This window comes from Lemur catta, chromosome 2 (genome assembly GCF_020740605.2).
Source record: "Lemur catta isolate mLemCat1 chromosome 2, mLemCat1.pri, whole genome shotgun sequence".
Taxonomy (NCBI): domain Eukaryota; kingdom Metazoa; phylum Chordata; class Mammalia; order Primates; family Lemuridae; genus Lemur; species Lemur catta.
Genome location: NC_059129.1, coordinates 26,682,103 through 26,741,139, shown reverse-complemented (window position 1 = coordinate 26,741,139; position 59,037 = coordinate 26,682,103). Strand labels below are relative to the sequence as shown.

The window sequence follows — 59,037 nt, the reverse complement described above, 5'->3', positions numbered from 1 at the left end:
TGTGGGAATGAGATAATAGAAATAACCATGTTATTTTGTGAAAACATTCACAGGCTATTAAAAAATCAACAAGTTTTTTGGAAAAATAGTCAACTGGAAACATCTTGTCAATCTCTGTCTTAGCTCAACTCGTGGAGAGGGGAGTTGTCCTGTGTGCAAATACACGGTCGCCCTCCGATGTCAAACACAGATCGCATTCTGCTGAATGAAAGAATGAATGAATGAATGAGTGAAAGTCCAGTGTCTGGGATGGCTGCAGGCAGGAAGAATGGGTGAGCTGGGGACCACAGGGGCGTCCGGGTGGCATTGCAAGGCTCGCCCAACCTCCTTTCCACCGACTCAGCATTTTGGGTCCAGCTCCTTCGAGGATGCTGCCTTAGGCTCCCGGTGGTGGCTGCCACTGGAGGCACACAGCAGAGTCGGAGGGAGGACATGGCAGGGTCTACTGTCTCTGAGATCCTGCTTTTCCATTTGCGGTGCCCGCCCATGTGCCTTGGCAAGTAGCTCGTCCCTCCACTGCCACCACCTGCAGCCGCCTCCTCCCCCAAAAACCATGTGGGGCCTGAGAGTGCCCTGAAAAGGTCGTTGAGGAGGTGAAAAGCCTGGATCTCGCCTCTGTCCTTGCCCCGTGACCCCTGGGGGCCTCAGCTCCACCAGGTGGCATGTGGCCTGCCAAGGCCTCCAATGCCTGGTGTTAACTCACACCTTTTCCCATTTCCTTTGTGGTTGGGGAGAACCTGCACAGGAGTGCTGACCCTGCACCTTGTCCGCTGGGTGAGGACGTGGGACTTGTCTGAGCCTCAGTGTCTTCAACTCTAAAATGGGAATAGAATAATACTGGCCTGGAGGGTGGCCGTGAGCCTCAGGTGAGATGACAGGCTGAAAACACCTTGTGGGCTACAACGTGCAGCACAAATGTGAGGCTTTATTATCCCAACACACTTCCCCTCCCCGGGCTTGTGTTTCCCCATCTTGCACGGGGTTGCCAGATAAAATGCAGACTGAGTAAGCGTGGAGTATAAGTATGTCCCAAATATTGCATAGCACATACTTGCACTACAAAATTCGTTGATCTAAAATTCAAATTTAAGTAAGTGTTCAGTATTTTTATTTGCTAGATCTGACAACTCTACCCCTACAGGTGAGTTCAGGCTAATCTCAGGTAACCCTCAGGTGTTTGGGAGAAGAAAGGTTTATTTATATCTCATTGTCCCTGCCTCTGGGAGGGAGAAACCCCTGGGCTTCAGGGGCTGCTTAGGTCACCCAGAGAGGAAAGCTCAGGGCTTTCTAGACTGCTGCAAGGAGGGTGGGGGTGGGGGACTGCTTTTCTCTGAGCTAACGACAGCCTCTGTCCTCTAGGTCTGAGGTCCCCAATCCCTGGTCCCTGGCCTGTTAGGAACAGGGCCCCACAGCAGGAGGTGAGCGGGGAGCTAGCAAGCGGAGCTTCATCTGTATTTATAGCCGCTCCCTGGTTCTTGCCCTCCCCGTCCCCACCCCCATTCATGGAAAAATTGTCTTCCATGAAAACGGTCCCTGGTGCCAAAAAGGTTGGGGACCGCTGCTCTAGGTAACTATTAAAAACTATTTTTCCTGACATGCATGTTGAAGTATTTAGGGGAAGGTATTCTGTTGTCTGCGATTTACTTTGAAATACATTATAAAAATAAGACGGATTTATGGCTGGATAGAGGGAGGGCTGGATGGATGGTTACGTGATAAAGTATAATAAAATGTTCATGGTGGGGAAGGTCAGGAAGAGGTATATATTCCTTCACTGTAACACTATTTCAACTCTGATGTATGCTTGGAAATTTTCATAATAAAATGTTGGGGAAAAATTTCCACTAATTAAAAAAAAAATCCACTCATAGAAAAATTGGAAAATACAGAAAAGTGAACCCTCCAGTCTCCAATAATCCCACAACGCAGCAATATCTTGCTGTATTTCCTTCGTGTCTTTTTTTATGTACTTGTTGCTGTTTATAAATTTGGGATCGTTCCATATATATATTTCTTCATTCCTGCTTTTATCACACACCAACCGCAGTTACCAGTTTTTGAGTGTTTATACTGTGCCAGGCACTGTGATAAATCCTTCACATGAATGATCTCATTTAATCCTTGCGTCCCACCGACAGCATTTCTCCCATGCCAATAAACAAAGTCTACAAGCTTCGTTTATAATAGTTACGTGATGGTCTGTCACATGGAATTATTTAACTATTATTGGAAATTTAAGTTGTTTCCCCTTTTTTCAGGATTATAAACAAACCCTCTGAAACAGCCTTGGCAGCTGTGTCCCCTGTTCCATGGGACAGCTTCCTAGCCTGAGTAGTATCTGGCTCTGTCACGCACTAAAGAATCCCCACTCCCCCGATGTCCTTCTCAGGCCACCTCTTGGGGCCTCTGAGAGGCTCCCCCGGCCCATTTGGGGCTGGAGGCCACACTCACGGAGTTGGAGCCGCACCCAGGTGGCCCACGGCAGGTTAGCACTGGTGAGCAGAGTGGCTTCACCCTCTGCCCGCTGGAGAGAGGGGCTTGTTGGGGAGGATGGGGGTGTCCTGTGGGGGCTCAGTGTCCTGAGGCCTATGGGGCGGGGGCAGGGGTTAGAGGACATCCTCTGGGAGGGAGTGGGGTCTAGACAGAAGTGATCATCATCAAAGAGCAGTAGAGTTTTAAAATTCCTACTTTTAAATTCGTTTTTATAGTTGAAGGTGCCCTTTCAATCCCATTCTGTCTGCTGCTATGGCCGCTTCCCAGTAGTTAGAAAAAATTTCTGTTGTGTTTATCTCTATTTCAAACCTGAAGTTTCAAATCGAACTGCTGTCTCGGTGCCAGGCGCTAACGGGGGAGAGACAACCTGTCATGCTCAGCACCTCCCTGCTCTGCCCCAGCCAGGGTGGGGGTGAAGCCCTGCAGCCATAAGCACCTGGTGGAACCCCAACTTCGTGGGTGCTCCTGGTGACCTAGGGCACATCAGTTCTCCCCTCTGAGCCTCAGTTTCCCCACCTGTAAGGCAAAGGCAATGCTTTCTGTTTCCCAGGGGTTGCTGTGGGTGGTGAGACAGGAACCGAGAAGGTGTAGGGCCCAGGGCACCGTGGGTGCTGAGTGGGACCTGCCGTCCTCTCTCCCCAGCCTCCGTGGGGAGGTCGCCTGGACTCGCAGACTTGGCTCCACTCCATCTCTGCACGTCTCTCTTCCCTGGAGCCCGAGTGGAATGTTTTCTCTTCCCTCCTCTTCTTCCTGTGACTGTCTGTGGGACTCCTCCAGTGTCCCGGGCTCCCCCGGGGCGGCTGCCCGTGGCTCGCAAGGCTGTTTCCAATTTGAATGCCCCGCATCTCGCCCCTGAGAGCACAGCCGCCTCTTTGATGGAACTAATGATGATCTAGGGCTTGGGGGCCCCAGACCTCCCCAAACTGAGATAAATCCTGCCTCTGTGCAGACAAGGGGCCTCCAGCCCCACATCTGATTCCCTCATCCAGGCTGGATGGGGAGGGGAGGCGCCGGTGGGAGCCCCCTCCGGGCTGGGCCCAGGGAGACAGAAGAGGGGGATTTCTCCAAGCCTCTGAAGAGGGTTCCACCACCCGGTGGGGGAGGGTAGCAGGCTTGTGAAAGGGCCTCTTATAAGGGTGCCTTGTCCCATCAAGACCCAGGGCACGGCTGGAACAGCAGGGAGCTCATGCCGGCCAGCCCGTTTGTCAGATTCAGTTCTGCGAACTGTCCCTGGCACCTTCCTTGCACCACTGGGGACTCAGGGAGGAATGAGATCTAGTTTCTGTTCCCAGGAGCTCATGGTGAGACAGGGATGGACAAACCAATGACCCCAATACTGTGTGTGTGTGTGTGTGTGTGTGTGTGTGTGTGTGTGTGGTGAGGGGTGGCAATAGTGGGGACCCCAGAGGCTGTGGGAGCGTGGCAGACAGGACCTAACAGCCTGCAGAGCCCAGGAGGCTTCTTGGAGGAGGCAGTCCTGATCTGGACCTTGTGCAGGTCCCACCTGGAGCAGGGGATGCACCCCACCCATGGAGTATTAAAAACAAGAAAGGGTACTAAGCCCTAAACCATGAAACTTATGCATACGCCTAAGTTCAAACAGCTTCTTTCCAGACTTTTCGATTGGAAAATTTCAGATAAGTTCATCCATGAAACTTATTTATTTATTCGTTGGTCCTGCTGTTGCCATGTGCATATGCTCGGGTAAGGGCAAGCTGCCCTGCACTGGGTACCTGCAGACCCTGGGCAGAAAGTGCCAGTGTGGACATTCATCGGAGGCGCTGAGAACATGCAGCCGGTGTCGGGGCTGGTGGTGGTGGCAGTTCTGGGCGCAGGGGGTGGTGGCGGAGGTGTTCCCCAGGCAGGAGGCGCCACTCAGGTGGTAATAAACTCCTGGTAACCCTGTGGCCTTCTCTGATCCACGAGTGACTCTGGGGCAGGGAATGTATTGTTTCCACAGCCCGGACCAGGCCGCAGGAGGCAAGAGCTGGGACGGAGTGGGCATTATCAAAGGTCTGTCTAAGGGCAGATGGAAGAGTGGCCCACGTGGCGCTTTCCGGACTCCTCCGGGAAACCTTTGCTGACCATGACTCTGACCGTGGGATTCACGAGGGTGACCGGTATCTCTTGGGGCTCACTGAGCCTCTGAGCCAGCCCCTGGATGTGCAAGTGGTGGGGCAAAGCTTTGAGAGGCTGGGGGCCGGGGGTGAGGGGGCAGAACGACGTGATTTTCCCCAAGGACACCACTCCCTGCACAGGGCAAGCCCCCAGCCAGTGCGGCTCTTCCCAGCACCCAGCCCTGCCCCCCTGGCTCCCTAATCTTTCGCTTCCTCCTCCTCCCCCTGCTCCTGGCTGCCTTGCTTTAAAAACATAAAAGGAATTCATTAAAAACAAGTTTTAAAATACTTAGTATTTAAAATAAATAATGAAAATGGTATTCATTTAACAACTGAAGATTAATGCAGACTTAGCAGGAAGAAAGAACTTAGTATTCGTTTAAAAACAACAGCAAAAATTTAGTGTTCATTTACAAACTTAAAATGAACTCGGGGCTTCAACAAAGAACTTTCTGGGCTTTCTGGGGATCTAACCGAGCTGAGGTTGGGCTCACTTGCCCCCCAGCAAAGGGCTGTGCATGAAGCAAAGATGTGACCCCGGGGGTCAGGGGGTGGGGGGCGGGGGGTGGGAAGGCAGAAGCCCACCAGTGCTGCTCCCAACCCCCCTCCCTGCGCGCGTGTGGCGGGGGAGGGGACTCCATAAGCGACTCGGTGCCTCTGGCTGGGGTCCGCCTCTCAGCCACCTGCTTCCACCCCCACCTGCATGACCCACTTTTCTGAGCCCTGTAGCTTTATAGAAGAGGCTCTAAGAGGCCTTCATCTAGGCGGGTGATGACTCTTTGCAGAAGCCGAGGAAGGATGAAGGTTGTGGGGGTGGGGCAGAGCTCTGCCTTGGGCCTTGCTGGGCCCTCCCTCCCTGTCCAGCGCGGGCACTTTGCGCAGGTTCTGTCGGGAGAATGCCTGCCCCGGAAGGCCCTCTCGCCTCGCCAGGTAAGGGGTGGTGGCCCTAGCCTCCTCTGAAGTGGGAGTCCTGAGAGCAGGGGCCATTCTCTCTTGTTTCCGAGGCCAGCTCTTTGCGCAGGGCCTGGGAATACAGTAGGTGCCCAATAAATATTTGCAGTGTTGCACTCTGTGCCCAGCAGCCCCTCTCTGTTCATCAGCCTTGGCCCCAGATCTTGGGCATTAGGGGAGGCGACCTGGGCCGGGGGAGGGAGTGGGGGTGGGGAGGGGGTGTGCGGGGTCCCGTGGGGGGCGTCGGGGGCGTCCCGGGCCAGCCCCCACGCCCCGCCACCCTGGCCCGGCAGAAGGCGACACCGCTGTGGCCTCACCCCAGGGCGCGAGCCGCGCACCCGGAGGAGGCGCCGCCCGCGGTCTGTGCCCAGCACCTGAGCGGCACCGAGCCGGGAGGATAACAATTATTGGGAGAGGTTAAAAAAAAAAAAATCATTATCAAATAACTACAGCTTGAAAAAGTTGGCAGGCGGGACGGAAAACGCGGGCTGGATCGCGCCGGGGACGCCGCCGCTCCCGGCCGCGCCGCGGTAGCCAGACTGGAAGGCAGCGCATCTGCAGCGCGTTTGTGCGAGGTTCGCCCCGGGGACCGCGCCGCTGCAAGGCGGCGGCGAGTTCACGCGGAAGGAAGAACTAACTCTTCAGGAGAGGGCTTTCCTGGGGACCCGCCTGGCGCGGCGGCGCGGCCCGGCCCGGCGGCGGGGAAGGGCGCCCCCTGCCGGGCGCGCGCGGACCGGGACGCCGGGGCTGCGCGGCGGGGTGGGCGCGCCGGTCTGAGCCTCAGTTTCCCAGTCTGTACAGCGAGGTGGCTGGACTTGAAGGGCCCTTGCAGGGGAAACATTCTAACAATCTCTTTTTGTCACTGGCGATTCCATACCTGGCCCTGATGGAGGGAGAAGCACCAGCCCTTAGGTGGAGACGGGCACCCTCCTGGAGTCCCACAGCTCGCCAGGTCCCTGTCATGGCGTCCCCAGCCCTCTCTACACGCCGGGGCGTGGCAGGTGAGTGCTGGTCTCCTGAGCAAGGCCAAATCCGCCTTCCTGGACAACCTCTTCTCGGGGCCGTGCAGACCAGTGCAAGGGGCTGTCCCTTCTCCAGGGAAGAGGTGACCCCTGCCCTGTTCTTTGGGGCAGTTCCATCCACTCTCACCTCTTGGGTCTTCAACACTCCCCGCCCTCAGGCCACACACATCCCTGTCACCCCTAAATCCCCTTTGTCATGACACCCACCACCCGTCCACCCTCTTCCTGGAGGTCTCCTTCACAGAGTGGTCAGCATGTGGTCTAACCTCCCCACCCCTCCCCCCAGTCACTTTGAAGGTGGCTCAAGCTCCAGCCCCTCCCCCCACCCTCCTCGCCCAAGTAGGTACAGCTGGAGCTACCCCAAGGCCTGGGATTTCTCTGCAGGATATTATGTCCTTCGCAGTCTTTGCCCAGCAGGAGACAGAAAGTGCTGGAAAGATCATTGGGATGGTGAAGCCAGAAGCACAGTGTCTGCACGGACTGTGGATAAATTCACACCTACTGAGCCATCACTATATACCAAGCACTGTTCTAGTGTTTTAAAATGCACTGACCCACTGTATCCTCAAAATGGCCCGGCCTAGGAGGTCGGTATTCCATTTTACGGTGGGGAAATTGAGGCACAGAGACTTAAGTAACAAGGTCACAGAGCAATCAGGAGCATAGCAAGGGTCTGAGCTCAGGCCATCTGGCTCCAGGGTCTCTGCTCTTATTAATCTCTGCGCTGTTCTAGCACCACTCCAGCTCACCCCCGGCCCCCATGGGTGTCTTCACCGGGGAGGGTCATGGGCACCAGGGTCTCTGCGTTTTTTGCCGTCTGCTGCCCTCAAACACCTCCTGGCAGCGCTGCCCTGCCTGGTTGTGGGGGACAGCAGTGGCACTGGGGACGGCCCAGCTGGGGCTCTCGTGCCTTTCCTCCATCCTGATGTGTTGCTTTTCCACGGACACCTCGCCACGATCCGAGGCTCCGTGACCCTCTGCAACGCTCACTTTCCGCCGGATCTCAAAATTCCAAGTCTGGGGTGGGGTTTAGTGAGGTCATTCCCATGTTTTGGTCACACCTTACTCAAGTCAGGGATCCACGGGCCTGGCTCTCTGAGCCCCACCTGGCTCTAGGAATCCTGTTTCTGGGTAACAGGGTGAGAGAATTTCTTCTTTTCCTCTGCTCAGAGTTCAGTCATCTCAGCCCCAGGCCATGCCTGCATCCCTGGGTGCAGTGGGACAGTGTCTCCTGAGTGAACCGAGTCAGCTGTACCTCTCTGCTCATTCACACACCTGTTCCTTACATGGCCCAGATGCTGCAGGTGGTGAGGGATTTGGACAGAGGTGCAGGGTTGGTCAGATCTGGGTTGGCCTTGAACCTGAACCCTGGACAGGCCCAGGGGGTGGGCAGGGGAGCTGGCTGGCCTGTAGGTGGTGGACGATCAGGAGTCCAGCCCCAGACCCTCCCAGGCTGAGATGCAGAGTAATGCTTGGGCAGGAGGTAGGCGTCCCCCAGGTGACAGGCATCTGGGGGCAGGAGCAGACGGGAGGAGGCACGAGCAGCCAGGCAGTACCGCGTAGAGCTGAGGTTGGGGCTCTGGTATCTGGGAGGAGTGAGGATGGCCAGGTACAGACAGGGCCCCAGACTGCCAAGGGTTCTGGGCAGGCCCAAGGTGATGTGGTGTCAGGGCCTGGGGCTGGGCTATGCCCCAGGGACTCTGGGAAGATGCAGGACGCTTATTAGAGGTGGGCCACATGGCCAGCCACAGCTCATACTTCGGGCATCAGGTCTTTCTCAGGGAGAGGTAGGAGGAGGGAGGATGGAGAAGGGCCGGTTCCTGCAGCAGATGCTCTCACTTTGCATTTGTTGTGAGTAACCCAGAGCCCCTAATTCAGGGACCAGAGCGAGCCCAGCAGTCTGTCACTTATCTATTTGGTGGGTTATTAGGAGCTACCGGAATCTTCCTGCAGCTGGAGGGGGTCGGGGCAGGCCAACTCACTTTGATTCACCTGATCAGCCCTGTTTGGAAGACAGAGCCTGACCTCGGCAGGACGGGTGGGCCAGGCTGTGGCCACTGACCGCTCGTGCCTGCTTGTCCCGTCCAGCCTGGGTCCCTGTGGCTGTGGGGCTGGCCGAGGGCCCACCTGACCTTGCTTTTCTCCTCCTCACTCTCCCCAAGTGGCTGGTTCTGGCACCAACTGTCACCAAATGGTGACCAGCCCAGCACCAAAGCCCCTAAGAACCTTGAGATAAGAGACACCCCTGGGGGGAAGGAAGAAAAAACCTAACAGGAAGCCGAGCGGGTAAACCGTTACTTGCACTGGTGCGAGGGCTGCGCCTGCCTTTCCCAGGCAAGAAGGACTGAGGCTTTGGTCCCCAGGGCGGCCCGGCCGGCCTGGGCCACTGAGGGGAGGTCTCTGTGCACCGCCGGCTGTGGGTGGGGCCGAGGAGAGGAGTGACCGAGTCATGGCTCCGTGGTCTTCTGGTTCCTGCCCAGGGGTCTCTCAGCCACTGCTGAGGGGCCTCCTGAGGGGGCAAAGTGACCAGGAGCAGAGAGCTGGGGTCAGACAGGCCCTTGGGAAGTCAGCTGAACTTCCTGACTCTATCTCCTGAACCATGAAATGGGGGTACTCGTGTTCCCGTCATGGGGTTGTCGAGAGGATTAACCGAGAGGGGAGGGTGACACAGCGCCTGCCGCACCGTGAGCGCCCAGTACGTGGCCCCTGTCAGCAGTGTTGGCCACGGCCAGGCCGGGCTTTGGGGCAGGGAACAGGCTGGTCGGTGCACTTTGCAGACCTGGGGCCTGGTGAGAAAAACCTCCTGGCCATCCAGAGCTCGGGCAGGTCTCCCAGAGACACCACCCCTGTCCCCAGCCTGATGCCATAAGACCACAGGAGCTTGGGTGGGAGAGAGACAGAGATAGAGAGAGAGAGAGGGAGGGAGAGAGAGATCCCTGTTCTTGCTCATAGCCTGAGAAATGTGAATTAAGCACCTTTTAATTCAATTCACCGAACGCTGATGAAGCACCTAGTGTGTACGACATGAGATTCGGAGCGATGGCAGAGCTGCCCCAGACACCACCTGTGCCCTCAGGCTGCTCACAGGCTGGCGGGGGCACTGGAAATGGGGGCTCTCGTATGGGCCGTGATGGGGGGCGCACAGAGGAGGGCTGTGCATTCAGGTGTGGGACAGCGAGAGCAAGGGGAGGACACAGATCTAGGCCCGGGGAGGTGGCTGGGAGGGAGGGGGCAGTTTCTAAGCCCTGCCAGCATCTCCTAGGGACCAGAGCCTGGGGGCTCACAGAGGAGTGGCCCGGGGGCAGGGAGGGGGGAGAGAGGAGGAGCGACCCCAGGGTGCGACTTCATCACCAGGCTCCTACCTCAAGGCAGGGTGTCCTCCCCTGGAGGTGGGGGTGTGAACCGGAAGCCTGACTCACTCTCCTGCCCCGACAGGCCGGGACAGCTGTGCAAACAGAAGAGGAAGGGTCTTCCGGGCCACACCTCCGTGCCCTCTCTCCTCCTTTGCCTCCTCCTCCTCCTCCTCCTCCTCCTCCTCCTCCTCCTCCTCCTCCTCCTCCTCCTCCTCCTCCTCCTCCTCCTCCTCCCAGGCGTCTGCCCAGGCTGCCTCCACCCCCTTCCTCCGCACCAGGCCTCTTCTCTCCCTGAAAACTGCAGGAACCTGCAGCACTCGGGTAGAACCAAGTCCTTGGAAGGCTCTGGATTTCTCCTATACCCGGGAGGAGCGGGAGGTAGGGAGGGGCTGGGGGTGTCCAGGTATCCCTAGCCAGAGAGTCTCACCTGGGTCCTCTGAAGTGCAGTGTCCAAGGACAGCAGACCCACCCTGGGCCCTTGCGGGGGGTGGGGCACCACTCACCTGCCTGTCCCTCCATCCGGTCCCTTAGGTCATTCATCTGCCCTCTCACTGGCCACCAGACGCAGGTACCCTGCCGCCCCTGGCTGCTGCCCGACTCCCAGCGTCCCAAACTCACCTGGGACACTTTCTCATCTCAGGAAATATCCCCACCGTCTGCCCAGTTGCTCAGGACAGGAACCTGGGAGTCGTTCTTGACACCTCCCCCTCCTTCACCTTCCACACCCCATGGGACAGCAAACTGTGTAGACTCCAGCTCCAAAATACGCCCCCGATCCAACTACTTCTCACCATCTCTGTGGCCACCAGCCCGGTCTCGGCCACCGCCAGCCGTCGCCTGGGCCCCTGTAGGGGCCTCTGCCCCTGCTCCACCTGCCAGCCATTCTGCACACTGCAGCCAGAGTCATTTTTTAAAAAGTCAATCAGATCATGTTTTCCCCTGCTTTGAACTTTTTAACGGCTTCCCATTGGACTGAAGATAAAATTGAAATTCCCTGCCGTAGCCGGGTGTGTCTACTCGTGTTGTTTAATGTCCCCTGCCCTGGCCGCTGAGCTCCACGCGTGCAGGGACTCTGTCCGTTTTCATGCACTTCTCAGTTCATGACGCCTGGCACGTACAGACGCTCAGTAAGTGTGTGTGGATCTAATTCGTTTACTGACGCACTCACTCGTACACTCAACTGGTCCCGCAGCTATTCACCCAGCCCCTCCTCAGTGCCGGGCCACGCACTGGTTTGGGGAAACTCAGGTGAATCAGGGCCTGTCCTTGGCCTGCTGGGGTTCTCAGGCTGGGGAGGGGAGTACCCAGCCCACAGTGACAATGCTGTGCCCACCCCAATCACCCCATCCCCCAGGCTTGGTTGCCTGGCCCTGTGTGAGGCAGACGGGCACTGGTTTAGGGTCAAGGGTCCAGGCGAGCCGACCGGGACTCCTCGAGTGTGGTGAGGAATCGCACCCGCTTGCCTTTGCTGTGAGCTGGACACATTGCAAAGAGCTTTTCCATAACTTTTCTTAAGTGACTGTCATATTGCCCATCCCACTGGGTGCTGCCATTTCACCAATTGTGCAGATGAAGAAGCCAAGGTTCAGAGAGGGCAGGTGACTTGTCCAAGGTCACACAGCCAGAAGGTATTGGTGTTTACTATGTGCCATGCTCAGTTCGAATCATTCTACACGTATTTTCACACTGAATGCTCACATGGTCACCTGCGAGGTAGTGTTGTTTCTAGTGGGTAGTAAGGAGCCTGTGTTTCTGCATGATCGAACACAGCATCTCCTCCAGTGTTTTCTGATGATGAACTCTGTTGGTGTGTCTGTTTCCCATTGCCAGCTTCTAGAAGACAGTGGTGACATCTGATGGCCTTTTCTGAGGTCTGTTCCCTGAAGGGAGATGACCAGGTGCCACAGAGAGAGAATTGGACCAGGAGTCCTCAAGCCTGAGTTCTAGAGAGGCCCAGAGCTCAGGCTCTGGGTGAGCCTAGTGCCTCTGGTCCTGCCTCTGTCTCTGATTGGCTGGATCGTCTTAGGTCATTAAGCCTCAGTGTTCTTGTCTTTAAAATGGGAATAATAATGCTCACCTCATAGTATCGTTGGATAATTATCATAGTACATACCAGGGGTTCAGGGAGGCCAGCAAATAAAACCTCCCTTCCCAAGTTCAGAACTCAATTGACAGACTTTCAGGAGTTGGGTCAACTGAGGTCGGAAGGCACCTCTCTGTGGGCAGCTAATTGGAATGGACCATGCCCAGAAGGGACTAAGATGGGCATGGTCACTTCCTTCTCCCAAATCCACCTGTCAGATGAGTCTGTCCTCCTCGCTGGGGAGAAGGAAGTGGAACAGGGAAGCAGGAAGTGAGGAGGGCACTCCCTACTCTCAGTGGAAACTTCGGGGTGGGGAAGAAGCAATCCCCAATACATAGAGAGTATCTGGCACTCAGTAAACCATGGCCATTATCATCCTATTTCCAGTTTTGCATGAACTTCCGTGACCACCCACCTGGGTGGATGACATTCTTGCTAAAACGTCTTCCAATGCTACCGTGCATGGTCTGAGATTCTCGTCTGAACAAGGCTTCCTTCTCTCTGCATGGATATGTGCTAGAAAATGCCATTTCAATCTTGATGAAATTTCTCAAAACTTATTTGAAATCCATTTTCCCTTCTCTCACTTTAATCCCAGAAGGAATTAAGTCCCGATTGAGTTTCCCTTTGGTGTGGGAGCAGGCGTGGCCTGGCCACTGGGGGGCTGGGTTTGGGCAGGTGCAGGCTCCACTTAACAGAATTACATCATGGGAGAAATCTCTCAAGGCCTCAGTTTCTTAGCCAGAAAGTGGGGGCCACAGTGCATACCCCTTTTTATTGCCCTCCTTTCCAGAGGTAAGATAAGGAGCAACCTAAATAATAGCTCATGGAGTGGACATCTGTTACTCAGCCCTGCAGCATTTCCTTGCTGCTTCTGACAAACTCAACTCTTTACCTATAGTGATTGGTCCAAGGGGGTGCTCATATGACTCTGCCTGGGCCTATCACAATCCTTCCCTGGGACTTTACAATCTGGAGCAGGAAGACCAAATCTCCTTTTTTGTCCTGGTCATGGTGCTCAGAGGAGGTGAGTCAGAAGCTTCCAGAAGTCATGTCCTTTGCGTCATGGAGAGAGGGGTCTGCCGCAGGAGTAAACACGGCTGGCCCACTGAGAGAGGCAGAGCCCCGAGGCACACAGGGCCCTGGCTGCAGTGGCCCTAACGGCCAGCATCTCTCCTGCCTGACCTACATGTGGACCACTCAAGGCAGTGAAATCCCCACTTTTACTTAGCTTACTCCAGTTGGGTTTCTGTCACTTGCATCCAGAGTCCTTACGGTTGCCCCCTTGGGAAGTTGTACTAGAACGTGAGGGCCATGAGAACAGGGACTTTGCTTTGTCTCTTGCTGTTGTTTCAGAGTCTGCAATGGTGCTGAGCTTAAGGTAGGTGCTCAGTAAATATTTGCTGCATGATTGGTTTCCGCTGTTACTGTGGCCCTCGGAGTAAAATCCCAGGTCCTGGATGAGGCCACCTTTCTCGTTTCACCTCCCACTTCTCTCCCTTCCCTCCTTTCTTCTCTCCTTCTACAGCTGGGCCCAGGCTAGCATTTTAGCCTGCAAAACTTAGGCCAGGCCCAGGCCTTGCCTTTGCAGAGCCTAGATTCTGCCAGAAGTTAGGTTGTAAATGTATCCTTGGGGTGAAGATCCAATATGCTGGGGCTCAGAGAGGATATGAACTCAAAGCTTCTGGATAGATCTCTTCTGGTCTGTGGGCCAAGCAGAAATCCCTGCCTGGTGGACTCAGAGGGGCCTATGGTCAGAAGGGGTGGGGTGGGACTTGCCCGCTGGGAATGCAATTTAGGGGGACTCCATGAGTGGGAGGTGCATCCTCTTGGAGACCCTGTCTGTCCAGAGGCTCTGACGAGCCCCTCATGACCGGGGGACCCAGCCCTGGCTGTGAGGGCCCGCCCTCCTGCAGCTGGCCCAGATTCTAGGTGTACCAGGAGAGCTCAGAAAGCTCAGGAAGCCGGAGCTACAGGGGAGGGGCAGGTGGCCATTGCAGTCCCTTCCCGGCCCCTCGCAGCTCCTGTGGCTCCAGCTCTGTTTTGGTCATTCCGGCCCTGGCTGCTGCCTTTGATTTATTAGCTGTGGGATTGTCAGAGGGGAAAGGAAGGTTCCCAGCATGCCCAGGAGGTTGCAGGAATTCATTTCACACTTAACTATTTTTTCTAACACCTACTAATGTCCTTTGTGTTGGGCCCAAAGTTCCCAGCCTCTCCCTTCTTACAAAATGTTGAGGGACAGGCTGTGGGGAGGGCCTGGAATGCCTCCCACAGTAGCCGGCCACAGGCCTGCAGGCAGGTGGGTGAGGAGAGGTCTGGAAGCCCCAGGGCCTGCATAGGGATCCGGGGTGGGGAACAGGGTGGGCTGGGAGGTCAGGCGGCAGCTTTCCCTGAGAACAGCCCTGAGCTGGAAGCCTGGCTGCCTTCCACAGTCACTGCCTTCCTCGGAGACTCAGTGCCACCACCTGTAAAATGGGCATGATTAGTCCTTCCCCAAGGGTTGTCACGTGGACAAAACAAATGGCGATGTGGGTGTTAATGCCTGGGACAGCGGCGGGCCCCTGGCAAGGGCTGGATGTGAGCGGCTGAATCTGTCTTTGATCCCCCTGCGGAATCTGGAACAGGAGGCCGTTTTCCTGGCCAAGGTTTCTCTGCCCACTTGGCCAGTGTTTCCTTTCCCTGGTGTTTCTGTTGAAATTTTACAGATCACAGGATTTCCACTGCCTGGCTCGTCATTAAGGAGAACCCTTTTGATCCTTTCCCAATCCTGCCTCTCTTCCTGCTGCCATTTACTCCTCCCTGTTGTTGGGGGACAGGGGTCCAGGGAACAGGAGGGTTCCCAGCGAGGCACATTGAAAAGACCCCCACTGGTGTTGGACCCACCAGCTCCTATTGGCTTTGCTCCAGTTTACTCATCAAAAAAAAAAAAAAAAAAAAAAACAGAGAGAAAAGAAATGCACAGAATGGGACCTCCCAGAGAGGGGGCTATGTGTGGGTTGGGGACAAGGACAAAGTCCTGCAGAGGGAACAGCCAGTAGGGGATGCTCAGAGGCCCTTCCTACTTTGCTCTTGCTTGTCCTAAGCAATGTCTCCCGTGGCCGCCAGCAGCCCGGCCCCACCTCGCGGGGGCTCTAAGGAGGGTCCCAGCGGCTGCCGCCCCTGCTCATCACAGAGGAAGCCAACAGCAGGTATGTGGGTGCCCCAGCCCTTCCTATGCCCCTATTCAGAGAACCTGTCACGTGGAGACTCACTGATTTCCTGCCCTGTGACCAAGTGACTGTGTTCCTACTCCCCTCCTAGCCCTGTGGGGTGACATGAAATACCTATCGGTGCCTGCCAGGTCCTATGTCAGGTAACCCTATGGGGTGAGCATGAAGGCGTGTCCTCCCTCCTCCTGCACCTGCCCCGTGGCGGGGTGGGCGGGAGATGTCTTCCCTCCGCGTGGCGACGTGCCCCAGCCCGTGCTGGTGCGAATGGCCCTCTCGGGTGCAGGTGGCGAGGGGCTGCGCTGCCTGTAGCCAATTTGACAACAATAATAAAATCACTCACAGCCGCCTGCTCTTTATTATCACCTTGTGCTGGAATTCGAAGTGACGTCAGCGAAAACACCCCCCTCCTTTTGCAGCGTGTGCCACGTGCTCGTGCGCGGCTGGCGTGGATTCTTCAGTCCGTGATCAGTTTCTGATTGATCCGGCCCTGCCCAGGGGGAGATGGAAACGGGCCTGGAGGGGTTCAAGGGACACTAAGTGGCCGAAGTGTCAGTCCAGAAGGGGTGATGCTTCTCTGCTTACAACGTTCCAAGGGCTCCCTGTGTGATGTCGGAGGGGGGCAGGGACCAGGCCCTGAGTGGCCTTGTGGACGGTGACAAGGAGTTTGGATTTTATTATAATCACAGCGGGAAGCTCTTGAAGGGTTATGGGCAGAGATCTGATTTATGTTTGGGGAAAATGGGGTCGTTCAAGAAGCTGAAAACAGGGATGAGCTCAAGTGAGACTCCAGGACAATGCTCTCTCATTCTGTCCACAAGGCTTTTTGAATGTCCTCTGTGTGCCAGGCTCTGTGCCGGCTACAGGGGTGTCATCGTGCAGGGCATGGCCTGGAGGGAGAGACAGACATTAATTCGGTGATCGCAGCAACATTGACACACTGACCAGTGCAGGCAGGGGAGACACGAGAGAGTCCAGGGCGGTCAGGGCTCAGTCGGGATGACCGTTCCTTGAAGGATGGTCCCAGTAGGCTAATTAACTAATTAGCTGGGTGCCAGGAGAGCAGGGTGAGAAGCTTGTCCAGAGGCCTGGAGGTGAGAGGGAACTGGGGACCCCCAGGATCTGAAATAAGACCAATGTGTTCACAGTGAGGGGTCTCTGGGGGCCGTGAGCCGCTGGGGCCCCTCCAAGGAGCAGGGCTCCCAGGGGTCACACCAAGCCATGTCCAGGGGCTCTGTCATCATTCCTGGAAAGCATGGAAGGGCCTGAAATGGAAGGAAGAGGCCCTGGTTGAAGTTGTGTTTTACAACATATTGGAAATGCCAGCAAGAAAGCCAAACTCAGAGCCAGCGTGGGCCCAGCCGGGCCTGGCTACCCCTGCAGGAGTCAGAGCAGGCCCGTGGGGACTCAGACTCCCAGGCTCCGAGTGGCAGAGCCGAGACAGCTGTGGGAAAGGTATGACCCAGAGCAGTGCGTGGTTAGTCTGGCAGGATCCATGGGCACGGCCCCCCGTGGGCACCGGGGTGAGGCCCAGCCCTCTGGCATGAAGGCGCCAAGCGCTGTGAGCTGTTCCTTCTGCATGCACGGTGACCGCAGCCTTTGGTCTTGATAAGTAGATTATGTTGATTCATGGCCTTGGACTTCAAGTCACAAAACCACAGTCTGGCTCAGGCTGTTTCACTGGGGATAAAGAGATAGCTGGTCAAAATACAGCAATGAATCTTCCCCGCCTTGATCACGGGAAACTCCGTCAAGTCAGTGCTGCGTTTGCCTGGCCTGAGAGAGGGCCGCTTTCCTGCTTGGCTCCAGCTGTATGCAAAAAGCAGCTGGAGGCAGGAACTCAGGTGGGCTGGGTGGGATTGAGAAAGCCTCCTGCTGCCAAGCAGCTCAGAGAGGGCTGTTGCTGGTTTTTTGCTTTTTCTTTTTAAATAACAGCTTTATTGAGATATAATTCACATACCATGCAATTCATCCATTTAAAATGTATCAATACAATTCAGTAGATTTTAGGATAGTCACAGGGTTGTGTAGCCATCACCACAATCGAATTTAGAACATTTTCATCATTCGCCCAAAAAACTCATTAGCAATCTCTCCTCCTTCCCTCCCCAGCCCCAGCCCCTGGCAACCACTGATCTATTAATACTTTCTGTCTCTATAGATTTGCTTGGTTCTGGACATTTCATGTAAATGGAATTTTGCAATAAGTGGTCCTCTGTGACTGGCTTCTTTCACTTAGCATAATGTTTTTCAAGGTGTGCCCTTGTTGTAGCATGTAGCAGTACTTCATTTCTTTTTATTGCCAAATAATATTCCGTTGTATGGATATACCATATCTTATTTATCCATTTGTCACTCACTCGATGGGCATTGGATTATTTCTATTTTTTGGCTACTATGAATAATGTTGCTATGCATATTCGTGTCAAAGTTTTTGTTTGAACATATGTTTTCATTTCTTTTGGGTATGTGCCTGAGAGTGGAATTGCTGGGTCATATGGCAACTGTATGTTTAACTTTCTGAGGAAAAACTAGACTGTTTTCCAAAGTGGTTGCACCATTTTACATTACTACCAGCAGTATATGACAGTTTCAAGTCTTCCACGTCCTCATCGACACTTATTATCTGTTCTTTTTTTTACAGCCACCCAGGTGGGTAGAGGTGATATCTCATTGTGGTTTTGATTTCCATTCACCTATTGACTAATAATGGTGAGCATCTTTTTACGTGCTCATTGGTCATTTGTAAATCTTTTTTGGAGAAATGTTAATTCAAATCCTTTGCCCATTTTTCAAATTGGGTTATTTGTCTTTTTATTATTGAATTGTAAGGGTTCTCTGTATATTCTCTTTTTTTTTTTTTGGAAACAGGAGTCTTGCCCTGTCACCGTGGCTAGGGTACAATGGTGTCATTGTAACTCACTACAACCTCAAACTCCTGGGCTCAAGTGATGTTGCTTCAGCCTGGAGTAGCTGGAAGTACAGGCATGGGCCATGATGCTTGCTTAATTTTTCTATTTTTAATAGAGAGGGGGTCTTGCTCTTCCCCAGGCTGGTCTTGAACTCCTGAGCTTGAGCAATTCTCCCTCCTTGGCCTCCCAGAGTGCTGGGATTACAGACGTGAGCCACTGCGCCCAGCCCTGTATATATTCTTGATACAAGTCCTTTATCAGTATATGATTTGTGATGTATCTGGTGGGCTATTTTGAACCCTGGAGCTTATCTCCTGGTTGGATGTATTTCCTGCTTTTCTTTTCCTTGTAGTAGAATTTCAACTACTAAATGGAGAAGGAATGATGGACTTTAGAATACCATTTGGCAAATGCCACAATAATCATTGTTTCAGGAAAGCATCATTAATGGATGTTAAAATTGGTGGACAATAAGTATGTGAGAAACAGGACCGTTACCTAGTCTCAAAGTATTTCCCCACAGGATGCTTATTGATAACAAAGGGGAAAATAGTAACTTCATACAGCAGAAACTTGGCAGACAACATCTGACTCCGATAGTCAAAATTAATATCACCAGTATTGGGACAAACTGACTTCATGCACTGAGAAAGATACAATTTGACTTTTGTGGTTTTCTTACCCAAAATGCATAACCTGAATTTAATTGTGAGGACACATCAGATAAAGCCAAATGGAGGGTTATTCTAGAAAGCAACTGGCCAGTGCCATTCAAAAGTGTCAAGGTCAAAGACTGAGGAAGTGTTCCAGATTAAAGGAGACTAAGAGCTGGGTGATCCTAGATTGAATCCTGGACCAGGAGAGGGACATTAGTGGGACAAGTGGGGACAATCAAATTTGAATTTAAACTTGAAATTCAAATATGTAGATTAGGTCACGTTATGTCCTGATTTTGATAATTGTGCTGTGTAAGATGGCAGCATTGCAGAACCTGAGTAAAGGATATATAGGAATTCTTTGTAGTATTTTTGCAACTTTTTGGAAAGTCTGAAATTATTGCAAAAGGAAAAGTTAACAACAACATCGTAATTGTGCCTTCAATGGTTTCCCATTGCCTAAGGGAGGAGTCCCAGATTCCTTAGCCAGGCGGTCACCAATCTTGCTGACCTTGCTACGACCCACTTGGAGCAGGTCCGTAGCTCTGGAGCACGCAGGCAGAGGCTGCTGTTCTGCGTGCAGTGGGGCCCCTGGGAGGGTCTCTGCTGGGAAGGGCCACAGGCAGGTCGACTGAGTATTGGGAGGTGGATTTGATCAGACATAGAGAAGCCAGTTGAGAAATCCCTGCAGTTGTCCAAAGTGAGAGGCCTTGAAGGCTTGAACCGAGGGAAAGTGGAGAGACAGAGGATGGGACAGACTCTAGAAGTGTCTAGGAGGTGAAATCAGTAGGACTTGGTGATGAAATGGAGAGGAAGAACACATGGAGGATACAAGGGTGACTTTATTGCTGCCGCTGGATAACTGGAGCCCAGAGAGCAGGTGCCATTTGAGTGGTTGCCCAACAGGTAGGACGCTTTGCATTTGCCCCTCTAGCTGTATTCCCCATGCCTCTCCACCTGCTCTGTGCAGGGAAGGCTCACCTCCATGGAGTGCAGTGCTTGGGCTCTCTCTGGCTTCCAGTGACATTTAGCCAATGAGAAGCCAGAAGAAGCTTAAGATGGCAGGCAGAGAGGGAGGCTGGGGCTCTCTGCCCCCAATGCCTGCTCTTCTACATTGGGCAATGGCTGCGTTCACCTAACTGTGGCAGACCTTAGTTGTACACCCCTCTCTTATGCTGCTGTTCTTGCTGGGTTCTGGTAACAGCTGCCTATTCAAGCATGGGCAATGGGGCTGTAATGGCCAATCCTTGGGTGTTTCACTGACGCTTATCCAAGACTGCAAATGGTTAGTCTTTGGGGGAAGAGAGGTGGCTGAGATCTGGCTTTTCTCCACTATCCTAAATGGAATTCCCTCTGCCTCTGTGCTAGACATGGCTCTAGCAGCCCTGTGTGTGCTCCACGACCCCACGCGTGTCCTCAGTGGACTGGAGGAGGGTGGGCACTCGACCAGGCCGATCAGAGTCATTCCCTGGGATAGTTCAGCATGAAGAGATGAGGTCCTTGGTGGTGTGAGTGAGCCTTAGCGATAAATGCCCCTTGGGCTGGGCTGTACCCTGAACCTCCTTAGCTGCAGAAGATACCCCAGACCCTTTCATTGCCTGGGGTAAGTCACACTGACTTTCCAGCACCAATAGCCTAAAGCATATGGCAAACACAGCTGTTCCCCAGGGTGGCAGTGCCATCGGCCAAGGTCCTATGTGCAGGTGGAGACAGACACCTGCTTGGGAGGAGAATCAGCCCCTTACTGCATGTGTCGGTGCCTATGGGCCTGCAGGTAGAGCTGCCCCTGCCCTGGCTGTATTTCGGAGCCTAAAATATGTCTAGGCTGGACATGGGGATTGAGGAGTCAGTGGATACAGCGGGGACTTGGAGCCACTGAGTGGGCCAGATTTGACATGGCATCGAACGTACTCCCAGGATCCAGCCTTCCAGGTACACACTTCATGGGGGCTTTGGCTGCATTCGCTGCAGGAAATACTATAGCAGTGGAATACGACCTCAACCCTTGCTCTACCTAGGATCATCTGAGGAGTTTAATAAAATACTGATGCCCAGGCCCCCCCTCTGGCCATTAAATCAAGATCTTTGGAGGTGGAGCCTGGGTATTGGCATTGTATTAAACCCCTCAGATGATCCCAGCCCTTGTGTGCAGGGGCAAGCTGGTCACTGCTCCTTTTGCAGCTGTGTGTAGACCTGGCACGGGGTGAGGCACTGCAGGGAGCAGGTGGGCACAGACAAAATGCAGAAGGTTCCTTCTCTGTGCACTGGGCTCCAGGATTCAAGACAGGCCACTCAAACAGCCATCAGAGAACAGAGCAAGGAGTATGCAGTTAATTCTACCCTCTGCCATGCCCACGCTCACTGCAAGTCCCAGGAACGGGGGAGTTTGAGGGGACAGAGAACCTACTCACCGGTGATAATCCCACACTGTGCTCAGTGCCTGGAGCCTGCCACTGTTTCGCTTCCCCCCCTCCATCCTGTGGGGTCCTGGGTGGAGTGTAGGGTCTGCACCGTAGCTCTGAGCTCGCGGGTGTTAAAACATCATCCTAACTGCAGAGTCCTGGACAGATGTGAGATCACAGTGCTTGTCAGAGCACAGGGCTTGTGACGGGATTTTTGGTGGGTCACAAATGCTTGATGTAAAAAGCCTGTTGTAGGTGGGGACCAAGGACCTGTTAAAGCCCAGGCCTGCCCGCTTGCAGCTGGAAGCCACCACGTCTGCTGGCACGTGCAGAGTAGATGTCCAGCCAGTCCCGCCTCTCGTCTCTGCTGCAGCCTCAGGGATCCTGTGGCTTCCAGGGGCCCTGGGACTTAGTTGCTGCTGCTGCAGCTCCTTCCCTACTCCACTTCCCCCCTTTCTTCTCCTGGGGCTTGAGGCTGATTGCACTTGGCCCCGGCCTCACCTTCCAGGAGCTCCCAGTCTGGTGGAGGAGGCAGATGCCAAACCCAATGACTACAGTGCGTCTTAGGTATTGACGGCTGACTGTTCCCACTGCCTTCTCCTCGTGGAACCCCTTTGAGGCTGGCTTTCCCACCACCTCCTTGCCAAAGCCCTTTCTGGCTTCTCCAGGTACAGGTGGCTGCCCCTGTCTGTCCCCGCCGGGGCTGGGTGGTGCATCTCCCCACCTGCGCGGCTCTGGTCTACTCAGGGTCTCCTCCCCTGGACGCCCCACTCAGTTCCAGGCCCTTGGAATACAAGAGGTGCCAGGAACTGTGCCGTGAAGGTGACTCTGATGCTAGTGTCCTGGGGTAAAAATCCATTGTTTTAAGAACTGGCACCAGACTCTGCTTAGAAGGAAATCCTCCTTGTTTAGGAAAATGAATCAGATGCTCCTGGGTAGAAGGCGGGACCGTGGGGGCTGGACGGTTCCGCTTTGACAGCGGGCAGGGTTGCAAGGGCAGGAGGAGGGCGGGGCGGGGAATGCCAGGGCAGAGGCGGCAGAGAGACATCTAAGGCGAGGGATTTAATAGGCTCCTGTAATTGCAAAGCTGATCCCCGTGTCTCTCCAGCCATCAGTAAACCTTCTACCCACGCAGATGCCTGGTGTGAGCGGGTTTGGGTGGAAACTGGGAAGAGGAGTTTTACATCTGGTGATTGTGCTGGAGCACTGAGGCATCTCTTGCAAGAAGCTGAGACTGTCCCCAAACTGAAATTCAGAAGAGGCTGGGCTCCAGGTCATGGGACTGTGAGATGCAACCTGTGCCGCCTCCACAACAAGACATCGCAGGCACCCTGGGAAGAGAGTTCAACCTGCTACCCCCCTCGGCCTGGGGTCTGGGTGACCCCACCCACGCCAGCTGCAGCACCAGCGTGTGGGTCTCGGGCAGCCGTGGCCTAGAGGAGCAGGGACCCTTTGCACTTGGCCTTTTGCGCTGGCTGCGGCAGCCGGGCAGGGCGGGTGGAGCTGCTAGATCCCTCCACGGGGCCCCTCAGGGCTCCCCACACCTGCCACACGAGGGAAGAAGAGTGGTTCCAAAGGGACACACTTGACGTCTACTCAAAGCCACTCAGGAAGTGACTATCGCAGCCTCATTCCTTGACATGAGTCGGACCGGTGTCCCTGGTGGACAAACGGGAAGGTTTAAGTCTGCACGATACAAATCAATAGTAAAATGAGGGGGGCATTGAAGCAAGTCGGCGGCTCCAGATTTATTTCCCGGGAAACGTTTTTCCATTGAGTTTGCTAAAAACCCACGGCGGCTGGAGCAGCAGGTGTGGGCCAGCCCCACACAGGCCGGGGGGGCTCAGGTAGAGGTAGGTGCTGCCCACCAAGCCACAGGGCCACCCAGAAATGACACTTCTCACTTCTCTCTCCTGCTCTCACAGAGGTGAGGCCTCTGGCTTCTTCCGTGGGGGAGCATATTCATGCACTCACTCACATAGTCACTCAGCAAACACTCACTGCGCACCTACTGCATCACGACTGTGCCTGGCCCTGGATTCTTACAGAAGATCAGCTTTGACCCCTGCCCTCGGGGGGTCACCATCCAGTAGGGAGATAGACAAATGTGGAAATGGACAGTTACAAAATGGTGTAGACGTGTGTTGGCAGGTGTGACCCTGGAGGTTCTGGGTCCTCTACGGAGGCACCTGACCCAGAAGGGGTGGGGCTGGAAGCTTCCTGAAAGAGACGTTGAGACGCTCAGTCTTAAAGGATGAGGAGAAGGGGATAGCAGAGGTTGGGAGGTACGAGCCAGCTTCACAGCAGTGGGGCAGACGTCAGGAGTGCCCTGCGTGGGACCACCTGGGTGTGCAGGCCCACTGAGGTCCGACGGCACCATTGCTCAGACCTCTGTCCTGGCCCAGTTGGTGGCTGGGCCTCTCACGGGCCAGGGAGGATCTGGCCTGACGAACCTCCATTCCCTCCCACCCCAGCCTGCTGCCCAGCAAGGCCTGGCGTGGAGAGGGCGGGGCTGCCTTCCGGATCACGTGCAAACGCCCCCGACCTTCTGCAGCTGGGTTGAGCCGGGGCCCCTGGGGCATTTCCATTATCCTGAACACACCAGGGTCTGTAATTTCAGATACAGAAACCAACTCCAGCTGGTTTAGGCAGGTGAGGAATTTATTGAAGGCTCCTGCATAGCTTGTGGAATCTCCAGGAAAGCCGGAGTGCCAGGCTTGGAGGCCACACAACCAGCAGTGGGGCCCCAAACCCCACCACAGAACTGCTGGGGTGGACTCCGACACCAGACATGGTGGGCATGGTGGGCATGCCAGCAGCTGGGCATGGGAGCCGACCCCTCGCCAGCCAGAATGCATTCCACGTGACATCTACGTCCTGAGTCACCTGGTAGGTGCATTGATGGGGGGAGCCCAGGACACATGACGAAGCCTTAGCTGCAAGGGAGTCTGGAAAGGCGGATGTTGTTTAGAAGGCGGGTCATTCCCCAGGCACAGGGGGAGCTTTCAGAGATGTCTGGGAAGGCAGCAGAAGGAATGTGTCCACCCCAGGCCAGCTCACCGTCTGGTGGGAAGAGTGAGAGGTAGGCCCATGATTCTGATGCCAGGCAGCCAGTGACCTGTGTCAGCTGTGATACGGGGGTGATTTTGTGTTGGCCTCAAATTCAGGCAGCAGAATCAAGGTTGGTCGTCTGGGTGGTGGGATCATGCCAGGTGGGCCAGGAGCAGGGTCGGGTCTGGGTTTTAGTGGGACCCCCTGCTGCATGCAGGGCTGAGGCCAGGGCGGGGGCTGGTTGGAGGTATCTGCCGTGGGCCCGGCATAGGGGGGCAGGTGTGAGCAGAGTTAAGGAGGCAGACCGGACGGGAGGCATGTAGGGGTGAGGATGAGGGTGAGGGTGGAATTGGGAGCCCGCCAGGGCAGAGGGGCACAGAAGGGCTGCCTCTCCCAACGTGCACTCTGGGCAGCCCCCTGAAGATTCTGGGTCTCCATGTTTGCATCTCCCCCAGCCAGGGTGGTCCTCACAGGGGCCCTTCCCCAGCCCACCCCAGGCCTCTGCCACTGCTGGGCACAGAGTGGGCACAGAGTGGGCACGCTGTGAGCCAAGGTGGAGAAAGGAGGGCACGGGCCCTCGCTGGGGGGGGCTTGCCATCAGCGAAGTCCCAGCCCTTCTCTGTTTCCCTGCCCACCTTGGAGGGTGGGGAAAGCGTTCTATAGACTGTAGAGGGCTGTGCCCAAGTGAGGGATCCCTGGACTCCAGGTAGGGCTGTGGGCCCGTGGGGTGCAGCCGGGTCGAGTGAGCCTAGCACCCTGGCCACGCATTCTCTCCTGTGTGGTGAAGCAGGAGGGAGGCAGGGGACGGCCAAGACTGTGTTTTCCAAACTGCCACCGGCATCCATTCCCGGCACTGCCCACGGGGCCTGGGTCAAGTTGGCTGTTTCCATGAATAGAGGTGAAGAGATCACCACTGGGAAGAACACCAGGGACAGAAGGTCACTGGGTCAAGTGGCCACATTTTCCCCTGGGGATGGCTCTGCAGGAGACACCCCGCGAAGACGCTGGCACTGACTCGGTGACTGTGACTGTCGTCTAGCCCTGGCAGCCCTGCCCCGCCCTCCGCAGCCCAGCTTGGAGTGAATGGGTGAAGAGCTTCCGCTCGTGCTGCCCGGGACCACCCCGAGGGGATGGAGAAAAGGCCGCCGCTGTGGTGCCAGGCTGGCTTCTGGCTCGTTTGTGAAGCAGACGCCCATCTGCCCAAGAGCCAGCGCACCTGGTGTGTGTCCCTCCCTCGAGGGTCCACAGTTCCCTTGTGGCAAGGCAGAGCAGGAGCCTGTGATGACAGGTCCCTCGGGAAGCAGCGTCTCCCTAGGCTTAGTCTGATGGCTTCACGCCAGGGGATGTGGCCCCGGCCCAGAACACTGCTCTGCTATGCAGGAGTCCCAGGGACACCAGGGGCCACAGGCTGGGAGTCCCCCAACAAGGGCATCGGGGAAGCAAGTCACAGGGCCGGAGCTGTCCAGCCTCTTGTCTGAGAACCCTGAAGCTCTTCTCTGATCACACCCTCGTCACGGTCCCTGGCCTGGGGGGCCTGGAGTGGCCCCACCCCCATCAGTGGTCCCCATCTTGGGGCCTGAGAATTAGGGCAGGGGAAGGTGTCCTGTGGTCTCTCTAGGGAGTGTCAGGCTTTCTTTTTCTTTGTCGTCATGGTGACAGCTGCTGACCTGCCCAGGTGGCACAGGTAGCGTGAACGCACCAGAAATGGCAAGTTCCGCGGAGGAGGCAAGAGGACGGTGAGGGAGGGGGCAGGCGTCCCACCCAGAGCCACAGGTTGGCCTCGGTGGAGCCCTCTGCACCCGCACCGCTCACCTTGCCCTCCCTGGGGATGCAGATGAGGGGGATGCAGATGCGGGGGATGCAGATGCGGGGCCTGCCGTTTGCTCTCAGGGCTGCTGTGATTGTGCCCTCCTGCCCTTCGAGCCCTGCCCTTGGGTTCCCACCTGGGAAACGGCAGCTTCTTCCCGGAGAGGCGCCCGTGCTGGAGAGCTGGACTATTGCTGCTCACGATTCGTTCCTGGCGTCCTGGGACTGCAGTTAACGTTTGCAGTGGCTTTTCAGAGAAGTGGCTGTGACCCTGGACTGCCCCGACTCCCCTCTCCATGAGATATATGCATCTCCTTCCATCACGGGGTGGCATCGGGGGGGAAAAGTCATGAGATTTGGGGAAAGATCCCTGGGGCCTGGGAAGGGACTCTCCCCTCACTGGCTCTGTGATGTTGCAGGTGCCACCTCGTCTCTGCAGCCTCAGTCCCTCCTCTGTGCAGTGGGGATAAGGACGCTGCTCCCCTGGCAGGGCTGTGGGAGGGGAGGACAGCCCGGTCCCCGATGGGGTGGGCGGTGTCTGAGTCACGGGCTCGAGAGGACCCCATGCACCTGCCTCTGGGCGAGGCCGCACTGACCTGTGTTGGACGCCGGCCCACACGGTGGTCATTTTTCCAGGGCCTTCACGGGGGCGATGACACTGTCCTCTTCCCCGCAGCACCTCCCCCAAGGGGGTGGAGACGGCTCCGAGGCTCCCCTCAGCTCCCCAAGAGAGCAGCCGCCATTCCGCCTGCGAGTTGGAGGAGCTGAGAGAAAACGTGGAACCAAAATAGCTCTTTTCCATAAACAAAGCTGCTTTTCGTTGGGGGAATGTAAACAGGCAGATGCATTAGGAGACGGTGCCATCCGGCACGGCAGTGGGGGAGGCGACGGCGGGAGGCCCTCGGCCCGAGCTGTGGCGTCTGCGCTGCCCCTTGCCAAGCGGGAGGCCGGGCCCGAGGCCGCCCCAGAGCCCGGGGTCAGGGCCAGACTGGGCGCCCCCCTGGGGGTCCCACAGCTCCACGGCCGGCCTGTGGGCCTCGTCCTGAGGGGCTGGGGGCCTCTCTGCATGCCGTGCCCAGCCCCCGTGGGCTCAGGGAGTCTGCTGGGGTCGGGGGAGCAGGGACCTGCAGCCCCTGGTGCCCGGCGTGTGCCGGGCGTGGAGCGGGCATGAGGCCATGTTGCTCCATCCTGAGTTTCCAGCACGTTCTCCAAGCCCTTGAATGTGCCTGGCACTGGGAGGGGCAGGTTGGCATTCGTGGGAGGGGGGGTGAGAGGGGAGCAGGAGAGAGAGTGAGCAAGTGCCACCCCACCTGCCCCCCCGGCTCCGTGGCTTGTGATGTCTCCTGAGGGGTCACCCAGACTCAGGGTGTTGAACCCTCAGAGACCCCTTGGCTTGGCTCCAGCAGCTCTCCGGGGGCCTCTGGGGAAGGGGCTTGTCCCTGAGGTTACAGCTTGACTTTGCTGAGACCACAGACCTGTTTTCGGCAAGTGGTTGGTGTTCCAGCCTCATAGCTGGGGATGGCCTGTCAAGGAACAATAGAAGGTTCTAGAACAAGATGGTATGCTGCCCTGTCACACTGAGAACATCATGCTGTGCTCATGTGGCACCTGCTCTGGGCTATGTCTGAGACAGCGGTTATTATACCCCATTTACAGACAGACGAGAAGTCAGGGCCCGGGAAACAGAGCTAAAACCCTGGCCCAAGGCCCAGCTGTGCTCAGGGGCCTTTCTCCGCCATACCACGATGTCATCTCTTGACCGGAGAAACTGAGGCCACCGCCTGCTTTTGCAGGGCAGGAATTGGAAGCCCAGCGATGGTCAGTAGCTTCCTCACGGTGGCAGAGCGTGTCACGGGTGCACCGGGACTGCCACCGTGTCTGCCGACTCCACGCCCAGGGCCCTGTCCACTTCATGGCTGTTCATTGTGGGCCCTTGAACACCGGCAAGTGGGGTCCTCGGCATTGGCGGGGAGGCAGGTGCCCGAGAGGAAGCCACACTGAAGTGTCGGTGAACTGGGGCGGGGACGGGGGTGGGCCTGGGCTGGGGGGGCCACGCGGGGGAAGAACAGGGGAGGACAGGGCTGGGTGGCTGGGAGGGCTGCCGTGGTGACCTTCTTGGGGACATCTGTACAGCCCAGGAGAGGTCAAGGGAGGTGACTCTGGAGGAGGAGGAGGAGGCCAGGAGTGGGTGCAAGGAGGGAGCCTGTTTTTGGGGGAAAGAGTTTCATTCCTGGAGGAGGAGGTGAGAACCGTAGAAAACCATGTTCTTGGGTGGCGTGTCCCCTGGGAGAACGTCCGAGTGGCTCCGAAGGGTCAGATGGAAGCAGAGGGTCACTGCGGTGGAGGGCATGAAGACCGCCGGGCCCCTGTGGGGCTGATTGCCATGGAAACCCAGAAGTCCCTGTGAGCCCGTCGCCAGCTGCCCTGCCCCCACCTCTGCAGCCTGTTTCTGAGAAGGGCCCCTCCTTGGCCCGCTCGCCCCAGTGTGGACCCCGGTCCTGGGGAGTCTACTCCCAAGTGTCCTCAGGCCACTTCTCCCTCCACCTTCTCATTCTGGCCACTGTCACCATCACGCTATTGTCTGGCTTCCTGGTCCTCTCTGCACCTCCCACCTCCTACCCACCCCCAGAGCTCTTTACTTGCTGCTGTCAGAACAAACTTAAGAAGGGGCTGAGAGCACCCTAGTGTGCTGGGAACTCCTGTGGTCAGAGACCTTCTGTGGCTCCCCAGTGCCGGCACAGGGGTTCTGTGCTCCCGAGCCACCCTGGCCCAGGCCTGCCATGGCCATATCAGTGTGTCCCCACGGGGCCTGGGTCCTGCATCCTGTCCTCCCGGCTCACACTCCTACTGGTCCACCCCATGCCTTCTCCAAGCTCATCCCTCTCCCCGGGTGTCCTGTCCAGGGTGGGACTTGGTGCTCTCTGCCCAGTCCCACCTCATGACCTCCCACCACCTGTCCCAGGACACTCTGGAGATAAGTGTGTGTTGGGGGCGTGGGGAGGGTGGGTCAGGACGAGGGGGCTGCACCCCGGCCTGGACGTGCTCAGCATGGGCTCCAGTTGGCTGCGGGGGTCTCTGATCACTCATCCCTCAGGGCTCCCCCAGGACGCTCCCCGGGATCCTGAGCCCAGGAGGCCTCTGTGGCTGTGGCTGTGCCGTCACTCCCTCTCCCGCAGGCCCCGGCCTCCCTGCCCTGCCCAGCTCTGTCCACTTCCGGTGTCACCCGCATGGGGCAGTGCCTGTGATGGCCTGTGAGAGTGAGTGGCAGGAGCTGGGCATTGTCCCCAGTTGAAGCTGTCCCAGTGTGGCCGTGACCTCTGGGCCTTGCTACGCCACCCTCCACGCTCCACGATGCCTCCTAGTGGGGTGGCTGGGGTTCAGACAGAATCCTGGATCGGGCTGAGCTGAGCCAAGGATTCCGAGGCCAGGGCTGGGCTGCGGCCTGCCGTGGAGAGGCCGGGGGGCCCCTGAGCTCCCCCTCTGCCCCCCAGCTCTTTGGAGAAGCTGCCTCCATGGGGCAGGGATGGCGGCTGTAGGCACGGAGGCTGCCCCCCTGCGCGACCGCACCCTTGCCCACCCCAGGGAAGCGGGGACGCGGTCTGGGCCATGATTCACGGCCGCTGCTTCCATGAGGTCATCTTCGGCCTCCTCCCCCACGGGGCTGGCACAGAGGCCGCGGCTGGTCCTCCCCTCTCCTGTCTCTGGCCCTCAGGAGGGAGGGCAGGAGGCGGCTATCCGTGCCACCATCTGTGCCAGCATCTAATTACCCCGAGAGGTAATTGCTCTGGGTTTTCTCTGACACCTTGAGATCTCTCTCCGGGCCTTCCGCGGCAGAGCCAAAACAACCCCGAGGAGGCTGCAGGCCCCAAGACAGCGCCTATTGCTAAACCCCACCGACTCCCCACCAGCCCCGCTGCGACGTGCCCGAGCTTTGAGACAGTGTGAGTTTATGACAGGTCCCATTAAGTCTCTTGCACAAGCACTGAGTGTTGAAATACCCAACGGATGATGACAGTGTTGAAATAACCTGTCGTCTCAGCACTTTCCCTGTCATTAGCCAGATGTTCCAGCCCTCAGAAGCGCTTGCAGCCTTTGCAGGGAGGGCTTGGATCGAGGCAGCCGAGGCCGGGGCGGGAGGATGGGGCCGGGGGCCTGGGGCTGGGGTCTGCTAGGGTCCCCGGAGAACAGGACACGCGTGGCCAAGCATTGGAGGACAGGCGGAAGGGGAGGGCCAGCCCCTTGCAGCCTGGGTGCCCCTTCATCCCAGAGGCCACCATCGCCACGGGAGGTGTGAGAGGGCAGAGAAGCCCCTGCATGCTCTGGATGGGGGACTGTCATCAGGGCCACAAGCCAGGCCCACAGGCTCCACGTGGCTCAGGGAGGTGCAGTGAAAGGACAAGGCCTCGCCTTGAACCTGGCTGTGACCGGGAGGCTGTGCCCCTCCCACTGCCCCTTCCGTGGGCAAGAAGGGGAAGACAGCCTCCTCCTGCTCTTTGGTCTGAGACTGAGGTCCCAGGGGGATGTGAGTGGGTGGGGGAGGGTGGGAGAGGAGGTGTGGGTCAGGGAGGTCACGGCCAAGTGCGTTTGGGGGCCACTGAATCACCCAAGCTGCCCTCACTTCTGGTTTCCAGGCTTTCTTGCCCAGGGACTCCAAATGCGTGGTCAAAGCGGTGAATTGGGTCGGGAAGACCCTGCCTCCTCCTGGGGCACAGGCCAGGGCTTGGCAGTGGCCTTCGGGAGACCACACTTCAGCCAGAGGGGCAGCTAATGGTGGGGCCCACAGGTCACCTATTGGAGAGGTTTCAGGAATCAGGTTCCCAGACTGGGTTTGCATCCCAGCTCCATTTTTTCCAGTACGACCCTGGACAATGTCGCCACCTCCCTGTGCCTCAGTTTCCTCGTCTATAAGAGGGAAACTAAGAGATGCACTTGTGTGTGTTTCATACACGCCTCCATGTTGCATATCTGTTCAAAGGGACTTCCTAGCAGCTTCTGTCAAACGACATGAGGTCTCTTGATGAACATAAGGCCTGTCACTGGAGGCGCCCGAGCCAGGGGAGGACAACAGCAGCCGTGGACAGGACTCCCGCGTTAGGTGGGGCTGGACTGCAGGCTGATTCCTACATCTGTTGCTGATTTGGGGAATTAAGCAGAGGAGTTTGCAGCTAATAACCGAGCCCCAAGGGGCACCCACTGCCAAGAGGGAGTTATTGGGAGGGGGCAACGATTTTATTTTTAGTACCTTTCCCCTCCTCTTGCTTCTGGAGCCCAGTGTCCCCTCGCTCTCTCTCCCTTTCAGGAAAAGACTGGCTAGCAGTCATTTATACCTTAGTGAGAATCGCTTTCCTGGGAACCTGGCCTCCCTGGGCTGGGACGTCAAGGAATTTGGGGACCAGGCTGGGTGAATGCTAATAGAGCACATCTCTGGATTGTGGCCCCAGGCACCCTGGCGATGACAGTGCTGCCATCTTCGGGCTGTGCGGGCCCAGCTTGGCTCTGGTGGTCAGTTCTGCCCTCATTTGCCCAGAAACTAGGGTAGCTTTCTGCCAACACCTCCCCTCATCCTCCTGGCTCAGAGGAAGGTGTGGCCCCCAATCAGGGCCCCAGCATGGGGCAGGGGACCGTCTGCCCTGGGTTCCGGTTGCTGCATGATGGCAGGTCAGTGCCTTCTCTCTGAGCGCCAGTTTTGACATCAGTGTGGGGCCTCCAAGGACGTGTGATTTACAGGGTGACTGTGGGATGTGACACGTTAGCGTGTGACTTACAGGGTGACTGTGGGATGTGACATGTTAAGGCATGTGGGTGCCCCTGCAGGAGGGGATCTTGTATCTTGTGGCCCTGACAATGCTGGGCTGGGGGACCTGCCTGCCGTGGGATGCTAACAAGTGGTGCTGGCTGAATCTGTAAGGATAGTTTGGCTCTGCTGCCCAGCAAAGGGGCCAGCCAGGGAGCTGGGCAGTAGGGCACCGCTCGCCCCGAACCTCAGCTCAACACAGGCCGGTTTCACTGGATGGCATCTCACTTCCTCCGTTGCAGCCTCCTCAGGTCACCATCAACTCTCTCCTGGACAGGCCAGGAGCCTCCTAACTGGTCCTCCACAGATCAGTCTCCACCTGGCCACTAGAGTGATTTTTTTTTTTTTTTTTTTGAGACAGTCTCACTCTGTTGCCCGGGCTAGAGTGAATGCCGTGGCGTCAGCCTAGCTCACAGCAACCTCACACTCCTGGGCTTAAGCGATCCTCCTGCTTCAGCCTTCCAAGTAGCTGGGACTACAGGCATGTGCCACCATGCCCGGCTAATTTTTTCTATATATATTTTTAGTTGTCCATATGATTTCTTTCTATTTTTAGTAGAGACAGGGTCTTGCTCTTGCTCAGGCTGGTCTCGAACTCCTGACCTCAAACGATCCACCCACCTCGGCCTCCCAGAGTGCTAGGATTACAGGCGTGAGCCACCGCGCCCGGCCTCAGAGTGATTTTTAAAATCCTAAATCAGATCAAAGAATGTCCCCCCAGCCCACCTGCTTACTGAAGTCTTTCCATTGGTTGTAAAGTCAAATCCAGACTCCTCTCCGCGGCCCCGCTCCCACGCACCCTCCCTTCTCTGTTCCAGGGTTCCCTTCTCATGGCTCCATCCTTCTCACCATTCCAGTTTAAATGTCAGCCAAAATGTCACCTCCCTAGGGATGTTCCCCTGAACGACCCCATCTATTGGAGCACTCCACCCACCCCAGGTCACTCCCTGTCATATCCGTTTATTTCCTTTAAAGTCTCTGTCACGTGTGCAATAATCTTACTTAGTGTTTGTCCCCTGCTAGGATAGACAGACTTGTCTTTCTTGCAGGCCACGGCATCCCTGCTGTGTCTCGCAGCACCTGGCACACAGCAGGCGCTCAATAATATTTGTTGAATGCATGAAGGTGTCAGTCGATGAGCCAATGCATTTATTGAAGACCTACTATGGGCCAGGTAATTTGCATATAAATCCAGACTCACCTTTTAGTGGGAGCTGCCATTGGCGTCACCTGGGGGTGTTTAACAACTACTGGTGACCGGGCCCTGCCCCTAGAGATGCCAGTTGGTCCGAGGAGGGGTGACATTAGCAATGAAAACCTCTCTTGGTGATCAAATGTATCTCCACAGTTAAGAACCACTGATATGGTACTTCTTTTTTTAAAAAAAATCATCTTTTTATCTTAAAGTAATTTTAGACTTACTGAAAAGTTGCAGAAATAGTTGGGGAGTTCCTGTATATTCCACACCCAGCTTCCCCTAAAGTTAACATGTTATATAATGATCGCAGGACAATGATCAAAAACAGGAAATTAACATTGTACAATACTGTTAAGCAAACTGCAGATCCTGTTAGAATTTCAACAGTTTTTTCCACCACTGCCCTTTTTCTGTCCCCAAATCCCAGGATCCCCGATGGCATGTATCTGTCATTTCTCTGTCATCTCCTGCCGTTGCTAACTAACCTTGACACTTTGGAAGAATCACACTGATCAGTTATTTTGCTGAATTTCCCTCAGTTCAAGTTTGTTCTGTGATTTCTCAGAATCGGGGTGAGGTTATGCATTTTGGTTGAGACACCACAAAAATGGTGTCGTGCCCTTCTTAGTCGATACGTCTTAAGACACGAGCCTCACTCACCTGGTTATCATGGTACCTGCCCGGTTTCTCCCCGGAAAGTTACTGTCTTCCTTCCTGTACTAGTTAATACGTCTCTTGGGGGTGATACTCCGGGGCTAAGCACATCTTGTTTCTCCTCCAACTTTTATCCATTAATTTTATTTTATTTATTTACTTTTTTTTTTTTTTTGAGACAGAGTCTCACTCTGTTGCCCAGGCTAGAGTGCTGTGGCGTCAGCCTAGCTCACAGCAACCTCAAACTGCTGGGCTCAAGCAATCCTCCTGCCTCAGCCTCCCAAGTAGCTGGGACTACAGGCTTGTGCCACCATGCCCGGCTAATTTTTTCTATATATATTTTTAGTTGTCCATATAATTTCTTTCTGTTTTTAGTAGAGATGGGGTCTCGCTCTTGCTCAGGCTGGTCTCGAACTCCTGACCTCAAACAATCCGCCAGCCTCGGCCTCCCAGAGTGCTAGGTAGCCCCTCTTTTAATCCCTATTAAATCTTGCTACCTGGAAAACCAGGCGTTGCTACTGAGATTCAGGAGTGAGGGGTGTCACACACGAGCCTGGGGTCTCCCAGAGGGCTAGTGGCTGAGGCTGGAAGCAAAGGCCAGGGTTCAGGGCCTGCCCGTTGTTTGCGACTGGACCGCTGCCGCAGCGTCGTGCTGTCTCTCTGCCTCCTCATTCATGTTCCCCCCAGAGCACCAGAGCACCCTCGTGGGCTCCGGACTGAGCCCAGACTCCGCGGTAGCCTGAATGCAAAGGCCCTTTAGGGTCTGGCCTTGGGCCTCGCCCCTCCCCATCCTACCCTTCCTGCAGGGCACGGAGTCAGGGAGGCATCGCTGCAGGGACGCTTTTTGGCACCGGCAGTGCTGGCCTGGCCTGGCCTGCTGAGGAGGGGGCGTGCCCTGGACTTCCCCTGGTGCCGGTACTTGTCACCTGTCTCCTCGTGGCCTGTTACTGCCCTGGGTGTCCCTCCCGGGCAGTGAGGACTATGAGCTCCTCCAGGGCAGGGCGTGGGTCTCTGGGTCCCCAGCACACTGCGCACAGTGGGTTCATATTCACGGAGTGGATGAAAAATCACCTCCACAGTCCACGCACTGGTGGCTGCCCTGTGTCCCTACTGTGTGCACAGCAGCGTGCCGGGGCCTGCAGGAATGACACGAAGTTGGAGGGAGGAACACACAGCCCCAGCCGGGGGAGGCCTGGGGAGGGCTTAGCAGTGAGGAAGGTCTACTAAGTAGCAGGCTCTTCCCACAGTCATCTCAGTCCTTAGTCCTCAATGTCACTCTATCAATGAGGAAAGGGAAGCTCAGAGAGGGGAGGTCACTTGCCTGGGGTCACACGGCTGATTAGCACCAGAGCCAAGATTTGAACCCAGGCCCGTGGGATGCCAGAGTCCCGCGCTAGCCACTACCCCACACAGCCTCCTCACCCACCTGCAGGGAGTGCCCTGTCCAGACACAGAACTTCCTCTGGGCCCCAATTCCGGTGGCTTTGCTTGGCTTTTCTGTGTGTCATTAATTGTCCTCAGACCCTGCCTCTTTGGGTGTTTCTGTTATCGTTAAAAGAGCAATAAAAGAGAGCGTAATTGGGAGACAAAGGCGACGGCCTGGCCAGCCCGCCCTGGGGAGCGGAGCGGAGTGCCAGGAACTTGGGTGTGATCCCACCTGTGATTCACGCAGCAAAATTACAGCCTTCCGCGTACAGGTGTGTACAAGCCGCCGGGTGGGGTGCGTGCAGACACGGCATTTTGTGCGGGCTGTAAACCCAGGCCAGTCGGGGGGGAGCCACGGTCAGAGGCCTCCCCCTCCCCCTCCCTCTCCTTCCACCCCAGGAGACACTGCCGGTGCACAGCCCTTTAGAGTTTGCAAAGTGCTTGCATGGACAGAGCCCCAGGCTCCCACACTGGGGCGGGGAGGGAGGGGCTGGGTGCGCCATGTGAGGGGCCACCGTGCCAGAGCTAGGGGGCCCAGGAGAGGGAGGCCAAAGAGGTGTCCCAGCATCCTGTGGACCTCCGGAAGGCTTCATGAAGGGGGTGGGCTGAGGAGGGTGGTCCTAGGAATCCCCTGCTCTGCAGCTGGGAGGGCGTCTTCATTTTGAAAGGAAGCAGAGGGACACCCACTAGGTCCCTGATGGGCGTCAGAGCTGCCCACTTGCCTTGGTATCGGTGGAGGGGCCCTGGGCCCAGCCAGCCCAGGCCTGGCCCCTGTGGGTTCCTGTGGGCCGGGCACATACCGCTCTCTCTCCATAGCAGAGAATCTCGTCCTCATGCAGAAAGCAGAAGCCAGGAGCCTTGCTGAGCTGCATCCAGGGCGGCGTGGACATTGCACATGGGGCATGTGGGGGCTTGGGCGCTCCCGGGGCTGGGGCCATAGGTCCCCTGTCCCTGCAGATGACTGTTGGCCCCAAACGCTGGTCACCAGACTGTGGCCTTCCTTGGGTTTGCATGTGTCTACCCTGCTCAGAACCCTCCAATGGGTCCTCATTGCCCTTGCCCCAAAATGGGGGGCAAGTTCCCCTGGATCTGGGACTTGGTATTCAGTCACATACAAACCACCACACAAATACCTGATAGACGTCGATGTTTACTTACGTGGCCAGTTATTTATTTTGATATCATTATGAAAGTCTGGACGTGTAATATGTTTGCATGGTTTGAAATCCAAACTGCTATAAGAAGGCATTTATCAGAAGTCCCTTTTCTACCCATGTCCCAGCCATCCCAGCCCCTGTTCCCTAGAGAAGCACTTCATTAGTTTCTCATGTCTCTTTCCAGTATTTCTTTATGTACATGTGCAAAGCAGTCTGTATTTGCATACATACAGGTTGTTCTGCTTGTATTTTCACCGAATGATACATCTGGGAGATCTTTCCATATCAGTTTATACGAGCTTTCTTCTCCTCCTCCTCTTCCTCCTCCTCCCTTTTCAACAGCTACGTAATATTCCACGGTGTGGATGAACCATGGTTTATTTCGCTAGTCCTTTTACATAGGTACTCGTAAAACAACTGGAATGTTGCCAGTTTTCTGCTATGACACGCAGCTGCGATGAACAAGCTTGTACGTATGTCATTTCTCAGATGGTTTAAGGTGTATCTGTTGAGAAAATTCCCAGAAGTGGGGTTGCCAGCTCACAGGGTAAATGCATGTGTCATTTCAACAAGAATTACTAAATCATCTCCCATTGGGGTTTTTTGTATCATTTTGCATTCCCACCAGCAATGTGTGAGAGTGCCCATGTCACTACACAACAGCCTTACTGACAGGCTGTGTTGCCAAACTTTTGGATTTTTGCCTATCAGATTGGTAAGAAATGCTGTACTTTTAATTCATATTTCTCTTAATAGGAAGGAGATTGAACATTTTCATGTGTTTAAGGCCCATTTATATTTCTTTTCCTTTGAATGTTCTGTTCAAATCTTTTGCCTATTTTTCTATGGGATTCTTGGTCTTTTTCTTCTTGATTCCTAGGAACTCTTTACATATTAGAGAGACGAGCTCCTTAGCTATGAGTTGCAAATATTTTCTCCCTGTTTGTCTTTGGCGTTTGTCTATGGTGTTTTTTGTCATGTAGAAGTTTATTATTATTGTTAACTTATATTAACTTAATTGATCATCTTTTTTCCCCCTAGCTTTTGGATTTTGTCCCCAAGCTTTTCCCCTCCGCCACTGTCCCACCCTCCTCTCTCCTGCACACAACGGGACCCACCTCAGGGTGTGAATCACTCTCTGGCATCAGGAGAAGTGTAGCTGAGTGCCCTTAATGGTTATTAGCTGAGCTGTCCCCTCCTCTGGGAAGCCTTCCCAGACATCTCCTTGCCCCCAGGCAGAGTTAGCAACTTGCTCAGCAAGCCGGTTCCTAACCCTGAGCTTAGGAAGCTAACCCTGGGCTTTCTTCTCTCAGAGCACCTATTAGTGCTATTGGACTGCATCATAATCGCCTGTTTACTTGTCTCGGGCCTAGTCGTGAATCAGTCAACATGCTTCTCACTCATTTATAGGGCAATAATCTGGCTACAGCTCTGAGTGCCACGTGCAAAATGTTTGAATCTTGTAAAGTGTCAATCAATCCACAGACATTTCATAAGTTCCCTTTTGGGGCTTGGCGCTGAGTTTCTTTCCCCTTCCCCATTCCCCCCTCCCACAGGCAACCCCTGTCCCCTCCCCGAGCTGGTCCCCTCGCCCTTGGGGAGAGGACTTTGATTTCCCAGCCAGTGCCCTGGGTCCTGGCTCCTGGGAGACCGTGTCCAGAGGTCTCGGGGCCAGACCCACAGCTGGGGGAGAGACCAGCTAGAGCTGGTTCTGAGCAGATGACGTGTGGCTGGAGAGAGAAGAGGGTGACAGGAACTGGGCATGGCCACCCAGTGCGGGGGACAGCGCCCTGGCTTTTCCAGCCCCTCCCCCACCAACTCCATATGGGGCTCAGATGTCCTCATCTAAAAAATAGGGACAGTAACCCAGGCCTGCCCGTCCTACCTCAGCTGTGTGTTGAGCAGGCAGTGGCTGTGAGGATGCCCCGGGAGCAGCAAAACCAGCTCTGCTGTCTGCTATTATATTTGCAGACAGCCACTCTCTGCACATCTCCGCAGGGCCTCAAGAGACCCGAGGGAATGGCTAGATAGGAGGCCAGAGTTAGAGGGGGGCTGATTCCATTTAATCTGCAGTTAGAGTTGTATTAATAAGAAGATGGACTGAGTGGCTTTGTGAGGTGGTGAGCTCCCCGTCACTGCAGGGTGAAAGCAAAGGCTGTAGGTTCCCTTGACTGGGAGGCTACGAGAACGTGCAGCTGTGCCCACCTCCAGGTGTGCAGGGCCCCCTCCTTTCCCTCTTGAATTGGGGGTGGGTGCTAGTGGGGAAGCTGAGGCGGGAACTAGGAACCTCATACTTAACTTCCGGTTGTTAACACCTGAGGCATCCTCTTGGCCACAGCCAGCCTGAGGGTCCCTCTGGCTCCAGATGTCCAGTGATGGAAATGGTTCTACTTAGTCACCTGGGGTGGGGGCATTTCTTTAGTCCCTTCTCTGCTGGACCCTCCCACCCTCAGGTGATCAGGAAGCAGCACCCCTGTCCCAAGTGTCAATTGCTTGGTGCCGGTCCCCGCAGGCCAGACATGGAGACACTGCTGCTATGTAACTCTCATGGCTCAGAGTGGGGGGACCAGGGGACCTGTCTGACCCACTGCTTCCTTTGCACTGTCTGAGGTGAGCAGGCTCTGCCAGCCTGGACCTTTGGTGGGGGCTGTACCTCAAGGCCACTCTCCCCCCATGTGGCTCTCTTCCTTCTGCTTTGCAGAGCCCTCTCCTTCCATCCTGCTACCCATCCCTCCACAGAGGGTTGAGAAGCAATGACCACAGCCCCCAGGTGCTGCAGGTGTGGGCCAGGTGCCAACGAAGCCCTCCTGGCCTGAGCTTCGCCCTCCCTGGGCGGGGAGGCTGGCTGGACTTCCATGGGGAGGGGGACAGTGGGTATTTGCAGTCCCAGTTCCGTCCGCTCTCCCACAGTGGTTATGGAAGTTTCCCTAACTACGTACCCAGGAAGAAAGCACACCTTGCCGAAGCCAGCATCTCGGTTTCCCAGAGCGCGGCCTTGCAGGAGGACTGAGACGCCGGTTGCTGCAGAAGCGCCACTCCCTCCGTGGAGGGCAAGGACGCAGGTGCATGGCTGCCCTCCCTGCCAGCTCTTTCATGTCATCTTATCTGCTCATCAAGAGCTTGAGCGGAGAAGGTGGACGACATGCTCAAGGTCACCCAGGGTCTCTGACACAGTGATCAACGGTGCAGGCTCTGGAGCCCTTTGGCGCTGGGCTGGCCTGGTGCTGCTGCTATAATAAGCTTTGTGACCTTGGGCAAGTTACTCAGCCTCTCTGAGTCCCAGCCCATCGGTCGCCTCTCTCAGCAGGTTGTGGAGATTAAACGAGATAGTGAGTGTAAATTGCTTGGCTCCGTGTTGCACATGGTAACTGCTCAGTAAACAGGGCTGCTCTTGTTGCCCGGAACCGACACCCCAGCCTCTGATCCCCCCTCCACCACACCGAGCTCTTTCTCTAGCTCTAGGACGCGGCCAGGCCCTTCTCCCCGGGCCCCCTGCCCCCAACCCATTAGGGCCAGATCATAAAACCTCCAGGGGAGGGAGGCCGGTGACATCTTTAGTGGCGACATTTGGGTGAAAAATTCATGACCATCAGTTACTCTCGGAAGAGGGGGAAAAATGAGCCGTTTCCGCGGCTCAAGAACGTGGCTCTTCCTGGCTGCAAGTCCACAAATCTATTTTATGTGACGAGATCTATAGTCTAATAGAAGGAGCTTATCACAGACTTAAGAAAAAGTGCGCAATAACGCGCCGCTCTTCCCCCGCCTCGGCCCGCCAGGCGCCCTCCTGCAACGTGGGGACGATGGCGCCTCCGGGTGCCACGAAGAGTTCATGGGCCAGAGGAGGCCGTGGGGGTGACTGCTGGGGTGACCAGGGTGAGGACCGGGCGGCCCCCTCGCTTTGTCTCTGCTCACCACCTTCCGGGGGCAGCTCAGCCATCATCCCTCACACCGCAGCCCGGGGGCCCCGGGGAGCTGCCACCGCTCTGGCAAAACGCCTCCGCCTGGCCCGGGAGTCTGGGGACCGCCAGCCCATCTGCCTGTCTGTCTGAAGGAGAAGTGGAGGTTTCACTTCTACCACGGCCTCTGGTCCTGGGGAAGGAGGTCCATGCTGGGATAGGAGGAGGGGATGAAGGACAGGGCTGTCTCCAATCCTCCCTGAGAGCCAGGAGCCTTGGCCGCAGGTCCCCGGAGGGCGGAGGCCGCCTGGGGTGGTGCTGTCCCTTAGGGAGCCTCGGGGTGATGCTTGGGGCAGTGGGTGCTCTGTCTGCAGGGGAGGCCTCAGGGATGCCCGAGCAGGTGACAAAGGGTTCAGACAAGGGGCAGCGCTAGGGTTCTGGGCCCCCGTGTGTCCGCTCCAGGGAGCAGTCTTGGGGACAGATCCAGGCCATGGAGGCACATGATGACTCTTCTCATCTCCGACTGCAGGAAGCCTCGCTCCAGGGTGAGGAGAGCACGTGGCCACCAGCCCTGTCACTCAGCTGCTGGGTACCAGATAGCCGGAGCCTCAGACCAATCATTTGCTGAACAAATGACCGACTGAGTGAATGAATGGGTGACTCGGGCAGGAAGGGGACCTTGTCCAGGCACACGGAGGATGGGTGGGCAGGCCTGCCTGGGTCTGATGCATGAGAAGCTCGGAGCCTCCTAGGCATTAAGTCGCCTGGCCTGAGGGCACACACTGTTGGGGAGAGGAGGGCGGCTCAGTGCTGTGAGGAGCGGGGGTGTCATTTTAAATATGTTTGTTTGGCTAGTTTTATCTACCTTGTTCAGAAAATGATTTCAGGAGGCATATAGAGTTATATACAGATAATAGGATAAAACATAAATTAGGATTTTGGGGGGCCATGGCAGGAGGATTGCCTGAGGCCAGGAGTTTGAGACTGGCCTGGGTCACATAGTGAGACCCTGTCTCCACAAAAAATAAGAAAAATTAGCCCGGCATGATGGTGGCACACGCCTGTAGTCCCAGCTACTCGACAGGCTGAGGGGGAGGATCCTGGGATCGCACCACTGCCTTCCAGGCTGGGAGACAGAGTGAGCCCCCGACTCTAAAATAAATAAATAAGTAAATAATTTAGGACATGAGCGTAAAGGGGAATGACAGGCTCCTAGGGACAAGAGAATGAGAGACAGATGATTGCAGCTCTGGTTCAAGCCCCAGCTGCACAAAGTCCTGTGACCTCTGGAGTCTACCTGCTGTCTTTCTGCCTCCATTTCCTTGGCTCTAAAATGGGGTCATCTAGAACCTGGGGCTGGTGTGAGGATTAAATGAGATAAAAAGCTACAGAGGAGTCAATATAGTGATTGATATGGAGCGCTCAATACATAATAACAATCGTTAGTCAATCTATCATCAATCAATAATGCTATGATTTATTGCATGGCCTGAAAGCCACTTGCTGGGCCCCATCATTGGATTTCTGAGGTCCTAGTAGACAAAGCAAAGAGGGAAAGTCGATCCTCCATCACATCCGTGGGTGCACTGGGGAACCAGGCGGCTGCTGGGGATGTGGACACTGTTTCCAGGGACTGAGGCCAGAGAGAGGGGCCTTCTGGGCACTCCCATATGGGGCACTGGGGCAGGTGCAGGGATAGCATTCTGGGTAGCAGCCCCATCATAGAGGCATGTTGAAGTGCAGGCTGGCAGAAGTCACTCTGTGAGGGCCAACTCTCCTGTGTCCCGGCCACCATCCCTCGGGTCAGGAACATTTGGAGTCCTGGAGCGGCAGACGGCCCACCTCGCTCACGCACAGCTGGGGAAGGCTGCCGTTCAGAGCAGTGCAGGCTCCGACACCTGCTTTCCGGGAACTTGGGGACACTGGAGCACAGAGGGTAACAGCAAGGCCCAGTGCAGATCCTCAGTGGCTTTTCCTCGTCCCTCCTCAAGGCACACCTAGAACTAGTGTGGCCATTGGCCTCCTGCGGCCACCCTGGCTCAAGCCCTGCAGAGGAGCATCCTTGACTGACAGGCCAGTTCCTCCTGGAGCTGCTGCCACCCTCCCCCAGGCCCCCTTCCCATGCGGCCTGCAGGCCCCTCTCTGGCCTTACCGAGCCTGGCCCCTCGCCTTGACCTCTCTCTCCAAACCACACCAAACTCCAGCTCCCATGCTCCTGCCACAGGTCCTCCATCCCCCATGCTCTCGCTTGCCCCGGGCCTTTGCATGTGCTGTTGCCATGGGAGGATGCCCCCTGCCCCATTTCTTCTGGCTAACTCTCCAGGTATCAGCTCAGAGGCCACTTCCTCCAGGAAGCCTTTTCTGACTTACAGATTGAGTCTGACTCTTCCCATGTGCCCCAAAGCTCCCTGCCTGCCCTCGGGGGTGGCTCCAGGCTAGAACTGCCTGTGTCCTTGCCAGCACCCACCTCGCACTCCACAAGGGCAGCAGCTCTGACCCGGGTCCCCCCAACACCGGTGCCCAGTGCAGGGCCTGGCACAAGGGTGCCGAATGAACGAACATGTGAGTGATTTATCACCACTTGGGCCATCACGGGAGATGGCTCCTTGGCCCAGTCTGGTGTCGCAGGGGCAGCAGGGTCTCCTGCAGTCCTCGGCATCTCCGTCCTTGGTGTGGCAGCTGCTGTAACCAAAACATCACTGCCGGAGTGGCTGGAGCAGTAGAGGGCAGAGGGCCACCATCAGGGGACTACAAGAGGCTTCTGCTCTCTGGGGACTCCAGGGAGCCGGAGCACCCACAGAGCCGATCTGGGTGCAGCAGATGAGGGTAGAGCCCAGAAGCAGTGTTTTGGGGGTTGTTATTGCAATCTCTAGTTTTTGTTTCTAGTATTTTCCTTCACATCCCTAGGTTGGAGTTCTAACCTGGGTTCCCGGAGGAGGGGAGGATCAGCCCTGGGTGGAAAACACAGACTTTGGAGCCAGAAGACCCAGGAAGGTCCAGGGAGCTCACAGGGGCAGCCGGGCAGAGCCCAGTTCAGCTGGAGCCTTCTGCTCCCACCTGCTTGACTTCGCGGGCTCCACCTACAAGTTCACGTTAAAGAAAGTTCTGCTGAAAGACAATGAAAAGCCACCGACCCCGTCCAAAGCTGGCAGTTGCTGGCTCCCCCCAGGCCTTCCCACCAGCGTGAGCGGGACCAGTCAGCACGCGCTGAGCAAACACTGACTGAGCAGCAGCTACGCAGAGTCAAGTTAGACTTGGGAGGGACGTCAGTTGCTAATTTCCAGTCCAGCGACGGCCCGTCCCTAGAGCCTCTGCTGTCTGACCCCACGAAGGGGACGGCGGGGCCAGTGTGCTGCAGGAAATGTCTGCGCATGTGGACTCAGCAGGGCCGTGGCCATAGCTGTCCTTTAATACATGTTGCTGAATGGTGGAGGGAAGGCTGGCCGGCAGAGTGCGTGGCTAGATGTTCTTAAAAGGGAAGTTTATTAATTGCTCATTGCAGCCGGCAGTTCTGACTTCTGGGTGGCGCTAAGGAGGGTGTCGACCTCAAGGAACAAAGGGCGGGTCACAATCAGGACATCGGTTCTTGGTGTGCCCTGATGCATGCATTAGAAGTGTTTGGACACGATCACTTCCCTTAAGTAGGTTAAGCATCTCCACCGCGATCCTGCTTAGAGCTTAGCAAAGCCTTTTTTTCTTTCCTTAGAGGGTTCGAGGCCAGCAGTAGCTGAGCCCCTGTCCAAATTAGGCCAAGTCCGTGCTGGTGCTGCCAGAATTAGTGATGGCCCTGCCTTCCTGGGTCACGATCGATCAGCTCTGCTCTTACTCAGAGCGGTGGGAACAGATTTTCTGGGCGGCTCGGGGCTCGCTGCTGCGTCCCCCAGCGTTGAGCCTCAGAAACCATCACCCCTTGGTACTGATGGTCGCTGAGAGGCCCAGTGGTGACTCCGTGAAATATAGCCTCCTCTAGGGACACCCTGGGACCAGACATCCTTAGGACAGATGTCAAGTGAGGGCCGGGGAGGGGGTGGAGGGTCAGCACGGTTTCCCATGCTCCAACAAGGAAACGAAGAAATACTCCAAGTGGAAGAACAGATGTGGCGGCCTTCCTCTGGGTGGCCCGGTGGGTGGCAGGGCACGCGAGGGAGGGGCCAGGCCTGCTGCCTCCATTCCTGGGCTGTGGGACAATGGTGCTGCCCCCTCAGCCCTGCAGGTAAATGAGGAACAACTGGCTCTCAAAAAAAAAAAAAAAAAAGAAAAGAAAAGAAAAAAGAAAAATAGAGAAAGAAAGGAAAAGGAAAGAAAGAAAAAAAGAAAAAGAGAGAGAAAGGGGAAGGAGTCGTGTTTGCCGCTTTCTGTGCTGTAAATTCTCCTGCCATGGCCAAGACCACGCTCTCTCTCGAGGGGTGTAGCCCCCCCAGCACGTGCTGCTCAGAGCCGGCAGACCCAGCCCGCCCACTACTGTACTTTTTTTTTTGAGACAGGGCCTTTCTCTGTCTCCTGGGCTAGAGTGCAGTGGCGTCATCACAGCTCGCTGCAACCTCCAACTCCTGGGCTCAAGCGATCCTCCTGCCTCAGCCTCCCCAGTAGCTGGGACTACAGGCGCACACCACCACTCTGGGCTAATTCTTCTATTTTTTGTAGAAATGGGCTCTCACTCTTGCTCAGGCTGGTCTTGAAGTCCTGGCCTCAAGCAATCCTCCCTCCTCTGTTTCCCAGAGTGCTGGGATTACAGGCGTGAGCCCCCGTGTCTGGCCTCCACCACTGTATTGGTGAAGCCCACAGAAGGGCCCCGGGCTGCACAGGGACAGGGCAGACCCATAGCCCGCACTCCAGGGTTTGTTCTGAGATGGTTTCTTGGGGGCACTTTGCAGGATGTCCAGGGTACTTTAAGGCTCTCAGCCTGAGACCCTGAAGGGGTGGATGCTGGTGGGTTCTGGGGTCCTGGGGCCGCCTGGCCTGGCCTGGCCTGGCCTGACCCTGCCCAACTTACCCCAGGCACTCAGGGGCAATAGTTACCAGCGACTTTGTCCTGGTGATTGGAGGGCAGAGCTTTCCTGGTTATACCAGCCAGGTGAGGACAGACGGTATGGTGGGTGACAGACAGGGCACATCCTCACAGATGTGCCTGCAGAAGGGGATGGCTTTAGCTGCATGTGGGGACGGCTTCTGGACTCTTCTCAGACGTGCGGGGCCCAGGACAGGGCATCTCCAGCATGGAGTCACCCCTTCTCCTTGCTGCACCCCACAACTTCACTTTGCACCTCAAAGTGTGTGTGTGTGTGTGTGTATGTGTATGTTTAAATTCATCACTTGTGGTCTTCCTTTTTTCCTTTTTTTCCCCTTTTCTTTCACTAAATGTAGTGACAGACTTCGGTTTGTGTCTAGTCTCTGCTCTGGTTTGCTGTGTGACTCCACACTGGTCACTTGGCCCCTCTGGGCCCTACTTTTATCATCTACCCTAAATACCCTTCTAAAAGCTTCCTGGTAAATGAGGTGTTTGGGACGTGGTGCAGGCTCCCTCCTGGACACATCACCGGGGTAGTGTGTTCTCCGCTGCTCCCTCAGCTGGTCCTCAGACATCTCTGAGCCAGGGACCACGAGAGCCTCTGAGGCCAGGGTTTCCTGAGGCTGGGGGACCCCCTGCCTTGGAGGGTCCAGCTGAAACCTCCACTTAGGGATCAGTCATGGAGGGCTTCCTGTAGGAGGTGATGCTAGGGTGGGCCCTGGGGATGAGGCTGGGAGGCATGTTGCCTGGCAGGACAGGCAGCTCTTGCAAAGGCCAGCAGGCAGCTGGGACAGGGGAACCACAGAGGGACAGAGGTGGAGGAGAACTGGGAAGTCTGAGAGCTGCCCAGTCTCTGTGCCCTGGGGTTAGTCTCAGGCAGGGAAGGAGCTGGGGTTGGGGGGCTCATTGCAGTCAGAGTCGGGGCACCCCAGAGCATGGCAGGAGCAGCACCAACACCAGCCAGACCTGGGCTCCAACCCTGGCTCCGCCATCCACCCCCTGTGGCCTGGGCCCTCTGGGCACCCGCTTCCTCATGGGTAAAACACATAGAATTATTGTGAAGGATAAATTAAACAGCCCCTTGCCCAGGGCCTGGCACAGGTGGGGTCTGCCCTCTGGTCCCTTGATTTTGGGATGGTGGTGCCCTTGGGCCTTCTCAGCCCTGTACAGACCCTAAAGCCACCACCCCGACATCGAGGAGGCAAAGGCAGTGGTGGGGTACTATCCTGGGGATGTAAAGGGGAAACTGAGGCACTATCACCGAGCACTGAGTCTGGGCCATGCCTTGTGCCAGGAGTCGTGCACTCTGACCTCACTTACTCCTTGAACTGGGATCAGTCCCATTTTACAGGGGGAGAGACTAAGGCTCAGAGGGTAAAGGACCCATGTGGTGGGGCCGGCCCCACCCAGGGTGTCAGGCCTTCCCCTCCCCATGGTTCCATTTGTCCACCTATTTGTCCTGTGCCCCAGGGGCAGGGTCGCCTCTTGGGGGCCACGCCAGAGAAGGGACAGGCGCTCCAGGCCTGGCGTTGAGGCAGCCGCCCAGACCCCTGAGACCAAGGAAGCTGCCCAGGGGCCAAGTGCTGCCAGGGGTGGGGCCGGGTTGGTGGTGGAGGGGCCCCCGGGGTGTGGGTCCCGGGCCCCTGGGCGAGCCTGGAGCCTGGAGGGGAGCTGGGGTCAGGGGCCAGGGCTGTGGGGACCCGGGCAGGAGCAGCCGCCGGGGAGGGTGGCCGGGCGCCCCGGCTGCGGGCCCCGGCGTCCACCTGATCCTCGTTAGCGCGGCGCCACCTAGCGGCGCCCAGGGGAAGCGGCGGCGCGACCTCGTCCCGGGCTGGCTCCCGCTCCCCCAGTTCTGCGCCCCAGGAGGGGTGGAGGGGGAGAGGGAGAGGGGCGGAGCCGGGAGGGAGGGCCGCCCCGGCCTTGGCCAGAGGAGCAGGAGGTTATGGGCCAGGCTGTGTTTCTGACACCGAACGGGCTGTAGGGAGGACTGACTTAGCCTTGGCCCTGACCTTGACCCTGCGGACCTAGCACGAGTCCGAGCTCCCCCACCACGGCCCCGTCTCTCTATCCTGACACCCCTGTCCTGCGAAGCACCAACAAGGAAGACCATGTTTAAGCCAAACAAGACAGACACATTGTTACTGAGCCAGATACCGCGGTGACACAGTCCAGTGGTGCTGTGTGTGCCGGGGGCTCCATGCTCAGCTCCGAGCCTGGGGGAGGGAGCACTGGCTGTGCCACCGAGTCCAGGTGACCTTGGGCAAGCCAGTTACCCCCCCCCGCCCCCACCAAAAGGCCCTGTGGCGCCGGGGAATTCCTGCTCCTGGGCTGGAGGCGGCTGTGGTCCTTGGGCGAGGGGGAACCTGTCATTACTGGGTCACCTGAGTGGAACGCAAGGCTGAGCACACCTGCTTTAGGACACGGGGGCACTTGTGTGGCGGGGGTGTGGCTGTGTGAATGCACTTCTCAGCATGTGTGCGCATCTGACCATGTATGTGAGCATCTCTGTGTCGTCTGAGCGTGTGAATGTAAGTCTGTGTGAGTGACCGTGCGTGTCTCTGTGTTAGTGTGTGTGTGAATGCACATCCGTGTGTCACGTGTGTGTGTGTGAGTGTGTGTGTGAGTGCAGCCCTGGGCAGAAGAGGCCCTCGTGGTTGTACATTTTGGGGAGACCTGCCCTCCATACCCCCCACCCCTCCCTGGGGTGGCAGGTGCCCTCCACCTCCCTGGAGGGGCCTGCAAACTCCTCCTGGGATCCCCCCCTCTCCTCCACCCCACTTCAGGCCGCAGCCCCAACCGGCAGCCCCACTCTCCCAGATGCTCTGCTGGGGGAGGACTCGGGGTCACCCAGCTTCACAGTGTCAGCCTGAGAGTCCCGCATAAGGACATTCAGGTGGAAAATATGAGGACATTCAGCAGCCATGTGGAGCGTGCTTTAAAAAGCCAGGTGCATGAGGACTCTTGTGTGTCTCTCCTGCTGTGTCAGGGGCCTGGAAAAGTCTAGAACGTGCAGCTCCAGACCTGAGTGAGGAGGAATGGAGACCCGGGTCCCCAGTGGGCCTCTCCGACCCTGATGTGCTCGGTCACCTCTCCTGTATCCACACTTGGGCTCTGTTTTCTGGAGAGGAGGCGTGGCAGCGAGCTTTCTGTCCTGACACGACAGGGGTTGGGGAGTTGGAGGACGCCGCCCACAGACTTGGCTGTTGTTGGCTGCCCTTTTGTAACGCCCATCCCGGGAGCCGGCAGGCCACGGATGGCCGCGGCGGAGGGGGCGGGCCTCCCACTGGCCTGGCCTACTGCGCGTAGGCTGTTAACACCAGTACCCCCTGTAGCCTCTCGGCAGCCCCCGGCGCGGGGCAGGGGCTGAACCTCCTTGCTCAAGGTCCCTCCGTGTGTATGTGGCAGAGAGGACATTCAAACCTGGGCCCAACACACCCCAAGGCTGTGCCGATGCCTACAGGCAGGAGCACCGACCAACATCAGGGGCATGGTGGCCCCGGGTTTAGACAGGTGGCTGGGAGGGGGTCTGGCCTCTCTGAGCACTGCCCCTGGTGCCATCCCCCAGGGAGAGATTGTCTTGGGGCTTATCCTGGGACCGGAATCTCCGTCTTTCATTCCTGGTAACAACACTCAGGTTTCCCAAGGAAGCAAGAGGCCCTCCTGGAAAACCAGCAAACACTTCGCCACCTCTCTCCTGCCGGGAATTCACTGTCTCGAGGCTTCCTCCCCGCCCTCCGCCCTGTGCCCAGGCTGCGCTCTAGGCTCCAGCTTGTCTTCCTCCGAGGGATTGGCCGGGCCTCCCTCAGTGAGCTCTGCTGGAGGGACCCAGGGTGCAGCGGGGACTGGGGCTGCACAGAGCCCTGGACTGTGCCCCCACAGGGGGTGGGGGGCTTTGCCTCCATTTACTTGCCTGGGACTGTCGGCGCAGGGCTCGGGAAGCTCTGCCCACCGGTAGCTGTGCGGTGAGGCTTGGGTGGTGGCACTCCACTCCCCCATGGGGTTTTGCTCTCCTGGCTGTCCCCAGGGCCCTGGCCAGCCCCTCGCACCGCTCCACTCCTTCTCAGCGTCTCCTGTGCGGTGGGTTTAGCAACAGGACCAGGTGAGCAGGAAGCCAGCCCGGCTGCTGCGGCGCCCTCTGCCCTCCCAGACATACCTGGACCCTGGTCCCTGCCCCTCCCTGCTCTTTGCAAAGTGACCTCCTGCCTATTGTCTGCTTGGGCCCTTCATCGACATTATTGTCAAGAGACAGGTAAGGAAACTGAGGCTTGGGGAGGAAAATAATTTGCCTGAGGATAGTTGGCCCAAAACTCAGACTCCTGGGCTGTGTTCTCTTTCTGGGGATTGCAGGCTGCAGAGACCTGGGAATGTCTCAGCCTCTCTGAATGGTTTTCACTTTCACCACATATGAGCACAGCGATGATGATGATCATGTACAGAGAGAGAAGTTTATTTCTCTTGCATATAATTGTTCAAGCACAAGCATCCCAGGGTTTCCATGGCAGTTCCAAAATGTCAAAGAACTATTTTCTTTTTGTCTTGCTCAAAAGGTGACTTCCATCTCTGAGTCCAAAGTGGCTGCCCCAGCTCCTGCCATCGTTTCTACAACCCAGTCAGTGGCAAGAGGGAAAGAGGAAGGGAAGAGCTTTTGCTTTTCCTTATTTTTTTCCGCAGTTTTTAAAAGATGGTGTGAAAATACACATAACATAAAATTTGCCATCTTAACCACTTTAAGTGTATAGTTCAGTGATACTAAGTACATTCCTATTGTTGTGCAACTAGAGGATGAAGATATTTTATAGAAGAAATTGAGGTTCAGAGAGGTTAAGTGTCTTGCCCAAGGTCACACAGCATGGGAATGACAAGATTGACTCTTTTGTGACCCTAGGGCCTGCTTTGAGGGTTTTTGCCTGAGCTGTGTGTGCTGCTTTCATGAGACATTGTGGCCACGTAAGGAGTTGGGGGGGAGGGTGTCCCCAATGTTTCCCTCAACCCAAGCAGATGAAGTCCTTCTGGGGCCTCCACCCATGGGAGCTGGGCCGGGAATTTCCCGCACGGCAGCAGAGTTCACGTTCGCACTCTGCCCGGCCCTCCCTCCTCTTCCCAGGAGCTTTAAGATGCTGGGAAAATAGGAAGGGCTCAGTAATGAGTTGCTTTAATTGGATTTTCCCCCAGTATTGGTATGCGGAGGTTATCGTTGAGTGATTTACTGAGTGGCCCGTGCCCGAGTTCAGCTGCGGTGCATGCTCGTGTGCGTGCGTGTGTGTGCACACGCTTCTGTGCAGACATACGTGTGCGTGTGTGCCCTGCACCTCCAGAAGGGCCTCCCCCGGCTCTCCGTCCAGTGGGCACTTCTGCCCTCCCGCCCCATCCCTGCCTCTCACGGGAGGGAAGCCGGGGCCGGCAGCGGCGAGGAGGGGGGCTGGCGGCCGGGCGCCACGAGGGGCTGTGTCTGGGCTGGTGTGTGTTGTAACTGGCAGCCGGGCACATGAGTCACTGGCCAAATTAACTCAAGTTTCCTTTGGGGAAAAATGTAATCAGTTATTGCATTCTGGTCCATTTTAGCAAATTAACTCGTCCAATCTTTTATTTTTATTTTTTTAATTTGGGGGATGGGGGCTGCAGATGGCGAGGAGACTGATGGAGCCCCAGGCAGCTGGCGGGTGTGGGAAGGCCCGAGGGTGCTGGAGGACAGACTGCCGGAGAGGGTGGGCCGGGCGGGGGCTGCTGGTCCTGGGGGCTGATGTGGCCTCAAGTCCTGCTGGGACCTGGGGGTGGAAACAGCCATTTGAGGGAGGACTTCAGTGCCCACAGAGCACGTTTCTTGACACTTCTGTGCCCACCACCCAGGACGGCAGGGGAGCCGGGCTGTGAGCAAGTGAGGGGAGTTCCTGGGGCCTGAGCAGGTCTCCTGGGACATACTGTGTTCTCGCCAGAAGGCACCAGCCTGGAAGATTCCACCAGGCCTGCGTGTGTGAATGATCCCACTGCAGTCACTCCCAGGGCATCCTGGGGCTTTGACATTCACACCAGCACTTCATTCCACATCGGCCCTCAGTGGGTGCTGCAAACCCCGCCTCCCCCCTGAGCAGGGCTGTCCCCACCAAGTTCACACGGTGACCCCAGACCCTGCTCCCTCACCTCTCAGCAGGGCCGTTCACTCCCCCACCCCCACCCCAAATGGTGGGGGGTACAAAGGCATTTGATCTTAAAGAGCCAAACCAGGCTAATGAGCCCATGGGTCAGACCCTGGGGGTCTCCTGGCGGGGGTGGCCTAGCCAACCTGGTGACATCTGCCCCTGGCTGGGGCCTTGGTGCACACGCTTCCTCCCCTGGGAGGCTCAGTGCTCTGCCTGCATCAGGCCCCATCCAGGCCTTAGCAGCTCCAGTTCTGCTCCCCTTGAGAGCCTTCCAGACTGTCCCCAGCCCTCCCCGCCCCGCCCTTCCCTTCTGCCGCCTCCCCTTGCCCCACTGGTCTCTGCCACCGTACTGCTGGCAATGGGCGCCGGGTTTGTGTCCACTGTGGGGATAGAGGAATGTCCCAGCCTGCGGGGGCTGTGGGGGGGAGGGGCCCCCACCTGGAGCACGTGGGACGGGGGCAGGGAGGGGTTAGGCTGTGTTCACTTTGGACAAGACGCCACCAGGAAGGCCCGGTCAGGCCCCATCCTTCCTCAGTCTGGCCCCAGCTACTGCGCAGCCTCCAAGCAGCTGGGCTGGGCCTTGATTCTAGGAGCTTCTGCTGGGCCTCCGGAGTCCCCTTCCTTCTGCCCAGAGGCCCTCAGTTCTGCTGGTGACTCACCGATCTGAGTGCTGTGACAGGGCTGCCCTGGGACAGGCTCTCTCCAGCTGGGAGCTGAGATTCCCACTCCTTAGATGGGAGCAAAGGGAGGGAAAAGCTTAAATAAATTGAAGCGCATTCATAGTGTCCCAGGGGGCGTGGGTGTATATATATATATATATGTATGGTCTACCTATGTACCCATATATCCACTTACACATATATATCCACAGACACGCACACATAGACACCAAATGTTTACCGGGGCTACCTCTGGGCCATGGAATTACCAGTGAGTTTTATTTCTATCTCTGTGCTTTTCTGTGTTTTCTCCATTTTCTGCAAGAAGCACACAATAGAAAAATTAAAAAGGAAAACGGCTCACCGGCCGTTTGAGGCCGTGCTAGCAGGAAGGAAGCCTTTCTTGGTCCTGGACGACACCCCCACGGGACTCGGGCACCTTGTCCTGTCCGGAGGAGGGGCGGGCTGCCAGGGGCTGTGGGTTGGTGATGGGCTCGTGGGGACGTGGGGGACGTGGCAGAGGTGTTTATTCATAGGAAGGACCCAGGAGCCTCCTGGACCTCCGAGAGGAGGGGGTGGAGAGGACGTGGACCAGGACAGCCGGTGGGGGTGTTGGGAGACCCTAGGAGAGTGTTTCCCTCTGTGCCCTGGCAGCATGGGACAGGCAGCTTTGGTGGCAATGAGATGGTGCCCTTGTGGAAGGTTTCAATGTCCTTGATCCTGAACACCCACACTCTGGAGTGGACTTTGCCTGCATCAGCAGTGGTGGCATCTTCTGTGACGTGGGCAACTTGGCCATCCCTTGAGGGTCTTAGGAGCCCAGGGGGCCGCAGCACTGGGTGCTGGAAAGGGAGGACAGGCTCGGGTACCCGCTGTGGCTGAGGGCGAGGGTTTTTAGGGCATCTGAGGGGCCAGAGGGTCCTGCTGCAAAACTGTGGCCTTTCAGGGCCACAAGCCCAGTTTGAGAGTCGGATGTGCACATGCACGATGGCAAGCCAGGGCCTCAGAGACCCGCCCGAGCCCATGCCTGGGTGGCTGGTGGGGCAGACGCAGCTGGCCGGTGCTCTGTCCCCTTCCCCTCTGAGCCCTGCCCCTCCCAGCGGGCTGTGACACCCAGGTGCCAGCACCCATTCCTGTTTGTTGGGGGACTGCCCTCAGGCTACTGGCTCCTGCATGGCACAGACAGAGCTGGAAGGGCCTAGAAATTTATGTTCCCTTGGAGGTGGCCCTCGACCGATGACTGATGGGTTTGGATATGGCGGTGAAAATACCCCCCTCCCCCAGCCTCTGGGAGAGACAGCCCAGGGCCCCTGCCGGACGGGTCCTCAGGGCTTCCACGGGGCCCTCTCCCTCCAGACACCCTCCTCCTCCCCTTCCAGTCTCTTCTGGGAAGATCTCCCCATAAATCACATCGGCAGGAACCCTCATGTCGGGCGTGCTTGTGGAGAACCAGCCCTGGACAGCAGCCGGAAGTCCTCGGTCCGGCCGTTGCCTCAACTGCATCCTTCCGTGTTTGCAGGACTGTTTGCGCCGGTTCCCTGCGGCCCCGCTGGACCGTACAAAGGGCCGTTCCTCCGCTGGTCCTACGCGTGGCACCTTGCCTTCCCCGAACTTCATAGCTATTTTTGTCACCGAGACATCTTGACTCTTTATGGTCAACTGCAATTCATCTTCCTCCCGGGGGGGCTGGAGGGAAGAGCTGAGACTCGTGCGTGCTCCATCAAGGCACAGCCCCCACCGTTGCCCTCGCTCAGGGGGGCACCGCCCTCTCTCCTTCGCCCGCTGCGGGGGGCTGTCCCCTGGTAGCTCCTCCCCACCGAGGGTTAGTGATGCTGATGGGGGGTGTGGGGGGCAGGGCGGGGGTTCCTAGCCCCGGGACACTGGCTCGTGGACTCTGCTGTTTGGACAGCTTGGGGTTCTGGCTTCTGGGGTACTGACACCCCTCCTCCCACCAGACACCCCGACCAAGTGACGGAGGGGAGTGCTGGGCAGTGCTGACGCACACCCCGGTTCTAGGCTTCCTACAAGCAGTGTTTGGTGGATCTAGAAAGTCCAGCCACTGCTGCCACCGCAGTGTGACAACAGGATGGGAGCTGAAGAGGACACAATGGGGCCAGTCTGGGCTTCAGGTTAGTGTGTGTGACGGAGCCTTGGTGGGAGCCGGGTGGTCAGAGCTACGTAGGAGCGACTTGGGGACAGCTTGTCTGTGGTTCCCTGTGGGGTCATCCCACCCTGGGACATGTGTGGGGGCCACATTTTTGACACGTGTGGGGGCCTTTATGTCATCACCATGTTGGGAGGGGGGACTCTGCACTGGGCGGGGGGCAGTGGAGGGGCAGGTGCTTTGTGAAGTGCCCAGTGGCCCTGCCCCGTGAGGAACAGTGTTGCATCTCACACGAATCGCAAACGAACCAGACATTCCTGTGGGTGAAAAACCCATTTAAAAGAATCGGAGCCTAGAACCATTTTTTTTGGTACAGTTTTAACGTTTACTGAATCTCCCAGGAATGCAGCGACAGTGAAAACGCAGGCAGGACTGTCCTCTGTTTTGTGGCAGGATTTCCTCAGGCGCGTTCACCGTTTCAGACTGTCTCCCCCACCCCGCACAGAGACAGCTCGTGGTATTTGAGCCTCTGATGTCACAGAACGGCGTCAGCCGACACGCGGAAGTGACACGCTGGCGGCACCTCTCTGTACAGGTGCCCAGTTTGATGGCTTCATCGTGTTCTCTAATGTAGACACACCTAAGCATTTAAAAATTAAAATATTGTTTGTGTTTATAAATCACTTTCCTTTTATTTCTCCTTTATATCACAGGTTAAAGGTATTACGATATTGCTTTTTAAAATTCCATGTGTGGATAAGTTATGCTATCAATGAACTTTATTTCTGGAGAGAAAAGGAGATGTATACAAAGTGTTTGCCGTAAGTCGTGGTAGACTAGTAATCCCTCCATTTCACAGATGGAAACATCGAGTCTGGAGACCCAGCAACCTGTGGGAGGTGGCAGCGTGAATGGGCAGGACGGGACTAGGACTCAGGGCTTTTTCTGCTCACTCAGTAGCTCTGGGCAGCCGTTCTCTGCTTCCTCTCCCATGACAAGCTCCACCCCCTATTATAAAGGAAGATAAAAGATTTTTTTCAACTCCCAGGTTGTGTCCTTTCGTTTGTAATTTAATGGAAATTTCCTGAGCAGCAGAGAAGCCCCGGGGTTTGCCGGTGTCCAGGGCGGCCTCCCCCAGCTGTCCTGCCCTGTCCCTTTGGTCAGGCTGGAGCCAGGGGGTGGGGCCAGGTGACCTCCTGGGACCTCATCTAGCCCAGGCACTATTTTCTCTCCTTCTAGATTGTTTTTCCAATCACCAAGTGAATCTGAGTGAGACTGTCTATTCTTCTGACGACTACCTTTCAACTCAAGTTATGGTTTTATAAATAATATATATGGCGAGTCGGTGCTGGGGAAAGGACGTTCATTCCGCTCTGAAATATTTATGGCCTGGAGTGTCTGCTTACTTTTCTTTGGAGTCATTTTTTAGCACGTTGTGCTGGAGACCGCGACAGCCCAGGGCGTCTTCGGAGGCTGCTGCGTGGAGCGGCTTTCCAGCCGGGCCGCGGGCTTATCCATCCTGCGGACGTCGCATGTCGTGGGAGATGGCAGCTGTGCCCGGGGATCGCTCCCCCAACCCGGACCTCCTAAATTATCTCAGGGAAGGCTCTGCGTGCGGCTGCCTTCGAAACAGACGTGGCTTTCCCGCCTGCAGTTTGAATAATAACAGACACTCATCAGGCGTCCTCGGATGTGATCTTTAATCCTCGGGCCTTTCCTGGGAGGTGGCGTTCTCACCCGCATTTCGCAGTCGGGAAACTGAGGTTCAGAGAGGTTAAGGAATTTCTCCAGGTCACGCTATAACCAAGTAGGAGAGCCTGGATTTTCACACAGTCTGCCGGACCCCCTCCTCTCAATGTTTTCTCCTGTTCCAAGCTGCTGCCCACCCTGGCCCATCCCTGGGCGGTAGCTGGGGTACAGTGATGGGTTCCAGAGCAGCTTCCATGGCAATGTCTGCCCGTTTGCAATGGTTTGAGTCGCTGGGCCTTGGATCTGAGGAAAATAACAATCTGCACTGCACCTCCAGGCTTGAATCCCAATCTTTTTTTTTTTTCAACACTCTCACTCTGTCGCCCAGGCTAGAGTGCAGTGATGTCAGCCTAGCTCACAGCAACCTCAAACTCCTGGGCTCAAGCGATCCTCCTGCCTCAGCCTCCCGAGTAGCTGGGACTACAGGTACTACCACGCCTGGCTAATTTTTTCTATTTTTTTTTTTTAAGTTGCTCAGCTAATTTTTTTTTTCTTCCTATTTTCAGTAGAGACGGGGGTCTCACTCTTGTTCAGGTTGGTCTAGAACTCCTGAGTTCAAGAGATCCTCCCGCCTCAGCCTCCCAGAGTGCTAGGATTACAGGCGTGAGCCACCTCGCCTGGCCTTTGAATCCCAATCCTAAGGCCATGGATGCGTTCCCGGATGTGCAGAAGTGGTCGGATGGGGTCTGAGGTGCTGGAAGGGCCCATGGAGTCCTCTTGTCCAACTGCCCGTGTTACAGGTGGGAGATGAAGACTGACAGGGGCAGGGACTTGTCTAAGACCAAGGAGGTTGTTGGAGCCCACTGGACTTGGAGTCCAGTCCTCTGAAACCTCCTCTCCCTCTCTATAGCCATCCTTTCTTCTATTAATAGGAGAAAACCCAGACTTGGGAGGGGAGTTTGTTCAGAGCCCCCGGGTGGATGGTCACAGAGCTGTGTGTGTCCTTGTTCTGCCTGCAAGTCTGTTAATGAGTTAAAGCATTTGGAGGCTGTGCTTGAGGAAAAAAATCGTGGCTATTTCTGAACTAGCGGACCATGGGGTGGGCTTTCTTTAATGCAATATAGACATTTAATGAGTGGCTGGATTGAGTCGTGAGGACAGGAATGTCTTATGCTGTTTCTCCACCTGGAAGGGCTTTCCTGTAGGGAAGAGGATTTGCATTCCAGATTTGGTGACTCTGGCCAGCCTGAGGGCAGGGCACGGGCTGAGTCCTCACCGTGGCAGGTGACAGAGAACAACTGTGAAATAAATGGATGAGAATGTTTCTGGAAAAGCCCAGCTCAGTCCTGAGCCAGAGGGAAGAGTTGGGCTGTCCAGATCTGGCTGTCTTGGGCCGTGTTCCCTGACTCTGGACCTCCCCTCTCCTTGTGGCAGTTAGTCACCAAAGATGGCCCCACAATGAGCCATGCCTCCAGAATCCATGCCATTGTACAGCCCCCTCCCCTTGACTAGGGGGTGGCCCTGTGTGTACCCATAGACCCCAGTGGATGTGACTATGTGCCTTCCAAGGCTAAGTCACTAGTGGCCTTGCAGCTTCCACCTGGCACCCTGGTAACACCTGCTCTGGGGGAAGCCAGCCGCCATGTAAGAAGTCTGACTACTCTGAGGCGGCCATGTTGTGAGGAAGCCCAAGCTAGCCACATGGAGACGTGTGGATGGGAGAGAGATCTGCCCAGGCCCCGGCTCTTCTGGGTGACACAGCTGAGGCCCCAGACATGTGAGTGAGGAAACCACCCTGGGCTTCTAGCCTGGCTAAGCCCCTGCTGCCATCTACCTGTAACTACCTGCTGACCCCAGGCCAGAACCACCTACCCCGCTGAACCCAGTCATCGCTATAGAACCAAGAGGCAAGAATAATAAAATCGGTAAAGCCACTGTGTTTTGGGGTGGCTTGTCATGCAGTGATAGATAACCAACCTGAACACCTGGCACTGCTGATGCCACCTGGGCCTGGACCAGGACTCCAGGGTGGCAGGGAGATTTCAGCATGAGCCTCCTCACAAGCAGCATTGAGAGCCCAGAGAGTCTGTGTTTCCCTGTAATGGCCTCTCCATGCCAGCTAAGAAGCTGCTGAGAGCTTGTCCAGGTATAGGGGAGAACCGGGGCCGGCAGGAGAAGGCCCTCACTGCCCCTCCTTCTGGACAGCCCTCTCCCACCGCAAATTACTCTCAGAACTCATCCCTGGCCTTGATTTCTGAATGTCTCCCAGAAAGTGAGGTCAGGAGGCCCCAGAGTGTCTCTAGGGAACCCACAGCGAGTGGGAACAGGGCTGTCTCCAGGCCCAGCACTATGCAAACAATCACTGGTTGAGAGAAAATGAGCACAGACATTGAGGGTAAGTGTCTAGACACTCAGATAGAAGTCTGACATTACTGTGACGTCTGAGCTTGTGATCCATGCACTTGTCTTCTCGAACAGGGAATGGATCAGTTTGGGTTTTGTCAACTTGTGAGGTATGTCACATTCGATCTGAGCAGCATCCTGATTATGTGCGGTAGGGCCATATTCTGTCCATGATGGGCAGCTAGTTTGAGAAGCAGAGTTTGAACCTGTATTGTGTCTTTGTGCATGCTTCTCTGGGAGGAGCCAGCCAGGGTCATACGTGCCATTGGTAAGTACAGTGTGGCTGGATCTCAACTCCCATGCTCACTCTCCCTTTCACCCCAGATGGGGGCATTTGTGCAGTGCACAGGCTGCACAACTGTCTATGGCAGCCATGCATGGATGCTTGCTCCTGCAGTAAGGACTTGAGCAGCCTAAACCTCCTCTCTTTCCTCCCAAAGCTAGACCTTTGGGGGTTTAGGGCTTGCCTCATAAAAGAAATTTGACTTCCCATCTCTTAAGGCAAACAGCTAGAGGATTCTAAGAGTGTGGATGTCTTTTTGTAAAACCACCAGGTAATATCAGACTCTGGGAAATCAGTGGCTTGAATTTCACTTACATGCATGAGACCGCAAGTCAAAAATTCACTTAGGCCAGGACTTTCGAAATATCTGGGGAAGAGTTAGAAAGCTCAGTGGACCCCAAGTATTAGCACTTGCAGAGGCCAGGAGCCAGCTGGCCTTGGCTGACTGGGAGGCAGCCCCCAGTCTGTTGCACCTTGGGTTGTTTGGGGACATGCCAGGTCTGGGGTGGGTCATTCTCACCAGCTCCAGAGTTTGGCCTTGGAGGTCTGACTGCTCCAGGGTTAATTAAGTCCCGGCA

General features: G+C 56.3%; 1 protein-coding gene across 7 annotated transcripts; it reads left to right on the top strand.

Annotated features, from left to right (window-relative positions):
- Positions 1-6,275: 6,275 nt before the first annotated feature.
- LOC123632575 lies at positions 6,276-39,610 on the top strand. Of its 7 annotated transcripts, XM_045543038.1 has the most exons (4): positions 6,276-6,562; positions 15,092-15,207; positions 21,864-22,017; positions 22,331-22,927. In XM_045543038.1, the coding sequence occupies exons 1-4, from the start codon at positions 6,448-6,450 to the stop codon at positions 22,630-22,632; spliced, it is 687 nt and encodes a 228-aa protein (XP_045398994.1). In that variant the 5' UTR covers positions 6,276-6,447; the 3' UTR covers positions 22,633-22,927. The 7 variants fall into 7 exon arrangements, 1 of the variants encoding a protein (XP_045398994.1); XR_006733404.1 differs by lacking the exons at positions 15,092-15,207; positions 21,864-22,017; positions 22,331-22,927 and adding an exon at positions 39,191-39,610; XR_006733401.1 differs by lacking the exons at positions 15,092-15,207; positions 21,864-22,017; positions 22,331-22,927 and adding an exon at positions 10,468-10,938.
- Positions 39,611-59,037: the final 19,427 nt, after the last annotated feature.

Bases quoted from the DNA above. Each gene is read 5' to 3' on its own strand.
- LOC123632575 (XM_045543038.1), top strand. From the start codon at position 6,448: ATGGAGGGAGAAGCACCAGCCCTTAGGTGGAGACGGGCACCCTCCTGG. The intron at 6,563-15,091 runs GTGAGTGCTGGT...ACTTTGCTCTTG, and splicing joins TACACGCCGGGGCGTGGCAG to CTTGTCCTAAGCAATGTCTC. The intron at 15,208-21,863 runs GTATGTGGGTGC...TGGCTTCTCCAG, and splicing joins ACAGAGGAAGCCAACAGCAG to GTACAGGTGGCTGCCCCTGT.